Source organism: Cannabis sativa, chromosome 3 (genome assembly GCF_029168945.1).
Source record: "Cannabis sativa cultivar Pink pepper isolate KNU-18-1 chromosome 3, ASM2916894v1, whole genome shotgun sequence".
Lineage (NCBI taxonomy): Eukaryota > Viridiplantae > Streptophyta > Magnoliopsida > Rosales > Cannabaceae > Cannabis > Cannabis sativa.
This window is the reverse complement of record NC_083603.1, coordinates 63,198,162-63,270,250: the sequence shown is the minus strand read 5'-3', so window position 1 is coordinate 63,270,250 and position 72,089 is coordinate 63,198,162. Positions and strand designations below refer to the sequence as shown.

Here is a 72,089-nt window from a genome sequence, read left to right as displayed (position 1 = left end):
CACGGGTAATGAAGACCCCCTAACTCATGTTGAAAACTTAAAAATCCAATTGGACCTTCAAGGGATTAGGGATGACCTCAGATGTCCAATCTTTCCTGCAACCCTCACGAACAAAGCGCAATAGTGGTTCACCAAATTACCCCAGGGAGGATCACTTGTTGGGACAAGTTTGAAGGGTTATTCTATACCCAGTTTTCTTCAGTCTGATAGACACTGGTAAAATTGAGTGACTTAGTTGCCGTCAAGCAAAATCCTGACGAGTTGCTTAAAGACTATATCCAGTGCTTTGTGCAAAGCAACTAAGGTGAGAAATCTAAGTGATGATGGCAAATAGGTTGCTATCATGGGGGCATTCTAGTAGGAAGTCGGCCGTGGAAAGATACAAGGCAGAAACTAACCCATACCATGCGAGATTTCTTGGACAGGATTAATGAGTTCATTAAATTGGAAGAAGCCCAGCAAAATGCTCAAGGCTTCAACTAAGCTAAGAACAAAAAGAACAGAACAAGCTCAAATAGCCAAAGCTCTCAGGGAGGCAATGGTAAGAATGGCTCCAACAATGGCAAGAGGGGGAATATCAATAGTGGCGGTAATAACAACAATGATAGCAAGCAACCAAAGAATAGCCCTGAGCTAACCAGGCAGGATCAAGCCCTAAGGTTCACTACCTACAACATCCTCCTTAAAATGAGAGAAAACATCTACAATGCAACTCACTCAGTGGTGCCATATCGTAAGCCTTATCCCATGAGAAAGAATATTAGCAAAGGAGACATGAACAAGTTTTTCCAAATCCACAATGATTACAGTCATGACACTAATGAGTGCAACAATCTGAAGTAAAAAAAAGAGTTCTGCATCAGACAAGACAACCCCTATTTGAGGAGATACGTACGTCGTGACAACAATCAACTCCCACGGCAACAACAACAGGTGGCTGGGGATGACCAAAAACTGTTACCTCCTCCTGTTATGGGTTGCTTAGATGTGATATCTAGATGACGTCATTTGGCTAAAAACTCCAAAAATTCCCAAGGAAAATTACTTAGTCTCTTAGACATGAGCTGAGTGACGATGTGTTGGCGGTCCATGAGCGAGCTCTCGAACAACCTCGATATAAATATGAATCAATCACATTCTCTGAGGATGACACCAGCCACATTTGATACCCACACAATGACCCTTTAGTGGTAGAAGTACAAATCACCAATATGATAGTAGCAAGAACAATGATTGATAATAGGTCATTAACCAATATCCTCTTCATGTCCACATTGGAGAGGATGGGTTTGGGACCAAAGGATTTAGAAACCTGTGAACATCTCATATATGGATTCACAGGAAATGGTATGGCACTAGCTGGGCTCATTAGCCTACCATTGACTGTGGGAACAATCCCCAAGAGTGTCACTACTATGGCATTGTTTGTGGTATTGGATATCGTATCACCATACAATGCCTTGATTGGCCATCCAGCCCTATATGACCTAAATGCGGTCTCATCCATCTTTCACCTCCTCATCAAGTTTCCTACCAAGGGTGGAATAGGCTGCCTGAAGGGAAACCAACTAGTAGCACGAGAGTGTTACAACCTATCCATCACAACTAGGGGAAAAGCATCCAAATCCCTCAAATGTATAGCTAGTACTTGTCGGCATTGAGGACTCGCCCAGAACAGAGTCGAAGACATTGATCCCCATTTTGGGGATACTGATACAGGGGTTGGTCCAATTGAAGAGTTGGAGAGGTTCCATTAGACCCCAAACAACCCTCTAGACTAATCAAGATCAGTAAAGAACTCCCTAAGGACATAAGATCTGACTTGATCAAAATCTTAAGGGAGAACAGAGAAGTTTTTGCCTGGTCACACGAAGACATGGAGGGAATAAGCCCCATCGTGATAAGTCATGCTTCAAAATAAATATTGACAACTTTAAGCTGATTCAACAGAAAAGGAGATTACTCGACAAAGAGAGAGCCAATGCACTAAAGGAAGAGGTGGAAAAACTTTGGAACAATAAATTCATCAAAGAAGCCTTCTACAGAGTCTGAGTCTCAAACTCTGTATTAGTTCCAAAGCCAAATAGAACTTGGAGGGCATGCATTGACTTTACCACCATATGTCGGTAACACTTCACTTTATAGTGACAAAGAAAGAGCAAAATCTAGTCTAGAAAGTCTAGAATTTTTGCGAGAATTAGAAAAACTTCGAAAAAGAAAAATGATGAGTGAGTAAAAATTTCATAAGGAAAAGGACACGGGCTATTATAGACCTTTTAGGGTGAATATTGATCAACAACCATCCAACAATCAGGGCAAAAACTATTGAAATTTCATTGATCCAATGGCTAGGATAGCCTGATAGAGAAATATTATAAAAAGGGTAGTTGCAATACTCGAATATTTGCCTAATAGAGATATTAATGAAGGTTTCCATCAAAGAGGCAAGAATCAAATTGTTTTTACCAAAAACGAGGAAAATGATTATGAACTATAAATAATTTACGCGCATGTTGGATGACTTCTGATGACGTCCTTTCTTGAAATAGATGGCAAGTCTCATTTTACAAAGGTGCAAAACGAGACTTGGGGGTAAATGTTGCCCCTAATTTCTCCCAATGCACGTGGCAAACCAGGAGTAAGCCATGTGGCATGAAATTATAAATACTGGGAATAATTATGGCAAACCCCTTGGGATAACCGTTAGGACTTAGTGATCATGTCCGGGAAGCTCTTCGAGGAGCTCAAGTCACATCTTGCTAAGCCCAAAGGATTATGCCCACCTTGAGGAGTTGGATAAAATACACAGGTCTGGTCGCTAGTGTTGGAATTTATTTTACCAGGATCTTAGATCTACTCACAAGTATGTTGATTAACATCCTAAATAAGAACTTTCTAAAACGATAAATTAAACACATATAAAGTTTAAGAAACCTTACATTGGGTGCAGCGGAATAATATGACTCCTTCCGTTCAGATATCTAGCCCTTGATTCCTTTCTGTAGCAGAGCATTATCAATATCTGAACCTGGATCTCTTTCTCTGAATCTTTGATGCTGAAACTCCTTTGCTGATGATCTTTCTTCACGATCTTCCTCACTATGATTGAGGTATCACTTGATGTGTGTGGGCACTACTCTAATCACTAAGGTAGTTAGAAATTATCAAGGAAGAAGAGAGAGTGAGAGTGGCGGCTAGAGAAGAGAGAGAAGGCTAAGGTTTTTTCTGATTCAGAAAGTCTCAGAAGAAAAGTCTAATTTTCCTGAAGCCTTCACTATCTATTTATAGCATTCCACTAGGGTTAGATTTGAATTATATGGCATTAAAATAATGAAAAAATCAACTTAAAATAGCTACAAAGGTGGCCGGCCATACACTTAGTGGATTGGGCCTTGCTTTTTACAATTTTGCAATTTTAACACCTTTTGTATCTGATTTTCTCAAAAATGCCAATTTCCTAATTCAACCATTTAAATGCCAATTCTAACTATTTAATAACTATAAATAATTATTAAATAATATTGTAATTTATCATATTTATTAATTGAACCATACAAAGTATCATAATTAACAAATATTCCCCTATAAACTCTTTCTTTACAATTTCGCCCTTACTTAGTGAAAAATTCACAAATAGACATAGTCTAATTTGAGAATTATAATTGATTAATCAAAACCAATTACATGAGTCTTACAAGCAATATTATCTCAACTAGTGGGGGGACCATGGGTCTATATAACCGAGCTTCCAATAAGTAGATCAAGAATTTAGCACTAAAATTCACTAACTTATTAATTCTTCGTTGAATCCACGCATAGAACTTAGAATTGCACTCTCAGTATATAGAATGCTCTATATGTTCCACCATATAGACACATCATTAGTTATCCATTGTTATAATCCTAATTTGATCAATTATCCTCTATATGAATGATCTACACAGTAAAGGGATTAAATTACCGTAACACCCTACTATGTATTTTATCCTTAAAACACTTGACCCCGTATAAATGATATTTCAGCTTATGTGAAATGAGATCTCCACCATTTATTTTCGTTTGGTCAAGCTCGAAGGTGATCATCCTTTGCTTACTATTCGCTCCCACTCAATTGCACTACCGTGTTCTCAAAAAGTACGTATCACCCTGACCTAAAAGTAGGCTTAACTAACAATTCAAGGAACACGAATAGCCTTTCAAGATTGAGCCTAATCATAACAGGATTAAGATCATTTGATCTAGGATCAACTAGGCGATATTGACTTGAATAGATTTTACGGTAAGTTTAATTAAATCTAAGTCAAAGTTCAATATCGGTCCCTTCCGATGCATACTCCATGCATCCAACCTGAGCTTTACTTTAACCAATGTTCTGGAAAGAACATAGTATTTCTCCAAATACAAGTAAACTCTTGTTGAAGATTATCATATCAGTAAAACCCTGTGTTTGATAAATCTAGGAAACTTTATTCACATAGTCATGTTTACTTTCCAATGTGTTGACAGCACAATAAACAGGATCAAGTATGTGAAAAGGGTTTCGGATGAATCTATACATTATGTACATATAATCATGAAATAAATCATGTTAACCATGCAACATTAAATGTTATTTCTGATCTATATTAATAAGTAAATCTGATTATATTGAAATGAGTTTTATTAAGGGCATAAAACCCAACAAACTCCCACTTGCACTAATATAAAACAAAAAGTGCGTTTCAAATAATCTCAACACCTTGATATACAAATCAAGTGTAGTAGTAGTAAACTCCTCGTAATAGGATCTGAAAGGTTGAATTAACCACAACCTTTTCTCTACTATTACTCTTCCTTAATCACAAAATCATTGATAATGTGAAATTCCTCTCTATATGTCTACTCTCTTCGGATACTGGATTCTATATCTTTGGCAACTACTTTTGGTTAATCAGAAAATTAACACTAGTAGTTTAAGGCAATTTGGAATGGTGCCAAAGATGTATAGAACTTTGCTTAGACTGAATAAGTACCTTTCCTGCAGCTTTAACATTCAGTCCCTATCTGGTAGACCTAGAGAATTCAGATAGGTTTTTACACTTCTCCAAAATCACTATTCCACCCCCAGAGTAACCACCATCTTATCAGAAAGATTTACTAGCACAAAGGCAAATTTCGAAATCTGATATGGTGTAGTCTAAGAGTTCTAAACACACCCTTATAGACTAACATATAGTTCCTCTTCTTCATCTTAAGATTTACTTGATTGTCTTCCAATGTTCTTCTCCTGGATTAATCTGATACCTACTCATTACTCCCACTCAACAGCAGGTGTCTGGTCTAAGGCATACAAAAGCATATCTAAGACCTCTCACTGTTGATTTAAGAAATTCTTTCATGGCTTTATCTTTTCTGGAATAGTTGAGACTTTTCCTTAGATAAATAAAATCTATGTCTAAGAAGTTGTGAAGCTTCTATAGATTGCCATTAGAAAGAAAATGCTTCAGCATCTTACTAAAGTAAGTTGCTTGCATTAGAGTAAGTAATTACCAGGTATACCACAAGCCATAGGTTTAGATAAACTCAAACCTATAATACTAGGAACAGGAAGTTTTGTTAAGTCCATTGAATGGACTTATAAACGAAAATTTCCTTTTATATCCTTGTAATAGAAAACTTTAGGTTACTCCATGTGAATGGATTAAACCATAGTTCTATTGGCTTTCTTCTTAGTTTCTTATCTTGACAATCCATTACTTGTTTAAACTCACAATGGATTTTAATCACTAGTGTCTCTTAAGTCATAAGAAGGTGAGTTCCTAGAAACTCTCCCACTACGACAAGGTACCGTGAATTATGTCGAAGAAAACTAATGGTATTAACCTCTTTGGTTGTGACAAGACAACAGAGGTAGTGGGTTCATCATATGTAAGATGATAGAACACTTTTGGAATCAAGAATTAAATATCTCCTTTATTTGCTACTTGTTTTCAGACTTAGTCATTTTCTTAGAAAAGTAGTATTTGTTTAAACAAACACTTTCTTATCTATTGACTATGGGATGGTCCACCCCTAATCATTTAGAATAGCTAACAAACCATGGTTAACAGTTCTAGCTTTTCTTAAGATTTTGATTAGGTCATCCATGAATCTAGTAATGATTTACATTAAGTATACAATCATTACATCATTCTGAAATTGTATTACCATAGAAGGAATTAGGCAATGACTAGTAACTAATCATCAACATGCAACTCGAAATTTCTAGGGAGGTAAGTTTGGATATAATTCAAAAATCCAATTAATGATCTTTGAACTGCATATCTACTAACTATTTCTCCACCCCTATCAGTTCGCAAGATCTTTAACCACTTACTTTAATGGTTTTAACCATTGCTAGAAATTAATGAAATTTTTCAAACATTTCAAATTTCTTTGCATAAGGTATAATCTAGAGTGATCGTTTTAAGAATACAACGAAAAACTCATATCCACCCCTGAATGTACATCCATCTGCGAATGAGATGAACTTACTTTCACTGGATATAGGCATATTAACTCTTTGCAGAGATTGATCTTGTTAAATCCACTATGAACAAGATACAAATGCCATAGATTAAAAAATAGTAGTGTCTTTTGTTGACATAGGTTTAGTTACATCAACGAGTTCTTAGAATACTGCAAGTGGATCGTGGTCACAGAATACCTAACTCATATTCCATACAGTTTTAATCCATTAATATAAGATGGATATTAAACACTTGAGAAAGTGTAACTGTATTGTATTGTGGAATTAGAAATATAAGAAAATTTCTATTTGGAATCTAAAATTAAAGTCAAAGACTTAAATTTATACCAAATATAATGAGTAATTTTATCTTGGACCACCACTACTAATACAAACTCTAAGTCAGTTTTGCCCATACAAGTAGGAGATTTCTAAGATTGAGGATTTATATCAATTGGAAATAGAATTTCGGGATTATAATCATATGCGTCATTTAATTTCTTAAGAGAAAATATAATGACATGAAATGATTTATAGACCATTCATCCAATGATATATTATTGAGCTAATTCGAAATGAATAAGCTAAGAGGAATTAGGATAATTTCGTTTAAAATAAGAATCCAACGATGCTTCGATTAGCGAAAGACAAAGTAATCTTATTTATACAATCTTCTTGTTTCATATCGTAAAAATACTAGTCTAAGGTGTCATCAATTGATGAACAGCTAGATGTCGCATATACAATATTTATCTTTCGAGATCTTACACTATTATGTATGTCTAATGGTGAAAATCCATTAGGGATTTATCTCATTAGAAAAACAAACATGTTAGACCAACAATGAAGATTCGAAATTAAACTACAACTTAATAACAGAAAATAACATGGTTCAATATAAATTCATACACAATTCAGAAATTATAAGCATCTAGCAAGTAGGAATGACAAGTGAAAATACTAAAACATACAATCCTAAATAATTTCCAAGGTTTTTCAACAAGGCGATACAAAGGTCCCGTTTAGGCGAGAGTCAAAGCATCATCCATTGAATAGAGTTGTCAGCTCATCTAAAATGATAACCATTCTAGCAACCTTTTATTCGATCAAGATTGGAATTTAGCGTTGTCCCGTTTAGGCGAGAGTCAAGGCAATTCTATCTTATGAGCTTCCACCATTGTTTCATAATTTGCAAGTCAAGTATGGTCGCCACCATTAGGGTGATCCATACCATACAAAACACTTACAAACTACTTATCATGCGAGGTTAAACGGTGCGAAATTTCTAATGAACGTTCCTCCATTAGGGAGGATTACTCACTAAAACAAACGCGGTGTAAAACCCACAATGGAGATCGAATATCTTAATAATAAAGCTCATTATTTAAAAAGAGTTGTATTTTCTTTGATTCTCTTTATTTATTCTATTTATTTTAAATATATATTTATTTTATTAAAATTTCCAATTTAGAATGGAAAATTCTAAATATAAATTTTACTTAGATGGATATGAAAATAACATGAATTATTTCCATCTTAGTAATAATTTCCAATAAATATTTAGAAAAATATTCAATTTAAGTTGTTACAAAATTAATACAAATTAATTTACAACTCAAATTTAATTTTCTATAAATATATATTGCATTTCGAAAAATTAAAGTATTTAAGAATACAATTTTCGAAAATGCATGTTAAAATAATAAAAAAAAATTAATCCTGAAAAAATTATTCTAATTTAATGTTCGCCCAAAATTAATTAATAAAATTAATTTACAACAAAAAATATAATTTTCCTATTTAATTAAATATATATAAGAAAAATTTCAAATATTTAAGTATGATGATGAAAATCAACTTAAATATTAATTTTCTATTTAATTAAGTACACTAGAAAAATACTTCAAGCAAAAATATCATCTATCTAGATTTTCCTTTGACTAATTAATTCAATTTCTAATAATATATTTTAATTCAATTTATTTTAAATTAATCAATAAATGAAAAAAATCATTGATTTAAGTTGATCCAAGAATTAATTAAAATAAATAATTAATTTACAACTTAATCTATTTTTCAAGATAAAATTCGAAATTCTAGCATTTAAGAAATGCAATTTCGAAAATTGATTAATAAAATAAAGAAAAAATATATTTTGAAAATTATTTAAATTTAGTTTAAAAAATAAATTTCAACTAAAAATAATTTTCTATTTAATTAAATGTCATGAAAAAGAAATATTTAAGTATGATGATAAAAATCAACTTAGATATTCAATTTTCAGATTAATTAAATGTATTAAATTCAAGAAATAAATAATTAAGTGTAGAGAAGGCTTAATTATTAATCTCTAGTTTAATACTAGGAAAAATATACTTAAAATAAATTGTACCAAAATTAATTAATAAATAATTAATTTCACAATGTATAATATTTCCTATTTAATATTAGAAATAATAAGTAGTCTAGAAATAACTATCTAGAAAATATCTTATTTGACTAAGTATCTTTTCCACAAAATTTGAAAAAATATCTAACTTAAGTTGTATTAGAAAAAATCTAGAACTTAAATATTTTCAAATTTAAATTTAATTAAATATCAAAAATTAAGTTGTAACCACTTAATTTGAAAATATTCCATTTTAAGTTAATATTCGAAAAGATATTAACTTAAAAAATATCTAAAGAATCTTAATAACCAATGCCTAAAATTCCTCAACTTAATTTTGAAATTTGATATTCAAAAGATATTCAGATTTAAGTCGGTTAGTTGTAGATAACTAAATATCAACTTAAATAAGAATATTTAATGAAAAAATTTAAATTAAGTTCTAGAAAGAATCTAGATGGTTATAATTCTATATTTAATTAAATACAAGAAAATACATATAGTTTAGCTTAGAATAAAAAAATTCTTTAAACTATAATTTTCTTAAATTAATTTCAAAATAAATGAAATTAATTATGTTGCTAATCAATTTTAATTAGGTTAAACTAGTGTAATTAACCTAGTACAGTTGTTCAAATCAGGCAAATGGGCCTTCACAATTGGGATAGTTCATGTGAGGGGGTGCTGGGTTCAGTATGTCGTACCCACTACTATGGCTCCCAACTCTCACACAAGGCCCAAAAGAGAGGAATTTAACCTTAATAAGAACAACTGTTATTAATTGAATAGGCCTAAAAACTAAATGGGCCTAAATAAATTCTATCAAGAACTATGATAATTTATTTTAACAACAGCAACCTATATGCATCTATAATGAAATTAAACACATAGGCTCACACAGGCACACTTTGGATGGATCCTATCATGTTGCTAGGTCATACACAGATGAAAGAAGATTGTAAATATACCTGTTACAAATTATTATCTTGACCAAGGGAGCCATCAGATCAATAGATCTGACAAAAGGTAACCATGGCTATTTGCAATCAAGTAATAATAGGTTTTGAAAACTTACAAACAAGCTAAAACACATACTCCTGCAACAAGGTTAGCTGGATAGTTGGATGTAGGATTTATTTAATTTTAAATTAAATTATTAATTTCGAAATAATTAATTAAATAAAAAATAATTTTCGAAAATTTAAAAAAAAATTGAATAATTCAAAATTTTAAAAAAAATTTAAATTTAAAATTAAACCTACAATTTTGAAAAATTAGGTTTCAACTAACCTAAATATCATTTCAAATTTTGCTAACTACTTTTAAAATTTAAATTTTATTTTATAAATAAAAATTAAATAAAAAATTAAAAAAGACAAATGAATATCTTTTTCAGATTTTAAATGTAACTTAAATAAATAAAATAACAAAATTTAAAAGTTAGCAAAATATCTTATATCTATTTAAAATTACATGATTATAGTTATCTTATTTTAAATTTAAATAAGGTCAAATTATTTAAAAAAAAAAATTAATTTAAAAAATTTAAAATCTGACCTTAAATTTAAAAATAAGATAAGATATAATCAAATTTAAAAATAAGATAGATAATTAAGCAAAAAGATAGATACTAACTATTTTCAAATTCAAATTACACTAATATCTTGAATTAAATTTAAAAAATATTAAATTAATTCAAAGTGATAATTAGAATTGAATTAGGAATAGTAATAGTATAAATATAGAACTACACAAAAAATCGGAAGTTAATTCCATGAAAAAGCATGAAAAAACGAAGAAAAATGAAAAAATTGTGAGCTGTACGGACAGTTTCCGCGATCGCAGGAAAATTTCAGCAGAGCTCCGATTTTTTCGAATCTTCAAAAAATCATAACTAATTCAAATTAAATAGAAATTGAGTTCTGTAAAAAAGTAACTTGCTTAATTTTTTCCATACTATCTAATAAAAATAATTCCAGAAATAGAATCGCAATTATTTTTCACGAAAATTTACAAACATCAACCAATCATCAAATAACACTTAATACAACATGATACCATCCAAAAACAAACAAACAATCGTTTTAAAGTCCAAATTTCTTGCAAGTAAATCAATTACCATGGCTCTGAGGCCAGTTGTTGGAATTTATTTTACCAGGATCTTAGATCTACTCACAAGTATGTTGATTAACATCCTAAATAAGAACTTTCTAAAACGATAAATTAAACACATATAAAGTTTAAGAAACCTTACATTGGGTGCAGCGGAATAATATGACTCCTTCCGTTCAGATATCTAGCCCTTGATTCCTTTCTGTAGCAGAGCATTATCAATATCTGAACCTGGATCTCTTTCTCTGAATCTTTGATGCTGAAACTCCTTTGCTGATGATCTTTCTTCACGATCTTCCTCACTATGATTGAGGTATCACTTGATGTGTGTGGGCACTACTCTAATCACTAAGGTAGTTAGAAATTATCAAGGAAGAAGAGAGAGTGAGAGTGGCGGCTAGAGAAGAGAGAGAAGGCTAAGGTTTTTTCTGATTCAGAAAGTCTCAGAAGAAAAGTCTAATTTTCCTGAAGCCTTCACTATCTATTTATAGCATTCCACTAGGGTTAGATTTGAATTATATGGCATTAAAATAATGAAAAAATCAACTTAAAATAGCTACAAAGGTGGCCGGCCATACACTTAGTGGATTGGGCCTTGCTTTTTGCAATTTTGCAATTTTAACACCTTTTGTATCTGATTTTCTCAAAAATGCCAATTTCCTAATTCAACCATTTATATGCCAATTCTAACTATTTAATAACTATAAATAATTATTAAATAATATTGTAATTTATCATATTTATTAATTGAACCATACAAAGTATCATAATTAACAAATATTCCCCTATAAACTCTTTCTTTACAATTTCGCCCTTACTTAGTGAAAAATTCACAAATAGACATAGTCTAATTTGAGAATTATAATTGATTAATCAAAACCAATTACATGAGTCTTACAAGCAATATTATCTCAACTAGTGGGGGGACCATGGGTCTATATAACCGAGCTTCCAATAAGTAGATCAAGAATTTAGCACTAAAATTCACTAACTTATTAATTCTTCGTTGAATCCACGCATAGAACTTAGAATTGCACTCTCAGTATATAGAATGCTCTATATGTTCCACCATATAGACACATCATTAGTTATCCATTGTTATAATCCTAATTTGATCAATTATCCTCTATATGAATGATCTACACAGTAAAGGGATTAAATTACCGTAACACCCTACTATGTATTTTATCCTTAAAACACTTGACCCCGTATAAATGATATTTCAGCTTATGTGAAATGAGATCTCCACCATTTATTTTCGTTTGGTCAAGCTCGAAGGTGATCATCCTTTGCTTACTATTCGCTCCCACTCAATTGCACTACCGTGTTCTCAAAAAGTACGTATCACCCTGACCTAAAAGTAGGCTTAACTAACAATTCAAGGAACACGAATAGCCTTTCAAGATTGAGCCTAATCATAATAGGATTAAGATCATTTGATCTAGGATCAACTAGGCGATATTGACTTGAATAGATTTTACGGTAAGTTTAATTAAATCTAAGTCAAAGTTCAATATCGGTCCCTTCCGATGCATACTCCATGCATCCAACCTGAGCTTTACTTTAACCAATGTTCTGGAAAGAACATAGTATTTCTCCAAATACAAGTAAACTCTTGTTGAAGATTATCATATCAGTAAAACCCTGTGTTTGATAAATCTAGGAAACTTTATTCACATAGTCATGTTTACTTTCCAATGTGTTGACTATGTGAAAAGGGTTTCGGATGAATCTATACATTATGTACATATAATCATGAAATAAATCATGTGAACCATGCAACATTAAATGTTATTTCTGATCTATATTAATAAGTAAATCTGATTATATTGAAATGAGTTTTATTTAGGGCATAAAACCCAACAAACTCCCACTTGCACTAATATAAAACAAAAAGTGCGTTTCAAATAATCTCAACACCTTGATATACAAATCAAGTGTAGTAGTAGTAAACTCCTCGTAATAGGATCTGAAAGGTTGAATTAACCACAACCTTTTCTCTACTATTACGCTTCCTTAATCACAAAATCATTGATAATGTGAAATTCCTCTCTATATGTCTACTCTCTTCGGATACTGGATTCTATATCTTTGGCAACTACTTTTGGTTAATCAGAAAATTAACACTAGTAGTTTAAGGCAATTTGGAATGGTGCCAAAGATGTATAGAACTTTGCTTAGACTGAATAAGTACCTTTCCTGCAGCTTTAACATTCAGTCCCTATCTGGTAGACCTAGAGAATTCAAATAGGTTTTTACACTTCTCCAAAATCACTATTCCACCCCCAGAGTAACCACCATCTTATCAGAAAGATTTACTAGCACAAAGGCAAATTTCGAAATCTGATATGGTGTAGTCTAAGAGTTCTAAACACACCCTTATAGACTAACATATAGTTCCTCTTCTTCATCTTAAGATTTACTTGATTGTCTTCCAATGTTCTTCTCCTGGATTAATCTGATACCTACTCATTACTCCCACTCAACAGCAGGTGTCTGGTCTAAGGCATACAAAAGCATATCTAAGACCTCTCACTGTTGTTTTAAGAAATTCTTTCATGGCTTTATCTTTTCTGGAATAGTTGAGACTTTTCCTTAGATAAATAAAATCTATGTCTAAGAAGTTGTGAAGCTTCTATAGATTGCCATTAGAAAGAAAATGCTTCAGCATCTTACTAAAGTAAGTTGCTTGCATTAGAGTAAGTAATTACCAGGTATACCACAAGCCATAGGTTTAGATAAACTCAAACCTATAATACTAGGAACAGGAAGTTTTGTTAAGTCCATTGAATGGACTTATAAACGAAAATTTCCTTTTATATCCTTGTAATAGAAAACTTTAGGTTACTCCATGTGAATGGATTAAACCATAGTTCTATTGGCTTTCTTCTTAGTTTCTTATCTTGACAATCCATTACTTGTTTAAACTCACAATGGATTTTAATCACTAGTGTCTCTTAAGTCATAAGAAGGTGAGTTCCTAGAAACTCTCCCACTACGACAAGGTACCGTGAATTATGTCGAAGAAAACTAAATGGTATTAACCTCTTTGGTTGTGACAAGACAACAGAGGTAGTGGGTTCATCATATGTAAGATGATAGAACACTTTTGGAATCAAGAATTAAATATCTCCTTTATTTGCTACTTGTTTTCAGACTTAGTCATTTTCTTAGAAAAGTAGTATTTGTTTAAACAAACACTTTCTTATCTATTGACTATGGGATGGTCCACCCCTAATCATTTAGAATAGCTAACAAACCATGGTTAACAGTTCTAGCTTTTCTTAAGATTTTGATTAGGTCATCCATGAATCTAGTAATGATTTACATTAAGTATACAATCATTACATCATTCTGAAATTGTATTACCATAGAAGGAATTAGGCAATGACTAGTAACTAATCATCAACATGCAACTCGAAATTTCTAGGGAGGTAAGTTTGGATATAATTCAAAAATCAAATTAATGATCTTTGAACTGCATATCTACTAACTATTTCTCCACCCCTATCAGTTCGCAAGATCTTTAACCACTTACTTTAATGGTTTTAACCATTGCTAGAAATTAATGAAATTTTTCAAACATTTCAAATTTCTTTGCATAAGGTATAATCTAGAGTGATCGTTTTAAGAATACAACGAAAAACTCATATCCACCCCTGAATGTACATCCATCTGCGAATGAGATGAACTTACTTTCACTGGATATAGGCATATTAACTCTTTGCAGAGATTGATCTTGTTAAATCCACTATGAACAAGATACAAATGCCATAGATTAAAAAATAGTAGTGTCTTTTGTTGACATAGGTTTAGTTACATCAACGAGTTCTTAGAATACTGCAAGTGGATCGTGGTCACAGAATACCTAACTCATATTCCATACAGTTTTAATCCATTAATATAAGATGGATATTAAACACTTGAGAAAGTGTAACTGTATTGTATTGTGGAATTAGAAATATAAGAAAATTTCTATTTGGAATCTAAAATTAAAGTCAAAGACTTAAATTTATACCAAATATAATGAGTAATTTTATCTTGGACCACCACTACTAATACAAACTCTAAGTCAGTTTTGCCCATACAAGTAGGAGATTTCTAAGATTGAGGATTTATATCAATTGGGAATAGAATTTCGGGATTATAATCATATGCGTCATTTAATTTCTTAAGAGAAAATATAATGACATGAAATGATTTATAGACCATTCATCCAATGATATATTATTGAGCTAATTCGAAATGAATAAGCTAAGAGGAATTAGGATAATTTCGTTTAAAATAAGAATCCAACAATGCTTCGATTAGCGAAAGACAAAGTAATCTTATTTATACAATCTTCTTGTTTCATATCGTAAAAATACTAGTCTAAGGTGTCATCAATTGATGAACAGCTAGATGTCGCATATACAATATTTATCTTTCGAGATCTTACACTATTATGTATGTCTAATGGTGAAAATCCATTAGGGATTTATCTCATTAGAAAAACAAACATGTTAGACCAACAATGAAGATTCGAAATTAAACTACAACTTAATAACAGAAAATAACATGGTTCAATATAAATTCATACACAATTCAGAAATTATAAGCATCTAGCAAGTAGGAATGACAAGTGAAAATACTAAAACATACAATCCTAAATAATTTCCAAGGTTTTTCAACAAACTGATACAGTGTCCCGTTTAGGCGAGAGTCAAAGCATCATCCATTGAATAGAGTTGTCAGCTCATCTAAAATGATAACCATTCTAGCAACCTTTTATTCGATCAAGATTGGAATTTAGCGTTGTCCCGTTTAGGCGAGAGTCAAGGCAATTCTATCTTATGAGCTTCCACCATTGTTTCATAATTTGCAAGTCAAGTATGGTCGCCACCATTAGGGTGATCCATACCATACAAAACACTTACAAACTACTTATCATGCGAGGTTAAACGGTGCGAAATTTCTAATGAACGTTCCTCCATTAGGGAGGATTACTCACTAAAACAAACGCGGTGTAAAACCCACAATGGAGATCGAATATCTTAATAATAAAGCTCATTATTTAAAAAGAGTTGTATTTTCTTTGATTCTCTTTATTTATTCTATTTATTTTAAATATATATTTATTTTATTAAAATTTCCAATTTAGAATGGAAAATTCTAAATATAAATTTTACTTAGATGGATATGAAAATAACATGAATTATTTCCATCTTAGTAATAATTTCCAATAAATATTTAGAAAAATATTCAATTTAAGTTGTTACAAAATTAATATAAATTAATTTACAACTCAAATTTAATTTTCTATAAATATATATTGCATTTCGAAAAATTAAAGTATTTAAGAATACAATTTTCGAAAATGCATGTTAAAATAATAAAAAAAAATTAATCCTGAAAAAATTATTCTAATTTAATGTTCGCCCAAAATTAATTAATAAAATTAATTTACAACAAAAAATATAATTTTCCTATTTAATTAAATATATATAAGAAAAATTTCAAATATTTAAGTATGATGATGAAAATCAACTTAAATATTAATTTTCTATTTAATTAAGTACACTAGAGAAATACTTCAAGCAAAAATATCATCTATCTAGATTTTCCTTTGACTAATTAATTCAATTTCTAATAATATATTTTAATTCAATTTATTTTAAATTAATCAATAAATGAAAAAATCATTGATTTAAGTTGATCCAAGAATTAATTAAAATAAATAATTAATTAACAACTTAATCTATTTTTCAAGATAAATTTCGAAATTCTAGCATTTAAGAAATGCAATTTCGAAAATTGATTAATAAAATAAAGAAAAAATATATTTTGAAAATTATTTAAATTTAGTTTAAAAAATAAATTTCAACTAAAAATAATTTTCTATTTAATTAAATGTCATGAAAAAGAAATATTTAAGTATGATGATAAAAATCAACTTAGATATTCAATTTTCAGATTAATTAAATGTATTAAATTCAAGAAATAAATAATTAAGTGTAGAGAAGGCTTAATTATTAATCTCTAGTTTAATACTAGGAAAAATATACTTAAAATAAATTGTACCAAAATTAATTAATAAATAATTAATTTCACAATGTATAATATTTCCTATTTAATATTAGAAATAATAAGTAGTCTAGAAATAACTATCTAGAAAATATCTTATTTGACTAAGTATCTTTTCCACAAAATTTGAAAAAATATCTAACTTAAGTTGTATTAGAAAAAATCTAGAACTTAAATATTTTCAAATTTAAATTTAATTAAATATCAAAAATTAAGTTGTAACCACTTAATTTGAAAATATTCCATTTTAAGTTAATATTCGAAAAGATATTAACTTAAAAAATATCTAAAGAATCTTAATAACCAATGCCTAAAATTCCTCAACTTAATTTTGAAATTTGATATTCAAAAGATATTCAGATTTAAGTTGGTTAGTTGTAGATAACTAAATATCAACTTAAATAAGAATATTTAATGAAAAAATTTAAATTAAGTTCTAGAAAGAATCTAGATGGTTATAATTCTATATTTAATTAAATACAAGAAAATACATATAGTTTAGCTTAGAATAAAAAATTCTTTAAACTATAATTTTCTTAAATTAATTTCAAAATAAATGAAATTAATTATGTTGCTAATCAATTTTAATTAGGTTAAACTAGTGTAATTAACCTAGTACAGTTGTTCAAATCAGGCAAATGGGCCTTCACAATTGGGATAGTTCATGTGAGGGGGTGCTGGGTTCAGTATGTCGTACCCACTACTATGGCTCTCAACTCTCACACAAGGCCCAAAAGAGAGGAATTTAACCTTAATAAGAACAACTGTTATTAATTGAATAGGCCTAAAAACTAAATGGGCCTAAATAAATTCTATCAAGAACTATGATAATTTATTTTAACAACAACAACCTATATGCATCTATAATGAAATTAAACACATAGGCTCACACAGGCACACTTTGGATGGATCCTATCATGTTGCTAGGTCATACACAGATGAAAGAAGATTGTAAATATACCTGTTACAAATTATTATCTTGACCAAGGGAGCCATCAGATCAATAGATCTGACAAAAGGTAACCATGGCTATTTGCAATCAAGTAATAATAGGTTTTGAAAACTTACAAACAAGCTAAAACACATACTCCTGCAACAAGGTTAGCTGGATAGTTGAATGTAGGATTTATTTAATTTTAAATTAAATTATTAATTTCGAAATAATTAATTAAATAAAAAATAATTTTCGAAAATTTAAAAAAAAATTGAATAATTCAAAATTTTAAAAAAAATTTAAATTTAAAATTAAACCTACAATTTTGAAAAATTAGGTTTCAACTAACCTAAATATCATTTCAAATTTTGCTAACTACTTTTAAAATTTAAATGTTATTTTATAAATAAAAATTAAATAAAAAATTAGAAAAGACAAATGAATATCTTTTTCAGATTTTAAATGTAACTTAAATAAATAAAATAACAAAATTTAAAAGTTAGCAAAATATCTTATATCTATTTAAAATTACATGATTATAGTTATCTTATTTTAAATTTAAATAAGGTCAAATTATTTAAAAAAAAAAAATTAATTTAAAAAATTTAAAATCTGACCTTAAATTTAAAAATAAGATAAGATATAATCAAATTTAAAAATAAGATAGATAATTAAGCAAAAAGATAGATACTAACTATTTTCAAATTCAAATTACACTAATATCTTGAATTAAATTTAAAAAATATTAAATTAATTCAAAATGATAATTAGAATTGAATTAGGAATAGTAATAGTATAAATATAGAACTACACAAAAAATCGGAAGTTAATTCCATGAAAAAGCATGAAAAAACGAAGAAAAATGAAAAAATTGTGAGCTGTACGGACAGTTTTCGCGATCGCAGGAAAATTTCAGCAGAGCTCCGATTTTTTCGAATCTTCAAAAAATCATAACTAATTTAAATTAAATAGAAATTGAGTTCTGTAAAAAAGTAACTTGCTTAGTTTTTTCCATACTATCCAATAAAAATAATTTCAGAAACAGAATCGCAATTATTTTTCACGAAAATTTACAAACATCAATCAATCATCAAATAACACTCAATACAACATGATACCATCCAAAAACAAACAAACAATCGTTTTAAAGTCCAAATTTCTTGCAAGTAAATCAATTACCATGGCTCTGAGGCCAGTTGTTGGAATTTATTTTACCAGGATCTTAGATCTACTCACAAGTATGTTGATTCACATCCTAAATAAGAACTTTCTAAAACGATAAATTAAACACATATAAAGTTTAAGAAACCTTACATTGGGTGCAGCGGAATAATATGACTCCTTCCGTTCAGATATCTAGCCCTTGATTCCTTTCTGTAGCAGAGCATTATCAATATCTGAACCTGGATCTCTTTCTCTGAATCTTTGATGCTGAAACTCCTTTGCTGATGATCTTTCTTCACGATCTTCCTCACTATGATTGAGGTATCACTTGATGTGTGTGGGCACTACTCTAATCACTAAGGTAGTTCGAAATTATCAAGGAAGAAGAGAGAGTGAGAGTGGCGGCTAGAGAAGAGAGAGAAGACTCAGGTTTTTCTGATTCAGAAAGTCTCAGAAGAAAAGTCTAATTTTCCTGAAGCCTTCACTATCTATTTATAGCATTCCACTAGGGTTAGATTTGAATTATATGGCAATAAAATAATGAAAAAATCAACTTAAAATAGCTACAAAGGTGGCCGGCCATACACTTAGTGGATTGGGCCTTGTTTATTGCAATTTTGCAATTTTAACACCTTTTGTATCTGATTTTCTCAAAAATGCCAATTTCTTAATTCAACCATTTAAATGCCAATTCTAACTATTTAATAACTATAAATAATTATTAAATAATATTGTCATTTATCATATTTATTAATTGAACCATACAAAGTATCATAATTAACAAATATGCCCCTATAAACTCTTTCTTTACAATTTCGCCCTTACTCAGTGAAAAATTCACAAATAGACATAGTCTAATTTGAGAATTATAATTGATTAATCAAAACCAACTTACATAATTAACAAATATGCCCCTATAAACTCTTTCTTTACAATAAGTAGATCAAGAATTTAGCACTCTAATTCACTAACTTATTAATTCTTCGTTGAATCCACGCATAGAACTTAGAATTGCACTCTCAGTATATAGAATGCTCTATATGTTCCACCATATAGACACATCATTAGTTATCCATTGTTATAATCCTAATTTGATCAATTATCCTCTATATGAATGATCTACACAGTAAAGGGATTAAATTACCGTAACACCCTACTATGTATTTTATCCTTAAAACACTTGACCCCGTATAAATGATATTTCAGCTTATGTGAAATGAGATCTCCACCATTTATTTTCGTTTGGTCAAGCTCGAAGGTGATCATCCTTTGCTTACTATTCGCTCCCACTCAATTGCACTACCGTGTTCTCAAAAAGTACGTATCACCCTGACCTAAAAGTAGGCTTAACTAACAATTCAAGGAACACGAATAGCCTTTCAAGATTGAGCCTAATCATAACAGGATTAAGATCATTTGATCTAGGATCAACTAGGCGATATTGACTTGAATAGATTTTACGGTAAGTTTAATTAAATCTAAGTCAAAGTTCAATATCGGTCCCTTCCGATGCATACTCCATGCATCCAACCTGAGCTTTACTTTAACCAATGTTCTGGAAAGAACATAGTATTTCTCCAAATACAAGTAAACTCTTGTTGAAGATTATCATATCAGTAAAACCCTGTGTTTGATAAATCTAGGAAACTTTATTCACATAGTCATGTTTACTTTCCAATGTGTTGACAGCACAATAAACAGGATCAAGTATGTGAAAAGGGTTTCGGATGAATCTATACATTATGTACATATAATCATGAAATAAATCATGTGAACCATGCAACATTAAATGTTATTTCTGATCTATATTAATAAGTAAATCTGATTATATTGAAATGAGTTTTATTTAGGGCATAAAACCCAACAGCTAGACCCTGAACCTGAGTCACTGTGGATGCATTAAATGCGACATGGAGAAGACATCTGCAAATGGTTCTAAAAATATGTGTCAGAGGCATTAAATCCATTATTCAGCGATTACACTTTGCCCTATGACTCTTATGATGGCTACATAATGAACTATCACATCAATCAATAAAGGTTAAGGACTTATCTCACAAAACACCTAGAAAAAGCCTATGCAGTGTACCAAACAAACAAACATGGCCTAATATCCAAATGTGGGAACTTGTGCAAGTAATGCTTCTACACTTGCGACAATAGTAACATTTTCACCTTCTTTATGAAACTATAAATACCCCAACTACATTCTGAGGAAGGGTTGGAAAAAATGGTGTAAAAATCCTTTGAAAAAGACTACTATATTTTATAGCAGTGATTCGTGGAATAAGGCTCATTAATGCCCTGACCACGTAAAAATACTTGCATTAAATTTCTTCTAATCATTAAAACAACTCTAATTAATTAGTTGTCAAAAATCTCGGTCAATAGTTATTTCTCTAAATTTTAATCATTGTCTTGTTTTATTTACTTTTTCTATCTAACCCTTTTTATTAATCAAATAGAATAAAATAATTAATTGATTGGCAATTGATAATCAATTCTCGTGGGAACGATACTTTATTTATCATTATATTACTTGTTTTGATTGTGTACACTTGCTTTGAGTGGACACTTTTTATTAATCAAAAATATGTATTTCTGTAATAAATTTTTTATTTATAGACTCATGAGTTGAGTGGATCTTAAGCATAGACCTAACCTGCTGAAGTCCAATTTAGTCAAATAAATATATTTAGTAGTATGAGTACTCCAACTCTATTCTAAATTTTACTATACTGATTTATAGCCTTTTTAATGGAGTTTTTCATTAAGAAAAAAAAACATTATTGGTGACTCATAAATGTATAACCACACTAAAAAAATGACTTCAAATAATTAATATTATAGATTTTTTTTCTAATAATTTACAGAATAGTTATAGGGTATCAAGATACCTAGTATCAAGCTCCCATGTTCCCTGAAGTTCCCAGGAACCTCTCTATCGACCCCCGACCGACTCAGCCAAAAGCTCCCACAAGCACTACAACCACCAAGAAGAGATCCTACACCCGTCACAACTGCCAGGTGGGCTCTTCTGTGAGGAGCATGCAAAGCAGGCCCGAGCCTCAAATTCTGAATTTCCGTGGTCCATTCCATGTTTGACAATGAGGAACATGCAGGTGTTGCTCTGCAACCCCGCCTAGAAAATTGAGTATCATAAGTTGGAATGCTCGTGGATTAGGGAGTTCCCGAGCATTCCATAACTTCTCACTCCTAACCAAGCATCATCAACCTCATATCTTTTTTTTGTTAAGGAAACTAAGTTAGTTGCTAACTCTAGTTCCTTAACTTAGGCTAGGCAATTTTTTGATGATGTCTTTGAGGTGCCAAGAAATGGTTTAGGAAGTGGTTTATTTCCTCTTTGGAATGATGCCATGAATATCCATATTTTCTCATACTCTTTGCATCATATTGATTGTAATGTTTCCATTAATGGGAAAATAAACTATCACTTGTCTTGTTACTATGATTCTCCTTATATTTATGATAAAAATACTTCTTGGAGTAATTTGGATTGATTGTTTGATATTGCCCCCTTCAGCCTTGGCTCATTTTAGGGGATTTCAATGACTACCTGGGCTATAATGATCATAATAGTAACTATTTACCCCCTTCCCATGCTATCCATTATTTTTAGCACTTTGTTTCCAAGTATAATCTTTCACTGTTGCCATTTACTGGTAACCGATTCACATAGAAACATGGCACTCTTCATGAGAATTTGGATTGGGGTATCACCAATAAGGATTGGGATGCCCTTCTCCCCCATGCTACTCTTCAGCATCTTCCTTTTTATGGTTTCAATCATAGGGCCATCAAACTTATTCACGATGGTAATCATGCTTTCAAGAAAAGTACACCACAATTTCATTTTGAGAATGATTGGCCCACTGAGCCCGATTTCTATAACTTGGTTCAAAACACTTGGGCTGTCAATAGGAACCATAACAATCCCACCTCTATTCTTGACATTTTTTTAAGTATACAGAATAATTGCATTAACAACATGATCTCTTGGGGGAAGGAGAAGAATATTTTCAAGAACAGTATAAAGACATTACAACAGAACATTGATAAAATTTACTCCCAATCCCCCATTTCTTCGAATGATGTCAATGCTGCCAACCAACTCCAATCTTCTCTTGATAAACACCTATTTAAAGAAGAAGTTTTTTGGAAACAAAGGTCTCATGCTAATTGGCTTCAAGCTGGTGACAAGAACACCAAATACTTCCACAATCGGCCCTCTGCTATTTTGATCTCTTCACATCCAAAGGCATTGATCAGGAGTCCATTAACACTGTCCTTAAGGGGGTCAATAAGCATGTTCCTAGCCAACAGTATGACTATCTGGCCCATAATTTCGATTTTGCTGAAGTCAATCAGACTCTTTTTCAACTTGCCGGGGACAAAGCTCTTGGTCCTGATGGGCTAAATCCCTTCTTCTATCAAAAGAATTGGCACACTATTGGCAGAGACCTTTGCCACACTGTCCTTCATATTCTAAACTCTGATGCTAACATCGCTCCCATCAATGAGACTATCCTCGTTCTTATCCCAAAGATCAAGGCAGCCTTAAGAGTTAAGGACTTTCGGCCTAGGGGTGAGCAAAAAATCCAAAAAAACTAACCAGACTGAATACACTGATCGTTCGAACACCGAAAAACTGACACCGAAACAACTGAAAAATCGAAAAAACTACCTTCGCTTAAAACAGCCTTAACATGGTCGGTTTTAGTGTCAATGGAAAACCGACCGAACATATATTATATATTATTTTTGTACATAATTATAATATACAATTTTATTAAACTAGTTTTACTTATATCTTTTCTATTTAAAGTCTCAATTATTCATTGCTTTCTTTTATTATAGTTTGATGCATTTACATATTATATATACACATTCATAAAATAATACAAGTTTTTTAATATAACTCATTACCATATTAATAGCACAAATAATTTGAACAAATTTAAAAAAGTATTTTTTACATTATTTATTTAACTAAGAAAGTTTTATTCTTAAATTATATGATATTTGATATAATACTCTAATTTTTTTTTAGTTTTCAAATAATTATAAAAAATTTAAAAACTTATTTTTTTAAAACAAAAAATGAAGTTCGGTTTGGTCGGTTTAAACCGACCAAACCGTGGATTAAAACGGTTGGTTTTTTTTACATTTGTATAATGGTCGGTCGGTTTTTGGATTATAACCATGAAAACTGAAGACCAAATTTTTTATTTTTTTTTTATGTAAAAAACCGACTAATCCGACCATTGCTCACCCCTATTCTGGCCCATCAACCTTTGTTCCACCATATATAAAGTGGTCTCTAAAACTATGGCTAACAGACTTAAAAATATTCTGAATGACCTCATCTCTTATAACCAAGGAGCTTTCCTTCATAATTGTTGTGAATAAAATTAGGTATACGCAAGTGCACGTAGTCACAAACAAGTAATAGAATGATAAGTAAAAGAGTATCGTCTCTACAGGGATTGATTAGAAATTAATCATGCGAAAATCAATACTAAATAATTTAGGTAAAACAAACAAGAAGTGATGATGATTTGAACTAGGCTAAAAACTAAACAAGAAAGTAAATAAAATGAAGAAGGAAAATGAGCAAAATGATGAGCTAGAACAATCAAATCTACTTAGAATGCAAATTCAATGTAAATGCCATAGAGGAATGCATTATTAATTAAATTTTGTCAACCGGAAATATAAATGAACATATGATTTTTCCAAACCTACATGTTATGGGCTCTCTAGATTAAATTAACATATTCCTATGCAAATCTAGACCTAAAGAACACAAATTAAGAACCACTTTTCCAAGGGTCATACAAGGTAAATAGCAAATTCCTATACCATCTACAAATCACACTTTTCCAAGGTGATAATCTTGCATCAATCAAGTATTTCCACTAATCTTATTTTTTCCAAAATCAAGATCAGCTAACAACCTAAAATTGGTGATCAAACAAAAGTACGTAGACAAACATTAGGCATTCTTGAATGAACAAAACTTTCTTACTAAAAATATTTATAAAACATCAACAAAATTCACAATTTAAAGTTCATTAAATGTTCTAACTAAAATAAATTAGTTCATGCTCAAAAACATAAAAATACCCAAAATGAAAACAAAGAAGTATATAGTTAAAATACAACAGCTTTCGTTGCTCTGCTTTCTTCTCCCATGGCGAGGAAGAAAAAGGTGGGACGCAAGCCAGTCATTCGATCCCCTATCGACGATTCGCAAGCAGGATGTGAGGAATCTGAGGATGTCGATGAGAGTGGTTCGACAGAGGGACTAAACCTAATTGCAGACTTGGTTAAAAACCAAGATAATCTGTCTTCTGAAGATGTTGGTAAAAGTGAGATTCAGAGATCCACTAGATAGGCGATGGAGGTTGAGGAGGAACAGAGCAGGCATTCGAACCCTGGACCATCACCGATGTCTGCGAAGAAGACCTAAGAAACATTCACAAATGGAAAAGTAATGAATCGGGATCAAAAGCTTCTTTTCACAGAACCTATGATAAGGAATGGAATCAAGATAGCACAAGTTGATTAGGAGGAGGTTAGAGAAGAGGGAAATTGTTGGAAATCAGGTGTAATCTGTAAAGTTCTTGGAGCAAATCCTCCTGTTCCCATTTTTGAAGGCTTCATCAAACGAGTCTGGGGACATTTAGGGATCCAGTAGGTGTCTAAGATGGCGATGGGGCTAATAATGGTGAGATTTCGAGATGAAGCAACCCGTGATCAAGTGTTGGAAGAAGGAGTAATCTAATTCGACAAAAAACCAGTAATAATTCGACCTTGGACAATGGATTTAAATGATTTCAATCTTGTTCATTCGGTTCCCTTGTGGATAAGATTGCACGATTTAGGCCTTCAATATTGGGGCACCAAAAGTTTATGTGCTCTTGTGAGCATAATTGGAAAACCTATAATGGCGGACCAACACACTAAAGACAGAACGAGATTACAATTTGCTAGAGTCCTAGTCGAAATGGAAATCACGGATTCACCACCATGGTCCATTCCTTACTTTAATGAGTATGGATAGCTACAAGAACAGAATATAGAATATGAATGGCTCCCAGCGAAGTGCTCTAGCTGTTCTAAATTTGGACATACCAAAGCAACTTGTCGGCATGCTAAAATTCAGAAAGAAAGGGAAGAAAAACAGCTACAGCAGGTGCAAAAGAAGCAAAAGGAGACAAAAGAAACCATGGAAAAGGCAAGTAATAGTAGCCAGCAGAAGAAGGAGTGGATTATACCAAAGAAGACAGCCACACAGAGACCAAAAAATCAAGCTACAGCAGGGGAAAAAGTTGAGCAAATCAACAACCATTATAGTGTGCTCAAGGGGTAGCAAGAAGTGATTATGGGAGTCCAAGAAGGCACTGTGCAAATTGATTCAGGTACTCTCAATATTGGCCATGGATAATACCAATATAGCTTGTTGGAATGTGAGGGGAATAAATAAAGTAGAGAAGCAGAATGATGTTTATGAATTTTGTTGTGTGAATAAAATTGGTGTTTGTGGTTTGTTGGAAACTAAACTTAGGGGGAATAAAATCAGTGACATGATGGGTAGAAAATTCATGAATTGGGATTATTATACTAGTCCTATGATTGAATACCGTATTCTTATCTTGTGGAGAAGGAACTTTGCTCGGGTGATTGTTGTTCGAGAAGATCCGTAATTTGTTCATTGCTTTGTTAAACTTGCTGGCCAGATTAATCCTATGAGTATTACGTTTTTGTATGGCCTCAATACAGGTGAGGAGAGGAAGGGGATGTGGGTCAACTTGCTGACTGTAACTCTGCCGGCCAAACCTTGGCTTATAATAGGGGATTTCAATGCTCCTTTTGATTTGGAAGATAGGAAGGGGGTAATGATGTAACAATCAATGAAACTGTGGATGCTACAAACTGGCTTACCTAAAGTCATAACGAAAGACTCCTAAAGACTGGATCAGACTTCACTTGGACTAACAATCAAGATAGAGACAAGAGGATCTATTCTAAAATAGATCATACATTTGTGAATGAAGATTGGAATGATAAATTTCCTTTGACAAAAGCTCCCTATAGCTGGGAGACTATTTCAGACCACTGTGCTTGTGTGATTTCAATGGCTATTGATGAGAAGATTGTAGGTAAACCGTTCAGATACTACAATTTCTGGGCTGACCATCCAGAGTTCAAACAAGCTGTTCTTGAAAGTTGGCAAAAACCTGTGAGGGCCGTGGGGATGAAAGCTCTATCACACAAACTTTTGAGGTTGAAACATGTCATGAAGAAGTTAAATAGAGAAGTTATAAGGGATATAGGGAGAAGGTATTATGAAGCTAAAGCTCTTTTTTTGACAGCAAGAATGCAAGCTCAAGCTCATGCTCAAGATCTGAATTTTCAGCAAGATGAGAAAGAGGCAGCCACAAACTTTATCAACCATGAAAAATTATACCATAGTTTCTTGAGACAAAGAAGGAAGGTGACTTGGCTTAGCAAAGGAGTTGAGAATAATGCTTACTTTCATGCTAGTTTGAAAAAAAGGAGGATGGAGAATAGCATTATATCCTTTACTAATGAACAAGGGGTGGTCATAGACAATTTCTATGAGGTGGTCGATCACTATATTGGTCACTTCCAGCTATACATGGGAACCGAATCCAGACTTACAGCTAGTCTCAAAGCAGGTTGTATGGAGATGGGGAATTGTTTAAATCTTGAGCAATAGCTGAGCCTAATCAGACCATTTACAAAGAAGGAAATTAGAAAAGCTTTTTTCAGTATTTCGGATGTAAAATCACCAGGGCCAGATGGTTATGGAGCTGGTTTTTTCAAGAAAATGTGGCCGGAGCTGGGTGCTGACTTCACTCATGCGATGGAGAGTTTCTTCACTAAAGGATCCATGCCCCAAGAGTTTCATGCCACAATGCTCACCCTAATCCCGAAGACAGAAAATCCAACAAAGGCAGTGGATTACAGGCCTATAGCTTGATGCACTACCATTTATAAATGTGTTTCAAAGTTGATTTGTATGAGACTTTCACAGGTTCTTCCTCTGATTGTCAACCAGAACCAAGGTGCTTTTGTACAAGGGAGATCAATCGCGCATAATGTTATGATTCTTCAAGACATCTTGAAGAACTACAAAAGGAAGAACGTCTCCCCAAGGTGTACTCTTAAGGTGGATATAAGTAAAGCTTACGATACGGTGAGCTGGGAATTCTTAGAAGCTCTTTTGAATACGTACAAAATGCCATCCAGGTTTATAAAATGGATCATGTCTTGTCTGAGAGCTACCACCTATTCAATCATGATGAATGGAAGAGTTCAAGGGAGTTTCAAAGGCAATAAGGGTTTAAGGCAAGGTGATCCATTTTCCCCTCTTCTGTTTGTGTTGATTATGGAATATTTGACTAGACGGTTGATAATGGCTGTTGATCAATCGAAATTTAAATACCACCCTATGTGCAAGAGTCTCAAAATAATTAGTCTCTGTTTTGCGGATGATTTGATGCTGTTTAGTAAGGGGTCCCTAAGCTCCTTGCAGGTAATAAAAAGTGTTTTGAATGAGTTTGAGGCCGCTTCGGGTCTTGCCATCAATGCAAACAAATCCCAACTCTATTTTGGAGGGGTAAAAGCAGAGGAAAAGCAGGCTATGTTGAGAGAAATGAACATGTTAGAGGGTTTTTATCCCCTTAAGTACTTGGGGGTGCCTCTAAGACCAACCAAATGGAAAGCGGAAGATTGTGGGGTGATCATCAAGAAAATCAAACAGAGACTTCATACTTGGGCAACAAGACATTTATCTTTTGCAGGTAGGGCTCTTCTCATTCATTCAGTTTTGCTTGGGCTTCGCTACTACTGGATGAGTATATTCATTTTGCCTCATAGCATTACAAAGGAGATTGAGAAACTTTGTAGAGGGTTTCTTTGGGGCTGGATGTTGGAATTTATTTTACAAGGATCTTAGATCTACTCACAAGTATGTTGATTTAACAACCTAAATATGAACTTATAAAACATTAAATAAAACACATAAAAAGTTAAGAAACCTTACAGTGGGTGCGGCGGAATAATGTGTCACCTTCCACTCAGATCTCTAACCCTTGATTCCTTTCTGTCGCGGAGTATAATCAAGATTTGAGCCCGAATGTCCTTCAGATGGATGTGATCCTTCACAGTCTTCCAATCTATGATTGAGGTACTGTTTGTTGTGTGTGGGCACTTCTCTCTCACAAAGGATTTCGAAATTCTCTCTCTCTTTTCATAGTGTATTTCGTGTATGATGAAGCATCCAAGAGGAAGAGAGGAGGGCTGCTATATATAGGGAAAAGGGAAGCTCAACTTTCCAAAATAAACAGTTTCCTCATTTACTAAGTAATTGATTAACTGCCTTATTTGGTGTGATCCACCACTTTCCTATTATAGACAACTGCTAGGTTTAGGTTAGTAATTACTTGGCAATTAAAAAATTGAAAATAATAATTGGGAAACACACTACCATGTGGCCAGCCGTTGTGTGACTGGACCTCACATGGATTTTGCAGTTTCCACAATTTTATTTCTATTTCTCCAAAAATGTCATTTTTCCAATTCTAACCATTTAAATGCAAAAACTAATTATTTAATAACTAAAATAGATTATTAAATAATATTGTCATTTAATATAATTATTAATTAGACATACAAAATCTCTTAATTAATAAATAAACCTAGAAACCCTTTTCTTTACAATTTCATCCTTTCTTAGTGAGAATTCACAAATTAGACATAGTCTAACTTTTAGAATTATAATTGACTAATCATAAATCAATTATTGAGTCTTAAAAACAGTATGGTCTCAACTAGAGTGGGGACCATGGATCTATATTGCTGAGTTTCCAATAAGTTGAACCGAATTTACCAAGTAAATCCCTAACTTATTAATTCCTTGTTGAATCCACTCTTAGAACTTGGAATTGCACTCTCAGACTTATATAGAGCATTCTATATGTTTCACGATATAGATATGCTATCTCATTTAACCATTGTTACAATCTTAATGTGATCAAAGATCCTCTATATAGATGATTTACATCGAGATGGGATAAATTTACCGTTTCCACCCCTCAATGTATTTGGCCCCTTAAAACACTTAGCTACCTGTAAATGATGTTTTAGTGATCTAATATATAGTCACTGAAACAAGAGCTCATCCATTTACTTCTATTTAACTAAGCTCGAAGGGAATCATCACTTGACTTCTGTACACCAGTTGAAGCTATAGATTCCATATTTATGTTAAGCGCTCCCACTCAGTCATACTATCATGTTCCCAAAATATACGTATCACCCTGACCCAAAAGTAGGCTTAACTAATAAATCAAAGAACATGAATAGCACTCATGAGATTGAGCCTAAGCATATCAGGATTTAGATTCTTTTATTCTAAGATCAACTACTGATATTGACTTGGAAAGATACAACGGTAAGTTTATAATATCTTGTCTAAGTTCAATATCGGTCCAGTCCAATGTATACTCCATACATTCAAAACTAGTATACTTTACCAATGTCCTGGAAAGAACATAACACTTGCTCCAAGTGTAAGTATACTTCATCGCTGATTATCACATCACTGTAAATCCAAAACACTGATGAACAGGGACTTAGTCTTTTGAATCATATAATCACAATCACATTCCACTATGTTGACAATACTGTAATTGTGAATAAATATATGTTCTGGACTTAACTGATTTTGTGTATAAATATATTAAACCATAAGCATGTAAAATACATGTAATCATAATCACTTCAAAACTCTTAAATTGATAACTATCAGATTGTAATGGATTTTATTTAGGGCACAAAACCCAACACTGGAATGGTAACAAGAGCAAGTTGCATGTGGCCTCGTGGGAGAAAGTTTTTCTTCTGAGAATTATGTTGGTTTAGGATTCAAAGATGGGGTCAAATGGAATCAAGCTATCCTAGCCAAATATATTTGGGCCATTTCAACCAAAAGTGACATTCTTTGGGTGAAATGGGTTAATAATATATATCTCAAGAACAATTCCATTTGGACCTATGACCTTAAAAATGATGCTAGTTGGTATTGGAGAAAACTTTGTCATTTAAGAGAAAAGTTTACTCCTCATGAGCTTACTAATGCTGGAGATGCCAAAGGCCGACTCAACACGAAGAAGATATACAATAGCAAACTGTACCATACTATTCTCAAGATCAGCAATAGTATTTGGAGCAGTGTCATAGTGCCCAAACACAGGTTCATTTTCTAGCAGGCTGCTAATGACCAACTACTAACCCGGGATAAATTTGCTCGCTTCAAAATTGTCCTGGACAGTGTTGTATGTCCGGTTTGTGGGGCTGATGATGAGTCCAACAGCCACCTATTTTTTGCTTGCTGTCTCTCTCAGCAGGTTCTCTCTCGGGTTTGCAATTGGCTTGGGACAACCAATTGGCCAAGTGACTTTCAAGAGTGGCAAAGATGGTTAGTGAAGATCAAGAAGGATAAATTGCAACGAGTTTACACTACAGTCATGGCAGCAACAATCTATAACTCGTGGAGCAATAGAAACAATTGTATATTTAACAATTACTCGAGCTTGGTTTGGAAGATTGTACAGGATATTAAAGACAATGTTTTCTATAGATTACAAGTAGCAAAAAAAGGGAGATTAAAAAGTGTTGAAAAGAGATATATAGAGAGTTTATACTGTAAGTAGTTGTTGGGCTTTGTTGCCTTGTTTGTTTGGGTTGTAAGTGTTTGTGATTAATGAAGATTTTTCCTTCTTGATCAAAAAAAAAAAAAAGAAAACAAAGAACTATAAAAATGAAATACAAAAGATTAAAGGATTAGAAGAAACTATGTGGATGGCTCCTCCTTCTTCCTTCTTCCTTGTGCACTCCTTTTCTTCTTCTTTTTCTTCTTCTTCTTCTTCTTCTTCTTCTTCTTCTTCTTCTTCTTCTTCTTCTTCTTCTTCTTCATCACTCTAGGTATTTTCAATAATGGTGGCTGCCAAGAATTGTGTCCCTCTTCTCTTTTAAGCTAGGGTAAAATTCCCTTTTTTACTTTTCCAAAAATGCCCTCCACATGGTCCCTTAATTCCCACTTAGAGACTTTTCCAACTAGGTCAGCTCTAAACCACTTGTCTTTCGCCACCTCAGCCTCATATTTGCCACCTCAATTAATGAATTGCCACATCTTTTTTCTTTTTCTACATTAGTTTCAACAATTAGCCCTGCTACTTTTGCTGCAGCAAAGTTCCTGCAAAACTTCAGCAAAACCTTGCACTTTCTCTATTAAGCCATTTTGTTTACCAAAACCCAAATAACACTTAATAATTCCCACTAACAAATTAACATATATTCTCACAAAATGAGAGAAAAAGAACTAAATATAAGTTAAATACACACATAAATTCAGCTAAAAGAACATGAAAAATAACTCTTTATTCAAGAGTTATCACACCCCCAAACTTAAAACGTTACTCGTCCTCGAGTGATGACTCAAAGAGGAATAAAAGACAGACAACAAAGAAAATTGACTCAAAACACAACTCACACAAAAGAAAATAAATGACACTCAAGACACGAGACAAAGAGAGGAGATCGTTACTTAGCATGCAACTTAATAATGATAAATGCTCTCAAAATTTTATTAAAAAAGGGATGTAAGATGATGATGATGATGATGATTACGCCTCTTGCTAATGCATTTGACTAATTTACTCAAGTGTTAATGAAGTGATAAAATTATAATGCAAGTGTCTCTCCCAATAGCTAATGCATAGTTTTTTCCAAAACAATCAAGCTCGACCTCAATCCTAAACCCTAACATTTTGCCTGCATAAGTTGACTCAATGCTTCCCTCTCCACTAATGTAGACAAAGACTCAACCAAGGATCAATAGGACTTTATTAAGCTTGTATTGTTACGCTAAGGTGAAGGTAGGTTAAAAGATATTATTTTTGGCTTAAAATACCTTAAACACCTCAATCTTTCTAGGACCCAATTAATAAGAGCATATAATCACTTTCCCAAAGGAATATCCCCACAAACATTGAATACCCTGCTTGCCACTTTCAAAACAAGAAAGAGAAAGAGAAACTTCTTCTTTTTTTATTTATTTTACTACACCCCAAAACTTAATTTCAAATTATATTTATACAATTTGGCTACATTTTTTATTTCAAAAGGGGGGCACTCATTTTTTTAAGATCTTTTATTTTTTATTTTCATTTATCTCTCTCTCTCCTTTTTTTAATAATGAATCAATACATATATAAAAGTGTTAAGAAACACAACATACACTCTCCTCTAAACTTAAACTGAATATTGTCCCCAATGTTGCCACTAAGAATATGAATATATGACATGATGGCACCAAAGACTCCACAAATCCTCACACTCCTCTCACTTTCTCTCACATTAATGCACATCTTAGATAGATCAAGGTGTTTAAGGAGGCATAGGAAAAATAATATATGTAGGGAGGCCTATCATGAGTTAAGAATGAAGAGGTAAATTAAGCTCAATGGGGTGACTAGGGATAAAAATATATATTGGTTAGCTAGAAATAATTTGACTTAGACAAATGGAAATTTATGATTCAACAAATAATGGAGCTTTAAATAAACTTGTGAATTAGCATTCTCTAGTTGGACATTGATGTGGATGCATCAAATCTTTTTTATACTTAGCACACTAGAGTTTCTCATTTAAATTTTACCACTTTAGTTTTTTTTTTTTTTTAACTTTTGACCATAATTTGACTCCATAATTACATTAAAGTTCTACAAATAACACAATATTGCGAATAATATTTTTACAATCGGAAACTAAATAAAATTTATAAAATATTATAAAAATTAACCAAAACTAATTTATAAATACTAAAACTAATATTTATACAAAATTAAGGAAAACCAAATAAAAGTCACTAAAATAAAGTAAAAATACTTGACAGCAAAGCTAATTTAATGGACAAAAAGAGCCAAATAACTCTATTTTCATAGAGTTATCACACCCCAAACTTAAAACTTTTCTTGTCCTCAAGCAAAAAGAAAAATAAACATAAAGCAAGAGGCAATATGACACTAAAATTAGTGATCTCCACATTTCCCTTAAAGACTGATTAATGAACATAGCTTAGAGAAACAATATAAAGATTGTCCAATGATTGTGAAAAATTCAAAAACAAGTTTCATTCTAATTCTGATTACTCCAAGTGTGTGTGGGAAATTCCTTTTCTCAGAAATTTGTTTGTGATTTAGATCAATTTATGTAAATATGAATTAAGTACAAAATCTCTAAAATGACAAAGTCTCATAGGTTTATTGTTCATCTCTCTCTCCACTAATGTAGACAAACACAAAACCAAAGATCAAAAGGACTTTTTCAAGCTTGTAATATAAGGATTAGGTGAAGGTAGTTAAGAGAAGTCATTTTTGGCTCAAATCACCTAAAAGCACCTTAATTTTCCTAAGACTAAAATGAGACCTCATACTTACTTCCTCTTAATATCCCACAAAAAATTTGAGTATTAATGTTGCCATTATTTATTGCCACAAATTTTTCCAAAATAACATGCTCCCGGGAGTTATAGCAACGTCTTAGCATAACATTTTTTTTTTCTGCGTCTCTGCTCTAGATTGCTGAAGCAATGCTATAACACCTGGGAGTTCCAACTTCTAAAAAAATCATGCTCTTTTTTTTTCACAAGGGGTGGCACACCCCAAACTTAATTTTAAACACTTTTTTTAAGAGGTGTGTTGACTTCGCTTTTAGCCAACGACAATGAGTCTTTTTGATAAGCGATAAACGATATGTCGTAATGAATATATAATAAAGCGACAATAAGACACAGGAATTTTATAGAGGTTCAGCCCCGAGCAATTCGGTAATAGCCTAATCCTCGCTTTTTGTATTGACTCAAGAACAAGGAAGAAGATTCCTTTTCTTATAGCTCTTACAACAGTATCTCTAAATATATAATTTTTTAGATAATAATATAGTATTAGCTTAGCTGCGTATCGACTTTTTTTCTCTCGGTCCCTTTGCCCAGTGAACATTCCTCACTATTCATAGGGCTGGGAAACTTGAGGAGGAAGAGTTTCCTCTCTCGTTACAATGCACATAAACAGAAAGATCGTGTGATCAATGCTGAATGCAAGGATCGTGGGATTGAGGCTGAGTACACTGATAGTGGGATCATGTTGATGCCATATTCACGTAAGTTGATCACTGAGTTATAGGAATTGAGCTGATGACTCATGATGCGAAAGCTCAATTCGCTAAGTGTTGAGTGCTCTGCACGGATCGCTGAATATCTTCTTCTGGATGTGCCAGCGAGGCATCCTGCCTGGCATACTATTCCCGAGTAGATACTCCAAGTGGACTCCACGTGTCACCATTCTTGTGATGCCACGTTAGAGTGTAAAATTTGGGATAACATTTGCCCCCAAGTCTATACGGGATCTCTGAGGTTGCGTGTATACTTCTTCCGAGCTGGCTCTACCTTTGGATGGGGACACGTGTCGAGCATGACCGTTCAAGACCCGATGTGAAGCTGACTGGGCATTCCTTCGGTTTTTGGTTAATAAATGCTCTGACAATTAATATTTCAAAATCCAATTTTCTCTCTCCACGGCTGACGGTTGCACTCGATTACTTTTGATTTCCCATATTCTTTTTTGAGGTGGGAAACTGAGGCGTCTGAGGTTCCTTTGATGCAGTTACCTCTTTTCGTGACTTGCCTATAAATACCCATAGCATTGGCACATAACTCATTTTATCACCCTTCGTTGCTAAGTAAACTTCAGAGCGAAAGGAGAGTGTTTTGGCTTCAAAGTTGCCGAAAAGCCTCCAGACAACTGCTGGTCTGCTTGACGTTGCTCGAACCCAGACGCTCGAATCTTTGAGTAAGTTTCTGATTTCCTTTATGCTTTTCTTTGCATGTTTACACTTTGAATGCAACTATGATGTAGAAAAACGCTTAGGAAACCCTAGGGTTAGAAACTTCTACAACTCTTCTTTATCATGTCTTCATGTGGGTTTACAGCCATAGAGCTTGTCTCTGAACCGCATTGCTTCGTTCTGTCATCTTGTTTATTCTAAGCTTTATGAACTTTTTTGCCCTAACTCAAGAAAACTTTCTGACTTCTTGAGTTTTGACTTTTCTTTAGACATAGACGTTCTTTAATCTGTTGAGTACTCCTGGACGACATATTTGCTTGTTTTTCATTTGATACTCCGTCCAACACTCATCTTGTGTGTTTTCTTTTGTAGATGAACCCAGGTGAGTCTTGGGAACTCGGGCATCAGATTGACGAAGATCTGCTTCAACTTATGCATGAAGATCATCCTCGTCTTCGTGCTAGTCCTTCTTCTAGCGAAGGACATTCTCCTGACCTTGTACCCAGCCATAGAATGATGGCTTATACAAAGAAAACCATGCGTCTGGCCGACGCTACTGATCCTCAAGTGGCTCAGCTTGCCACTCTGCCTAGCGCCGAACAGGATTCGGCCGTCCCGATGGAGGAGGATCGCGAGGGGGACGCTGAGGTGCAGGAGGTTGAGGAGATGGACGATGCTCGTCCGGGCAGTTCTTCCAAGGCGAAGGGAGAGGAATAGGTTGAACCCCCAAACTTTGGGGAGTACAATGAGGCTGGGCAGCCAGTCGATGCTGACGGAGACGTCCTGGTTGAGGGCGTGGACTACGTCAGTGAGGAGCTTGCTTCGGCGGTTCCTCATAGGAGGCAGGGTGCCTTGGGCGCCGGGTGGGTAAGTCCTTCGTCTAAGATTTTGGAGGCGCGCATTCGAACTCTCGACTAGGACGGGAACCTGGGCGAGCTGGACTGCTACATTCCCGCCCACGACAATCGTGCCACAAACCCTGATAAGGGGATGTGTGCCTAGTCGGGGGCCCACGGCCAAAAAGGGGCGATGATGCCCTTGCACAAGTACTTCAGGGATGTGGCAGACTTATTTGGTCTCTGCCCGACCCTGATCACTCCTAAGGGCATCAAGTATTTATCCACTCTCATCGTCCTCTACTCTTCCCAAGGATGGGATACTCCTTCTCCCCACTAGGTTTCTTGGTTCTTTGATCTGAAGTCTACCCCAAGCAAGGCAGGTCGGGGTACTTCTACTTCTCTCAGCCAGGCTTCAAGTGGTTGACCGGCACAGATGCCAAGGCCATCAGCAAAATAGGGCGTTTTGTTGATGAGTACTTCATGGTGAAGGATCCGAGCATTACCCGGACTCAGTTTTAGCAGATTCTGACATGTCACCGTCCTCCCCTCACTCTTGCTCTTAGGGATAGAGCTCAAAAACTTGCCCGGTTGCCGGGGGAAGACAGGAATATCATTCAGTTGACCTCCAATGATAATCTGGTGATGTATGGGCTTTACCCTGAGGACTTTTCTCCTAAGTCCGTAGCGGGGAAGAAGAGGAAGTCTAGTGCTGGCCGGCCTGAACGAGCTCATGAGGAGGATGAGCTGATTTAACTTAAGTGCGAGGCTAAGTTGAAAGGAGGTGTCAGGGCCAAGCAGTATGCTCAGGAGCCTTTGAATCCTAAAGATGAGGCTGAGGACGAGCAGGTGACCCCACTGAAGAGGAAGAAGAAACTCCCGGCCACGCCCAGGCCTGTTGAACATGCAATTCACATAAGGGAGCTCACTTCACCTATCATGCCTGAGATAAGATCGATGTCAGGTGATGATGGACTTCTAAGTCTCTGTGCGGGCGGTCACCTTACATTTTACTTTACTTTTGAGCTTCTTGACTTTCATTCCTTGTGTTTCTGATGGCTGTTTTCTAAGCATACTGTTTTTGTTCTGTGCAGACATGTCTCGGCAGATGATCGATGCTCTAAGGAAGAGAATGGGCGGAAGCTCTAGCGCCTCTCCTCCGGCCAAAAAGTCTAAGGGCGGTGAGGGATCCTCGGAAAAGAGACCTTTTAGAGAGGTCATTGACCTTTCCGAGGAGCTAACTTCTGGAGAGGTCATTGACCCCCAAATCTGCCAAGTCCAAGGAGTCTGGAGCACCAACTGTTGGGTCTAAACTGATCAGGAGTACTCCTGAGCGGGTGCAGGCACCAACTCCACCTTTGCCCATGCTTCTAGAGGCCAAAAAGGGCAAGGAGATGCTGGCCCACTATATGAATCGGCTGGTTCCCGAGGTCAGTGAGCAACTAGCTGGTGCTAATAGTGACTCATCTCTGGATGTGTTGGTGGGGGGAATCCTGAAGGAGTTCATTTGAGTAAGTCTTTTTTGATACTTCCCTTTAACTTTCAATACTTAACTCCAGATGCTGAATTTTTTCCTCTGTGTTGGCCGGTCTGAAGTTAGCCTACACTTACTCTCGGGCTAAATCAGTTGCTTCTAAGAGCGCGGCTCTGTCCGACCCCTTGAAGGCGGAGGCAGACTTGGCCAAGAAGGAAGCTGAGGAGGCCAGGGCGGAAGCTGGAGCTGTTCGGTTGGAGTTGGGCGACGCCAATAAGAAGTTGTTGCTACTAAGAAGAAGATCTCCGTGCTGACAAAGGATCTCGAAGCTGCTGATCGCTTTGAGGAGACCATCGAGATCTTATCTGCTAAAGTAAATAGTCTTCAGGATGAGCGGACTTCTCTGCGAGCAGTTCTTCTTCTGATGAAAAAGGAGAGGGACGCCAAGGTGGGGGAGCTTACAGCCGAGGTGGACAGGTTGAAGGAGAAGGTCAATGCCTTGGAGACAGCCAATCTCGAGCTCTTCTTCGATTTCTGGAAGGCTAATCCTCGGGCCAACTTTGACTACTTGGGCGAGGCTAAGGACATGTACCTTGAGTACTGCGCGGCCCAAGTTACTTATGGTGGGAACGAAGCAGCTGCTTCAACCTCCGGTGAAGCTGCTTCAACCTCCGGTTAGGCTGCTGATACTTCTCCTGTTCAAACAACAGATCCTCTTGCTCTAGTTGGCCCAGAAGAACCGAACCAAGAGCCTGGGACTCCAGCTGTTTAAATATTTCCTTTATCTCTTTTTTTTATATATCTTATTCAGCCTTCGGGCTTTTTCTAAGACATCTTGATCGGCCAAGCGGTCTTTAAACTTGGAATTATTTTTCATTTTTTGGACAACGGGCTAACCGGGCATCTTTTAATCCCGGTACTACGTGCTTTTGTCATCCTTAATGAATTTCATTCTCTGTTTATAATTACCGTGCAATTGTGATTGTTTTATTTTTACCAAATGCTTTGTACAGGTATAGGTGCCCCGCAAGTGACCAAGCAGACGTATGACTCTTGGTCACTTTAAAGTGGTCAACCCGACCTGAGTACTTTCAAGTGGTCAACCTGACCTGAGTACTTTGAAGTGGTCAACTCGACCTAAGTACTTTATTGGTAGTATTTCCTTAAATGTTCTCCATTCCAGTACCGTGGTACTAGAATGAGTTGCATTTTTTCGTCATACTTACCTAATTTGTATGATCCAGAGTCGAGAACTTCGACCACTTGGTATGGTCCTTCCCAGTTAGGTCCTAGTACACCTGACGTGCTGTCTTTGGTGTTTAGGAAGACCCTTCTTAGGACCATATCTCCCACGAAGAACTTCTAAGCTTTCACTTGTTTGTTGAAATATTGAGCTACTTTTTGTTGATGAGCTATCAACTTTAAGTTTGCAGTTGCTCGTTTTTCTTCGATTTCATCAAGTGATTCTGCAAGGAGCATGTGATTGGTACCTTGATCGTACATGAATCTTCTGTGGGAAGGTGGCTCGAGTTCGACGGGCAGCATAGCTTCATAACCGTACGCCATTGCAAATGGTGTCTGACCGGTTGCTATTTTTTCCATTATACGGTATGACCATAGAACTTTGGGGAGTTCTTCTGGCCAATTTCCTTTGGCATCTTTGAGTTTCTTCTTTAGTGTATCCTTCAAGGTTTTGTTGACTGCTTCAACTTGACCGTTTGCTTGAGGATGTGCCACTGGTGAGAAACTTTTAATGATACCATGGTTCGCTCAAAAATCAGTGAAAGATTGGCTGTCAAACTGTTTGCCATGGTCCGAGACTATTTTGTACGGTAGTCCGAACCGACATATGATGTTCTTCACTATAAAGTCTTGAACTTTCTTTGATGTAATGGTTGCAAGTGGTTCGACTTCAGTCCACTTAGTAAAGTAGTCGACTGCTACCTTTGCGTACTACACTCCGCCTTTACCTTTAGGTAATTGCCCGATTAGGTCAATTCCCCAAATGGCAAAGGGCCACGGACTTTGCATCTGTGTCAGCTCGTTGGGCAGAGCTCTTGGTATCTTTGAAAAACTCTGGCACTTGTCGCCCTTCTTAACATAGGCTCTCGAATCTTCAATCATCGTTGGCCAGAAGTAGCCTTGCCTTAGAATTTTCTTTGATAAGCTCTGTCCCGCTACGTGATTTCCACAAAATCCGTTATGAACTTCAAATAGAAGTCGTGCAGCTTCATCTGGTGTGACACATCTGAGTAATGGCATCGAGAATCCTCTTCTGTTCATGATCCCTTCCATTATGATGTACCGTGCCGCCTTTCTTCTCATTTTCTGAGCTTCATTTCGATTATCTGGGAGTTCCCCAAAGTTGAGGTAGGTCGCTATTGGCGTCATCCAGTTTGGGGATGTGTCAATCATTTCGATTTCTTCCATGCTAGTGATGCTAGGCTCTTCAAGGAACTAGATAGGGACCAAGTTTGCCTTGTCACTTACATTGCTGCTTGCCAATCGAGCCAACACATTGCGGTTGTATTTTCTTCTCTTGGAATTTGTCTGAGACCGTAGCTTTTGAATTGTGCGAGCAGATCATGTATTTTGCTCAGATATGCTATCATTTTTTCTCCCCGAGCCTCGTATTGACCGGATACATGATTTACCACCAGCTGTGAATCACTACAGATCTCAATGTGTTCGGCCTTCATTTCCTTGGCTAGCTTAAGTCCAGCGAATAGGGCCTCGTATTCGGCTTCGTTGTTAGAGGCCTTGAATTCAAACTTGACTGCAGCGTGCAGGTGTTGCCCCCAAGCGTGACAAGGGAAATTCCTGCACCAGATAGTTGATCTGTTGCCGACCCATCCAGATGTAGTTTTCAGGTCGGTTTGTCTTCAATATTACTTGGCTGTGGTACTGGCTCAGGATCGCTTTCTGGTATGCTTTCCTTTTTGCCTGTGCATTCTACCACAAAGTTGTACTGACCCAATTCTACCGCCCAGTTTAGTAACCGTCCAGAGGCATCTGGCTTTTGCAGTATTTGTCGTAGTGATTGGTCGGTATACACCCAAACAGGATGAGCTTGAAAATAAGGCCTCAGCTTCCTTGTTACTAGAATAAGGCAGTAGGTGAGCTTTTCTATCAACGGATATCGGCCTTTGGCCTCGACGAGTCTTTTACTGATGTAATAGACTGGGTGTTGTACGCTGTTATCTTCTCTGATCACCACGGCACTCACGGCATGCTCCGTAACCGCTAGGTATATCCCCAGCTCCTCACTGTCCAGAGGTTTAGAAAGTATGGGACGTTTTGCGAGTTGTGCCTTTAGATCTTGAAAAGCTCTTTCACATTCTTCTATCCACTCGAACTTTTTGTTTCCTCGCAGGATGTTGAAGAATGGAACACATTTATCCATTGATTTTGACACGAATCTGCTAAGTGTGGCGATTCGACCAGTTAGGCTTTGCACCTCTTTTGTTTTTGTTGGCGAGTTCATATCCAGGAGGGCTTGGATTTTTTCTGGATTGGCTTCAATTCCTCGGGCATTGACGATGAAGCCTAGAAACTTTCCCGAGTTGACTCCAAAGGAGCATTTTAAGGGATTTAGTTTCATGTTGTATTTCCTAAGGACTTTGAAACATTCGTCCAGATCATCTATGTGCCCCCCAGCCTTCCTGGATTTGACGAGCATGTCATCCACGTACACCTCCATATTTCTGCCGATCTGGTCTTTAAACATCTTGTTTACCAATCTTTGGTACGTAGCTCCAGCATTTTTTAGACCAAACGGCATGACTTTGTAGCAGTAGAGACCCATATCTGTTTGAAAACTTGTATGTTCTTGGTCTGGCGGATGCATTTTGATCTGATTGTAGCGTAAATAAGCATCCATGAAGCTTAGAATTTCGTGCCCGGATGTTGCATCTACGAGCTGATCGATCCTTGGAAGCAGAAAACAGTCTTTAGGGCATGCTTTGTTGAGGTCTGTGAAGTCAAAATAGACTCTCCATTTCTTGTTCGGCTTGGGCACGAGTACGGGGTTCGCGACCCAAGCTGGGTAAAAAGCTTCAATTATGAAGTTGTTGTTGCGCAGCTTTTCAACGTCATCTTTCAGGGCTACTGCTCGTTCTTTATCCAGCAATCTTCGTTTTTGCTGAACTAGCCGGATGTTAGGATCGATATTCAGGGCGTATGAAATAATAAAAGGGTCGATTCCGATCATATCCGCATGTGACCAGGCAAAAACGTCTAGGTTTGCTCTCAGAAATTTTATCAATTCTGATTTTACTTCGAGCAACGAACCCTTTCCAATTTTTAGCTTTCTGGCGGGGATAGCTGGATCGATCTCGATCTCTTCTAACTCTTCCACAGGTCCAACATTACTGCTTGGGTCCCCAAGTCCAGGATCCACATCTTCATCCTCGCCATGGGAAGTTTCCTTCTTACCCTTGGCCACTGCAAGGTTGTAACATTCCCGAGAAGATTGTTGGTTCCCTCTAAGACACCCTACCCCATTATTTTTTGGGAACTTCCGGCACGAGTGAAATATTGATGTGACAGCTTTTAATTCATACAGGGCTGGTCGGCCAAGCATTACTTTAAAGGCTGAAGGAACATCCAATATTAGGAACTGTGCCATGATAGTTATGCTCGTTGGAGCTTGTCCAACAGTGAGGGGTAGCTGGATTTGTCCTAGAGGTGCAACTCCTTGACCGGAGAAACCATAGACAGGATGGAGGCATGGAGTTAGATCCTTGAGTTGGAGCCCCATCTTCTCGTAAGTAGTCTTGAACAAAATGTTTGAAGAAGCGCCATTATCAATCATGGTTCTGGCCACCATTTTATTTTCTATCTGGACTTCTACGACCAACGGTTCATTGTGCAGAAATCTAATCTTGACAGCATCTTCATCGTTTAAAGTTATGGTTGGCTCTCCTGCTCGTGGAACTTTGGGCTTCCTTTCTTCCACGGCCAGGATGACTTCTTCTTGCTCGTACTGAGCTATTCGGGCATACCTCTCTCGAGCTTTGCTTGAATCTCCAGCGATGTGCGGGCCTCCAATAATAACTTGCAAGTGTCCATCTATGGGTGGAGGTAGCAGATCCTGGTTGTTTTGACCTTGGTTGGTCTTGACATATTTCTGCAGGTGCAGGTTGTTTTTCTTGATCAGAAATTCTATTTCACGCTTCAGATTGTAACATTCGTTGGTGTCGTGGCCGTAGTCTCCGTGGAACCGACAAAATTTTATCATGTCCCTTTTGTTGGTATCCTTCTTCATGGGCTCGGGCTTCTTGTACGGGATTAACAACTGAGTTGCCATATACACACTCTCTATATCTTCAGTTAGAATAGTGAACGCAGTGTGTTTGGCATGATCACAGGGAGTCTGTCTTGATTTATCGGTGAACTTTCCCTTCTTCCCGTTTCCTTGCTTGTGGTTGTTGATTGAACGCTTGCCACTTGAATTGTTGGAAAATAGTTGGGAAGTTGGGCAGATGTTCCAGTGCAAGGGGCCTTTGTTTTGCCCAGCTTTTTCTCACCTTCTGCTCGTTGAATGGCTTCTTCGAGCTTGATGAAGCCTTCGGCTCGGTCAAGGAAATCACTCATTGAGTCAAGCGGCCCGTTCTTCCTTATATCCTTCCATAGTTCACCAAGGACTTCAATGCCCCCCAGTATCGCGGATAACTTTCCATCCTCGGTTACCCACGAGACTTTGGTCGCTTCTGTGATGAATCCGCTAATGTATGCCCGGAGTGGCTCGCCTGGTCGTTGCTTTACTTCGACCGAATCTCCCAGATGCAATGGGAGCTGTCCCGAGGAAGAGAATTGTGCATGGAATTCTGAAGAAAAGGTTTTCCATGAACTAAACTTTCCAGGAGCCAACTTGAAATACCATTGCTGTGCGGCCTTCGACAGAGTGGCGGGGAAGATTCTACAGCATACATCCCCTCGTACTCCTTGTAAATCCATTTGCATCTCAAAGTACTTGAGATGGGAGAGAGGATCTTCTCTCCCAGTATACATCTTTCACGTTGGCATTTTGAACTTGTGAGGCAGTGGCAGGAGATTGATCTCTGGTGAGAAAGGAGTTCCGCGAGGACGGTCTAACTCAAGATCATTGTTACGCTGTCCGGCCATGCCATGAAACATATTCTTCGACTCGTAGAGCTGGGCCTGTACGGCTGGGCTGACTTGCTTGGCATTTTGGTCGGTTTGGATTACGTCAGCGTCGTTCTGAGCGGGGATTTGAGTATGGGCTCTGGGTTGCACGATCGTTGTAGTATTCTACTCGTCTGTTGCCCTTCTTCTGTTTAGATCATTTCTTAGGTCATGGGTTGTTCCCAACCTATCGAACATAGAAGATCCTGGCTGCCTTAGCGATTGATTCGCTTGGAATAATACCATTATTCTAGTTGGATCCGTCAGGTATGGCTCCTCCTAATGAATTCCCGTACAAGGTCTGCCCGCCTACCTCTTGGCCCACAAGTGGAACTCATAATCGAGGATTGGACGACTGACCATTGGTTGTCTGGGAGGTATTTATCGTCAGATCATCCTCCGTTTCTCCAAGGGGAATGACGTTCAGCGTTTGCTGACCTACAGTCTGGTAGGCTCTTCGTATCAGCACGGTAGCTTACCGACTACGATCTTTGATCTCTGCATGGTGAGCCCTTAATGCCTCCATCTCTTTGTCTCTCCATTCAGCGAACATATGCCTTTGTTCGTCAAACGCGAGATTCACTGCAGCACGCAGTTCATCCTGATCATGATGCAGAGTGTTGCTATGACTTTGCATGAGTCCGAGCGCAGCACAGAGATTTCGCAATTTGGTTGCATCTCCGATGGTCGTGTGGGTGTTGGTTCCAGGCGGGACGGTTGTGTTATGAATGCCCTGGCTATGTGAGGAACTATTATTCCAAGTCTCTTGCACACCAGGCGCGGTTTCAGTAACATGAGCTGTTTCACCATTCACTACGCTTCCCGTCTATCCATTATTGATAGCAGGTGAAACCCTTAAACTTCCTGGGTCCCGCAATGTCGGATCCAGCGTCTGTGAATTTGCTGGGTCAGATAGGCCTACGAGTTTGCACCATCGTGTTGAATGTCGAAAAGAGCGATTTGCGATCCTTCTCTCAATGAAAGCACCAAAATATTGACTTCGCTTTTAGCCAACGACAATGAGTCTTTTTGATAAGTGATAAACGATATGTCGTAATGAATATATAATAAAGCAACAATAAGACACACGAATTTTATAGAGGTTTAGCCCCGAGCAGTTCGGTAATAGCCTAATCCTCGTTATTTGTATTGACTCAAGAACAAGGAAGAAGATTCCTTTTCTTATAGCTCTTACAACAGTATCTCTGAATATATAATTCTTAGATAATAATATAGTCTTAGCTTAGCTGCGTATCAACTTTTTTTCTCTCGGTCCCTTTGCCCAGTGAACATTCCTCACTATTTATAGGGCTGGGAAACTTGAGGAGGAAGAGTTTCCTCTCTCGTTACAATGCGCATAAAGAGAAACATCGTGTGATCAATGCTGAATGCAAGAATCATGGGATTGAGGCTGAGTACACTGATAGTGGGATTGTGTGTATGCCATATTCATGTAAGTTGATCCCTGAGTTATAGGGATTGAGCTGATGACTCATGATGCGAAAGCTGAATTTGCTAAGTGTTGAGTGCTCTGCACGGATCGCTATGTGCCAGCGAGGCATCCTACTCGGCATACTATTCCTGAGCAGATGCTCCAAGTATACTCCACATGTCACCATTCTCGTGATGCCACGTCAGAGTGCAAAATTTTGGATAACAAGGTGGCACACCCAAAACTTAAGTTTAAACACTCTTTCTTCTTCTTCTTCTTCTTTTTTTACTTTTTTTTTTTGAATAACTAACAATACAAATATAATAATGGCAATATACACAAAATATGGTAATTCTCCCCTAACTTAAAATTCAACATTGTCCCAATGATGTGAATAATAAAATGACACAATGAAAACACTCACCCAATTACCACTCTACCAAAATTACACTCCTCACATCCCCTTCATGACACAACAAACAAATATCCTAGAATAATAAGGTGCTCAAAGGGTATATGGTTGGTAAAAAAAATAAAGGGATCGATTATGCTCAAAGAGGGTGACTAGGGATAGAATAATATCATGGTTGGCTCAAAAGGCTTAAACGGTCCAAAGATGACCTAAATCATGTCCTTGGTTTAGTGTCGTCTAGGATTTTGCCTCAAGAGAGAATTAAAAAAATTATAAGACTTGTGAGATCACAAAATCACATATTTGCACAAATCACACACAATTAAATGATCAAGGCATTTGTGCTCAAAATTGGACATATCTCAATCAAAATGAAACTAGCACAAGAATTAGTCACAAGCTTAAACAATATTTACATTTTTCAACAAGCTATGCACATTATCAATCATGTATAAGAATGTGGAAAATCACCAAACCAAAGCACATATGCCTCAAAAAAAAATTGACTGAACAAAATAAAATAAAATAAAAAATTTAGTTTCCCAAAACATTGTATGCACAAAATTTTCAAATATGTGTGAGCAAGTTTAAATAAATAAAGAAGAGTTAAAGAAGAACTCCCCTTTCAATGATGTGCGAAATTGCTAGTGTCAACCTCCATAAGTGCGCCCAATTACATTTGACTTTATGCTCGCACCTACAAGAGAGAAAGAGAAAAGCAAGAGAGAAACAAAAAACTACAATGCAATTGTCAAAACCATTTAACATTGCATATTTATTGAATTTAAAATTAAATAAAGATAAAGTTTAGAAAGCTTTGGTTGCCTCCCCAGAAGTGCTTGATTTAAAGTCATCGGCTTGACTTTTTGAGAAGCACTCATCCAAGAGCGGCTTCCGCCCATAGAGAGTGGCATATGCCCTCACAAATGGGTCTTTGTTGTGGTCGTCCTCAAGCTTGGCAATATGTTGTATTGATGAGCGCAAATGTTCAACTTTTCTTGACTTCGAAGAATTGGCATGATGGATGCCAAGGTACCATGCCAATGGTGGGGGAGATGGTGGTGGCCAAAAAGGATCTTCATAAACATAATATTCCATTACCATAAGCTCTTTGACTTGAGGAATGTAAAATATGCTCTTGCTGAATTTTTCAAAAACTGGGCAGTTTTGCTGTGATAATGCTATAGCATTATGAGCAGCAACAAATGTTGACCAGCTTGGAATGCTTTCTTCCTCATCCTTTTCTTCACTACTTTGGATTGAAGTGAGCTCTTGTAATTGCTCAATATTTTCCCCAAGTATCTCCAACTCATCACCACTCGTCAAAATGATATTTTCAACACACAACTCATTGACCAAAAGCTCAAGTTGGTTCTCCAATTTCCTTAATGATGAAGCTTGGCTTTGAATTAAGGCATTATTTTTAGCCATGAACTCCGTCATCAACACTTCAAGTGAGCTTGGTTGAGCCATTTGATGAGGCTCTTCTTCTATGTTAAACTCTTGAAAATACCCAAATATCTCATCATTTGGTCCTTGATTGTAAGTGTCAAAATTTGGCTCCAAATTGTTGTTGTTGTCCTCCCAAACATGGTCATTGTTTGGACAATTACAACACCACTCATTGTACTCCGCCATGTCTTCCAACATCCAATAGGCTTCATTGATTGATAGTTGGTAGAAACTGGTGGTACCATCTCCTCTTTCTACCCATTCTCTTATGCTTGGATTCAACCCATTTAGGAAGATTTCTAGTTGACACTCTTTGGATAAACCATGGTGAGGAAACCACGCTAGTAAATCCTTATGTCTCCATAATGCTCTATGTAGAGGCTCCGAGTCATGTTGAACGAAACTCGTGAGTACTTGCCAATGTAACATCTCAAGTACATTGCAAGCAAAACCAAGACAAACAAACAATGCGTAAAATAGAACAAGCAAAATAAAACTAAACAAATAAAAACAAAAAAAAAAAACAAAATTGATAGTAACTAAGTTCCACAAATAAAATTTCACTAAATTAATCCCCGGCAACGGCGCCAAAAACTTATTGTGAATAAAATTAGGTATACGCAAGTGCACGTAGTCACAAACAAGTAATACAATGATAAGTAAAAGAGTATCGTCTCCACAGGGATTGATTAGAAATTAGTCATGCAAAAATCAATACTAAATAATTTAGGTAAATTAAACAAGAAGTGATGATGATTTGAACTAGGCTAAAAACTAAACAAGAAAGTAAATAAAATGAGAAAGGAAAATGAGCAAAATGATGAGCTAGAACAATCAAATCTACTTAGAATGCAAATTCAATGTAAATGTCATAGAAAAATGCATTAGTAATTAAATTTTTTCAACCGGAAATATAAATGAACATATGATTTTTCCAAACCTATATGTTATGGGCTCTCAAGATTAAATTAACATATTCCTATGCAAATCTAGACCTAAAGAACACAAATTAAGCACCAATTTTCCAAGGGTCATACAAGGTAAATAGCATATTCCTATACCATCTACAAATCACACTTTTCCAAGGTGATAATCTTGCATCAATCAAGTATTTCCACTAATCTTATTTTTTCCAAATTCAAGATTAGCTAACAACCTACAATTGGTGATCAAGCAAAAGTTGGTAGATAAACATTAAGCATTCTTGAATGAACAAAACTTTCTTACTAAAAACATTCATAAAACATCAATAAAATTCACAATCCAAGGTTCATTAAAAGTTCTAACTAAAAGAAATTAGTTCATGCTCAAAAACATAAAAATACCCAAATTGAAACAAAGAAGTATAAAAATGAAATACAAAAGATTAAAGGATTAGAAGAAACTATGTGGATGGCTCCTCCTTCTTCCTTCTTCCTTGTGCACTCCTTTTCTTCTTCTTCTTCTTCTTCTTCTTCTTCTTCTTCTTCTTCTTCTTCTTCTTCTTCTTCTTCATCACTCTAGGTATTTTCAATAATGGTGGCTGCCAAGAGTTGTGTCCCTCTTCTCTTTTAAGCTAGGGTAAAATCCCCTTTTTCACTTTTCCAAAAATGCCCTCCACATGGTCCCTTAATTCCCACTTAGAGACTTTTCCAACTAGGTCAGCTTTAAACTGTTGGAAATTAATTTTACCAGGATCTAGATTTACTAACAAGTATGTTTGATTAACATCCTAATATGAATTCTAAAACAATAAAAATAAACACATATAAAGTTAGAAAACCTTACACTGGGTGCAGCGGAATAATATGACTCCTTCCATTCAGATCTCTAGCCCTTGATTCCTTTCTGTAGCAGAGCATAATCAAGATCTGAATCTGGATCTTCTTTTCTCCTTCTTTGATGCAGTTTTTCCATAGTCTTACATACTATGATTGAGATACCATTTGATGTGTGTGGGCACTACTCATCACTCAAGGAATTTCGAAAATTAGAGAGATCAAAAGAGAGAAGGTGGCGCGTGGCCTTTTCTGAAGGAAACAAATGTTCAAGGTTGTGTGTTTCCTCAAGCCAACACTTTCTATTTATATAATTCCCTCTAGGTTTAGGTTAGAATTGTGTGGCATTAAAATAATGAAAAAATAAAATAAAATGGTAAAGGCCCATGCATAGTGGGCGCCCAGAATAGGAAATTGGGCCTCACTTTGCAACTTTCCCATTTTGTTATTTTTCATTCTCATTTTCTCAAAAATGCCAATTTTCCAATTTAACCATTCAAATGCCAATTCTAATTATTTAATAACTTAAAAAAATTATTAAATAATATTGTCATTTAATATATTTATTAATTTAGACATATAAAGTCTCTTAATCAATAAATAAACCTAGAATCTCTTATCTTTATAATTTCGCCCTTGCTTAGTGAAAATTCATAAAGTAGACATAGTCTAACTTTTAGAATTATAATTGATTAATCAAAATCAATTAACTGAGTCTTACAAGCAGTATGGTCTCAACTAGTATGGGGACCATGGGTCTATATAACCGAGCTTCCAATAAGTCGAACCGAATTTACCAAGTAAATTCCCTAACTTATTAATTCCTCATTGAATCCACACTTAGAACTTGGAATTGCACTCTCAGTCATATAGAACGCTCTATATGTTCCATGATATAGACACGTCATTAGTTATCCATTGTTATAACCCTAATGTGATCAATGATCCTCTATATAGATGATTTACACTGTAAAGGGATTAAATTACCGTAACACCCTACAATGTATTTTATCCTTAAAACACTTAACCCTGTATAAATGATATTTCAGCTAAGTGAAATGAGATCTCCACCATTTATTTTTCGTTTGGTTAAGCTCGAAGGAAATCATCCTTTACTTTCTATTTGCCAGATAGAAGCTATAGATTCCATATTTATGTTAGCGCTCCCACTCAATTGCACTACCGTGTTCCCAAAATGTACGTATCACCCTTACCCAAAAGTAGGCTTATCTAACAAATCAAAGAACACGGATAACACTCTTGAGATTGAACCTAACCATATCAGGATTAAGATCATTTGATCTAGGATCAACAGGTGATATTGAATTGAATAGATATTACGGTAAGTTTTAATATATCTAATCAAAGTTCAATATCGGTCCCTTCCGATGTATACTCCATACATCCGATACTGGTAAACTTTGCCAATGTCCTGGAAAGCATAACACTTTTCCAAGGTGTAAGAATACCTATCGCTGATTATACCATGTCAGTCTAAATCCAGTGTTCTGACAAATCAGGGAATAAACTTTTAAACTTATAATTAAGACTATATTCCACTGTGCTGACAACACTATAATCTTTAACAAACTCATATGTTCTGCACTTAAAAAGAATTCATACATTATATACATATAATCATGAAATAAATCATGTGAACCATGCAACATAAAATGTTATTTCTGATCTTTATTAATAAGTAAATCTGATTATATTGAAATGAGTTTTACTTAGGGCACAAAACCCAACATAAACCACTTGTCTTTCGCCACCTCAGCCTCATATTTGCCACCTCAATTAATGAATCGCCACATCTTTTTTCTTTTTCTACATTAGTTTCAGCAATCAGCCCTGCTACTTTTGCTGCAACAAAGTTCTTGCAAAACTTCAGCAAAACCTTTCACTTTCTCTATTAAGCCATTTTCTTTACCAAAACCCAAATAAAACTTAATAATTCCCACTAACAACTCCAAATTACCCAAAAGAACATAAAAACACAAGATAACATATATTCTCACAAAATGGGTGGAAAAGAACTAAATATAAGTTAAATACACATATAAATTAAGCTAAAAGAACATGACAAATAACTCTTTATTCAAGAGTTATCATATCGTATTATTTTTTATAACATTATTATTGCTAATGAATTTATTCATGCTATCACTACTAGAAAGTTTGGTAAGGTGGGATGGGCTGCTCTTAAGTTATATATGGAGAAAGCCTTTGACAAAGTTGAATGGGATTTCATTTGTCAATTCATGCACCATTTAGCTTTTCCTCCTCAGCTTATATCTTTGATTCTTAGATGCATCTCCATAGCTTATATCCAACATTCCAGAAAGATTAGACAAGGCGATCCACTTTCACCCTACTTATTCCACAAAACCCACCATAGCTTGTTCCAGGGTCTTTCCATTTGTCGCTCTGCTCCTTCTATCTTCCATCTCCTTTTTGCGGAAGAGAGCTTGCTTTTCACCCAGGTTAAAGCTCAGATTGTGCCACCATCAAGGAAATCCTCCTTCTCCTTCTCTACAATAAGGCCATGAGCCAAACTATTAACCTCACTAAATCCTCTTTTCTCTTCTCCCCAAATACTAGTCCTTCTGACAAATCCCATTTTCTCACTTCTCTTAACATGGAGGATAAATCATTCATTGACAAATATCTAGGAGTTCCTCAATGCCTCTCCCATTCCAAAAAATCCTCTTTCCTTTTCATTCTCCAAAAAGCTAGTAATAAGCTTTCTTTCTGGAACCAAAAGCTTTTCTCCATAGCTGGCAAAGAAGTCCTGCTCAAATCGGTAATCCAAGCTATTCCCTCTTATGTCATGTCATGTTACCGACTTCCTATTTCTATCTATAAGCACTTTAGCAGTCTCATGGCTAATTTCTGGTGGGTATCCTTGGGAAATAGGCAAAAGGTTCATTGGAAAAGATGGGATCAGATTTGTAGGTCAAAACTCTATGGGGGTCTTGGGTTTTGTCAAATAAGTCACCATAATCAAGCTATGTTGGCCAAGCAGGCTTGGCGTATTTTCACTAACCCCAATTCATTGGTTGCTTCTCTTTAATTTGAAAGCAAGATCTTTCAAACATAATGACTTTCTTCAAGCTTCTATTGGTAATAACCCTTCCTTCTGTTGAAGAAGTCTTTTTGGGGGTAGAAACTTTCTTTCCAAAGCCTGATTTGGAAAATTGGGGATGGTAAGTCAGTTGACATCACTAGCTCGAATTAGTTACCTAATAGTACGCAATTATCATTTAAAAATGGCTATTACCCACCTGAAAATACAGTTGCATACTTTATTAGGAGGATAGACAATGGGATATGAATAAGCTTAACCATTTCTTAAATGTTAACTCCGTTAAATCTGTTCTTAATATCCCCATTGATCCTCTCAACGGGGACTGTCTCATTTGGAGACATGACCCTTCTAGTAGCCTCACCGTTAACTCAGGTTACCACCTTGCAAATTCCCGCAACCCTTACCTTAGTGCTTCGAACGCTATTGCTCTCAAACCTTGGTGGAAATCAGTTTGTCATCTAATATCCCCCCTAAAATAAAATTATTTCATTTGGAAAGCTTTCCACCATCTTTTTCCCTCCAAAATCAACCTCTTCACCAAGAAAATCTTCGACAACCCCTACTGCTCCGTTTGTCCTAACCACATTAACTCTAACACCCACTCCCTATTGCATTGTTCCATGGCAGGGAAGTTGTAGAAACAGTCTAAGTTCCAACCTTTTTTCTCTAAAAATAAATTTTGTGATATTAAAGAATTTTTGTTTAGAGGTTTCGAAGCTTTTACCAAAGATGACTTTACTATTTTCTTCAGTCTTTTGAGGTCAATTTTGAATCAGTGCAAAAAAATTATTTTTGAAGATAACAAGGCTATGGAGCTAGACATGGAATAGATATTACGGTAAGTTTTAATATATCTAATCAAAGTTCAATATCGGTACCTTTCGATGTATACTCCATACATCCGATACTGGTAAACATTGCCAATGTCCTGAAAAGGACATAACACTTTTCCAAGGTGTAAGAATACCTATCGCTGATTATACCATGTCAGTCTAAATCCAGTGTTCTGACAAATCAGAAATAAACTTTTGAACATATAATTAAGATTATATTCTACTGTGCTGACAACACTATAATCTTTAACAAACTCATATGTTCTGGACTTAAAAAGAATTCATACATTATATACATATAATCATGAAATAAATCATGTGAACCATGCAACATAAAATGTTATTTCTGATCTTTATTAATAAGTAAATCTGATTATATTGAAATGAGTTTTATTTAGGGCACAAAACCCAACAAACTCCCACTTGCACTAATATAAAACAAAATGTGCATTTCAAATAATCATTAACACCTTGATATACCAATCAAGTGTAATAGTAGTAAACTCCTCGTAATAGGATCTGACAGGTTGAATTAAACACAACCTCTTCTCCACCATTACTCTTCCTTAATCACAAAATCCTTGATAATGTTAAATTCCTCTCTATATGTCTACTCTCTTGGGATACTGGATTCTATACTTTTGGCAACTACTTCTTGGTTATTCAGGAAGTAACCCTAGTAGTTAAGGCAAGTTGGAACAATGCCACAAATGTATAGAACTTTCCTTAGATTGAATAAGTACCTTTCCTGCAACTTTAACATTCAGTCTCTTTCTGGTAGACTAAGAGATTTCAGATAGGTTTTTACACTTCTCCAAAATCACTACTCCACCCCCAAAGTAATCACCATCTCATCAGCAGAATTTCTAGCACACAGGCAAGTCTCGAAATCTGATGTGGTGTAGTCTAAGAGTTTCAAAACCACCCTTATTGACTAACATATAGTTCATCTTCTTAATCTTAAAATTTACTTGATTGTCTTCCAATGTTCCTCTCCTGGATTAATCTGATACTTACTCATCACTCCCACTCAACAGCAGGTGTCTGAGACCTCTCACTGTTGATTTAAGAAATTCTTTCATGGCTTTATCTTCGATGGAATAGTTGAGACTTTTCTTTAGATAAATAAAATCTATATCTAAGAAGTTGTGCAGCTTCTATAGATTTCCATTGGAAAGAAAATGCATCAGCATCTCATGCTTGCATTAGAGTAAGTAATTACCAGGTATACCACAAGCCATAGGTTTAGATAAACTCAAACCTATAATACTAGGAACAGGAAGTTTTGTTAAGTCCATTGAATAGACTTATTAACGAAAATTTCCTTTCATGTCCTTGTAATAGAAAACTTTAGGTTACTCCATGTGAATGGATCAAACCATAGTTCTATTGGCTTTCTTCTTAATTTCTTATCTTGACAATCCATTACTTGTTTAAACTCACAATGGATTTTAATCACTGGTGTCTTCCAAGTCATGAGAAGGTAAAGTTCCTTGAAACTCTCCCACTACGACAAGGTACCGTGAATTGTGTCTAAGAAAACTAAATGGTATTGACCTCTTCGGTTGTGTTAAGACAACAAAGGCAGTGGGATCATCTTGTAACGAATAAGATGATAGAACACTTATGGAATCAAGAAAAAATATCTCCTTTATTTGCTACTTTATTTTCAGACTTAGTCATTTTCTTAGAAAAGTAGTATTTGTTTAAACAAACACTTTCTTGTCTAATGACTATGGGATGGTCCACCCCTAATCACTTAGAATAGCTAACAAACATGAAAACCAAGGTTAGCAGTTCTAGCTTTTCTTAAGATTTTGATTAGGTCATCCATGAATCTAGTAATGATTTACATTAAGTATACAACCATTGCATCATTCTGAAATTTTATTACCATAGAAGGATTTAGGCAACGACTAGTAACTAACTATCAATATGCAAATTGAATTTCTGGGGAGGTAAGTTTGGATATAATTCAAAAATCAAATAAATGATCTTTGAACTGCATATCTACTAACTTTTTCTCCACCCCTATCAGTTCGCAAGATCTTTAACCACTTACCATTGCTAGAAATTTATGAAATTTTTCAAACATTTCAAATTTCTTTTGCTTAAGGTAAAATCTAGAGTGATCGTTTAAGAATACAACGAAAACTCATATCCACCCTTGAATGTACATCCATCTGCGAATGAGATGAACTTAATTTCAGTGGATATAGGCATATTAACTCTTTGCAGAGAATGATCCTGTCAAAACCACTATGAACAAGATACAAATGCCATAGATTTATATAATATGTGGTTGTATCTTTTGAGGACTTCAGTTTAGTTACATCAAAGATTTCTTAGAATAGTGCAAATGGACTCTGGTCACAGAATACTAAACTCATACAGTTTAAATCCATTGAAAGAAAATGGTTATGAAACACTTGTGAAAGTGTAACTGTATAATTAGTAATTCTTTCTTGGACCACCACTACTAATCTAATTCTATGATTTGCCTATACAAGTAGGAGACTTCTAAGATTGAGGATTTATATCATTTTGGGATAGAATTTCGGGAATATAATCATATGCATCATTTAATTTCTTAAGAAAAAATATGGAATGACTTTATATGATTTATAGACCATTCATTCAATGATATGTCATTGAGCTAAGTCGAAATGAATAAGCTAAGAGGAATTAGGATAATTTCATTTTAAATAAGAATCCAACGATGCTCCGATTAGCGAGAGTCAAAGTAATCTTATTTATACAATCTTCTTGTTTCATATTGTAAAATACTAGTCTAAGGTGTCATCAATTGATGAACAACTAGATGTTGCAGATACAATATTTATCTTTCGAGATCTAACACTACTATGTTAGTCTAATGGTGAAAATCCATTAGGGATTTATCTCATTAGAAAAACAAGCCAACTTAGACCAACAATGAAGATTCAAAATTAAACTACAATTTAATAACAGAAAATAACATGGTTCAATACAAATTCATACACAATTTAGAAATTATTAAAGCATATAGCAAGTAGGAATGACAAGTGAAAATACTAAAACATACAATCCTAAATAATTTCCAAGGTCTTCAACAAACTAATATCAGTGTCCCGTTTAGGCGAGAGTCAAAGCTACCATCCATTGAATAGAGTTGTCAGCTCATCTAAAATGATCAACATTCTAGCAACCTTTTATTCGATCAAGATTGGATTCCGCGTTGTTCCGTTTAGGCGAGAGTCAAGGCTATTCTATCTTATGAGCTTCCACCATTGTTTCATATTCTTGCAAGTCTTATACAGTCGCCACCATTAGGGTGATCAATACTATATAAAAAACTTACAAGATTACTTATCTTTCGAGATTAAACGGTGCTAACTTGCTAATGAACGTTCCTCCATTAGGGAGGATTACTCACTAAAACAATAGCTATGTAAAACCAACAATGGAGATCGAATATCCTAATAATAATAAAGCTCATTATTTAATAAAGGTTGTATTTTCTCCTAATATTTATTTTAATCAATTTATTTTAAATATATATTTATTTAATCAAAATTTCCAATTTAGAATGAAAAATTCCAAATATAAATTTTAATTTAATATTTATAATTTATACTTAGATGGATATGAAAATAACGTGAATTATTTCCATCTTGGTAATAATTTCCATAAATATTTAGAAAATTATTTAATTTAAGTTGTTTCAAAATTAATTTAAATTAATTTACAACTCAAATTTAATTTTCTATAAATATATATTGTATTTCGAAAAAATGAAGTGTATAAGAATACTACTTTCGAAAATGTTTTAAAATAAAATAAAAATAAATCCTGGAAAATTACTCTAATTTTATGTTGGCCCAAAATTAATAAAAATTAATCTTCAACAAAAAAATATAATTTTCCTATTTAATTAAATATCTAAGAAAAATTTCAAATATTCAAGTATCATGATTAAAAATCAACTTAAATATTAATTTTCTATTTAATTAAATACACTGGAAAAATACTTCAAGCAAAACAGATAATATCTATCTAGACTTTCATAGACTAATTAATTCAATTTCTAATTATTATATATTTTAGTTTATTTATTTTAATTAATCATTAAATGAAAAATCATTGATTTAAGTTGGTCCAAAATTAAATAAATAATTTTCAACTTTAATCTATTTTTCAAATAAAATTCGAAATTTCTGCATTAAAGAAATGCAATTTCGAAATTTTGGGAAAAAGATTAATAAAATAAAATAAAATATATTTTGAAAATTATTCAAACTTAAGTTATTCTGAATTAAGATTCCAAACTTAAAATAATTTCCAATTTTAATTAAATAACATGAAAATAACAATATTTAAGTATCATGATGAAAATCAACTTAGATATTGAAATTTTCAATTTAATTAAATGTATTAAATTCAAGAAATAAATAATTCAGTATAGAGGAAACTTAATTTTTAATTCTAATTTAATACTAGGAAAATATACTAAATTAGATTGTACCAAAATTAATTATAAAACAATTAATTTCACAATCAATGATATTTTCCTATTTAATATTAGAAATAATAACTAGTACTAGAAATAACTATCTAGAATATATATATATATATATCATTAACTAAGTGTTTTTCTAAAATTAACTTTAAAATATTAAAATGAAAAATAAATTTCATATATTTTAAAAGTTAATTATGTTGCTAATTCAATTTTAATTAGGTTAGACTAATATAATTAACCTAATACAATTATTTAAATAAGGCAAATGGGCCTTCACAATTGGGGTAGTTCATGTGAGGGGGAGCTGGGTTCAGTATGTCGTACCCACTTCTATTGGCCCCCAACTCTCACACAAGGCCCAAAAGAGAGGAATTTAAACTTTAAATAAACAAATGTTATTCATTGAATAAGCCCAAATCTAATTGGGTCTAAATAAAATTACTTATGTCAAATTTTATTTTAGCAACCTAGTCTATTTACTTAGTAAAACTTAAATGGGCTTCCTATATGCATCTAAGCCCAAAAACAAACATATAGGCTCACACAGGTCAAATGATTTGGATGGGCCCTATCATGTTACTAGGTTTACACAGATGAAAGAAGTACAAAATTTACCTGTTACAAATTATTTATAAGATCTATCGTCAATTGGACTATGATTAAAATCAGATCATTGGATCTGTCAACAAGTTAATCGTAGCAATTTAGATCAGATAAATAATAGATTTGTTAAAAAAATTGAATAAATAATATTAATAAACAAACATTGTCCATGTAACAGATGTGAAAATAAGATATTAATATATTTAAATTATTATTCTTAAACTAATCAAATAAAGAAAACTAATTTTAAAATATTTAAGTTTATTTGAATCAAATTAAATTAAATATCTAATAAGATCAATGATTTGAAAGAAAGGAATCTTCAATATCACTTTCAGATCTTATAATTTAATAAACCAATTTTAAAATAGATTTGGTTAGATAATTATTATTTTAGGAATAAAATAATAAATGAATAATAATTACCATAATTATATGTCAAAATATCTCAAATTAAGCAATATTCAAATCTCTACAAAAATATCTATGTTATTTAAATATTTAAGATATGATTTATAAATTTCCAGTAAGAAAAAAAATGATATATATAGAAAAAAAAAATATCATTTTTAAACTTATAATTTATAAATAATTAAATATTTAACAAAATAACAAATTTTGAATTTGAAAAACATTATGATAAGTATATCTATAAAAATATCTATGTTAATTTCAAATTTATTAATTATTTAATTTGTCATATAAGATAATTTTAATATAATATTTTAAATAAAAAGAAAAAGTTATCTTTAAATTTAAGATATATTAAATATCAAAATATCTAATCTTATAATTAAATAATAAATAAATATTAAAGAAGTTAACAAAATTTTAAATCTGACCATAATAGGAAATATTTAAAATTGGAAATATTCTAAAATAAGAAATATTTAAAATTGGAAAAATTCCAAATTGAAAATATTTAAAATTGGAAATATTTCAATTTAGAAATATTTAAAAAAAAAAATGAAAAAAATAAATTTTGGGAAACAATCCCATGGAAAAATTGAATTTTTGGGAAAAAATCCCAAAAATCGCAACTTTAGAGGAAAGCAGCCCATGCATAGTGGGCGCCCAGAATAGGAAATTGGGCCTCACTTTGCAACTTTCCCATTTTGTTATTTTTCAATCCCATTTTCTCAAAAATGCCAATTTTCCAATTTAACCATTCAAATGCTAATTCTAATTATTTAATAACTTAAAAAAAAATTATTAAATAATATTGCCATTTAATATATTTATTAATTTAGACATATAAAGTCTCTTAATCAATAAATAAATCTAGAATCTCTTATCTTTACAATTTCGCCCTTGCTTAGTGAAAATTCATAAAGTAGACATAGTCTAACTTTTAGAATTATAATTGATTAATCAAAATCAATTAACTGAGTCTTACAAGCAGCATGGTCTCAACTAGTATGGGGACCATGGGTCTATATAACCGAGCTTCCAATAAGTCGAACCGAATTTACCAAGTAAATTCCCTAACTTATTAATTCCTCATTGAATCCACACTTAGAACTTGGAATTGCACTCTCAGTCATATAGAACGCTCTATATGTTCCATGATATGGACACGTCATTAGTTATCCATTGTTATAACCCTAATGTGATCAATGATCCTCTATATAGATGATTTACACTGTAAAGGGATTAAATTACCGTAACACCCTACAATGTATTTTATCCTTAAAACACTTAACCCTGTATAAATGATATTTCAGCTAAGTGAAATGAGATCTCCACCATTTATTTTTCGTTTGGTTAAGCTCGAAGGAAATCATCCTTTACTTTATAGAAGCTATAGATTCCATATTTATATTAGCGCTCCCACTCAATTGCACTACCGTGTTCCCAAAATGTACGTATCACCCTTACCCAAAAGTAGGCTTATCTAACAAATCAAAGAACACGGATAACACTCTTGAGATTGAACCTAACCATATCAGGATTAAGATCATTTGATCTAGGATCAACAGGTGATATTGAATTGAATAGATATTACGGTAAGTTTTAATATATCTAATCAAAGTTCAATATTGGTCCCTTCCGATGTATACTCCATACATCCGATACTGGTAAACTTTGCCAATGTCCTGGAAAGGACATCACACTTTTCCAAGGTGTAAGAATACCTATCGCTGATTATACCATGTCAGTCTAAATCCAGTGTTCTGACAAATCAGGGAATAAACTTTTGAACATATAATTAAGACTATATTCCACTGTGTATACAACACTATAATCTTTAACAAACTCATATGTTCTGCACTTAAAAAGAATTCATACATTATATACATATAATCATGAAATAAATCATGTGAACCATGCAACATAAAATGTTATTTCTGATCTTTTATTAATAAGTAAATCTGATTATATTGAAATGAGTTTTATTAAGGGCACAAAACCCAACATAAACCACTTGTCTTTCGCCACCTCAGCCTCATATTTTCCACCTCAATTAATGAATCGCCACATCTTTTTTCTTTTTCTACATTAGTTTCAGCAATCAGCCCTGCTACTTTTGCTGCAACAAAGTTCTTGCAAAACTTCAGCTAAACCTTGCACTTTCTCTATTAAGCCATTTTCTTTACCAAAACCCAAATAAAACTTAATAATTCCCACTAACAACTCCAAATTACCCAAAAGAACATAAAAACACAAATATTCTCACAAAATGGGTGGAAAAGAACTAAATATAAGTTAAATACACATATAAATTAAGCTAAAAGAACATGACAAATAACTCTTTATTCAAGAGTTATCATAATCGTATTATTTTTTATAACATTATTATTGCTAATGAATTTATTCATGCTATCACTACTAGAAAGTCTGGTAAGGTGGGATGGGCTGCTCTTAAGTTATATATGGAGAAAGCCTTTGACAAAGTTGAATGGGATTTCATTTGTCAAATCATGCACCATTTAGCTTTTCCTCCTCAGCTTATATCTTTGAATCTTAGATGCATCTCCATAGCTTATATCCAACCTTCCAGAAAGATTAGACAAGGCGATCCATTTTCACCCTACTTATTCCTCTTGGTGGCAGAAGGCCTTTCGGCCATCATCAACCACAAAACCCACCATAGCTTGTTCCAGGGTCTTTCCATTTGTCGCTCTGCTCCTTCTATCTTCCATCTCCTTTTTGCGAAAGAGAGCTTGCTTTTCACCCAGGTTAAAGCTCAGATTATCGCACCATCAAGGAAATCCTCCTTCTCTACAATAAGGCCACGAGCCAAACTATTAACCTCACTAAATCCTCTTTTCTCTTCTCCCCAAATACTAGTCCTTCTGACAAATCCCATTTTCTCACTTCTCTTAACATGGAGGATAAATCATTCATTGACAAATATCTAGGAGTTCCTCAATGCCTCTCCCATTCCAAAAAATCCTCTTTCCTTTTCATTCTCCAAAAAGCTAGTAATAAGCTTTCTTTCTGGAACCAAAAGCTTTTCTCCAAAGCTGGCAAAGAAGTCCTGCTCAAATCGATAATCCAAGCTATTCCCTCTTATGTCATGTCATGTTACCGACTTCCTATTTCTATCTATAAGCACTTTAGCAGTCTCATGGCTAATTTCTGGTGGGTATCCTTGGGAAATAGGCATAAGGTTCATTGGAAAAGATGGGATCAGATTTGTAGGTCAAAACTCTATGGGGGTCTTGGGTTTTGTCAAATAAGTCACCATAATCAAGCTATGTTGGCCAAGCAGGCTTGGCGTATTTTCACTAACCCCAATTCATTGGTTGCTTCTCTTTAATTTGAAAGCAAGATCTTTCAAACATAATGACTTTCTTCAAGCTTCTATTGGTAATAACCCTTCCTTCTGTTGAAGAAGTCTTTTTTGGGGTAGAAACTTTCTTTCCAAAGCCTGATTTGGAAAATTGGGGATGGTAAGTCAGTTGACATCACTAGCTCGAATTAGTTACCTAATAGTACGCCATTATCATTTAAAATTGGCTATTACCCACCTGAAAATGCATACTTTATTAAGGAGGATAGACAATGGGATATGAATAAGCTTAACCATTTCTTAAATGTTAACTCCGTTAAATCTGTTCTTAATATCCCCATTGATCCTCTCAACGGGGATTGTCTCATTTGGAGACATGACCCTTCTAGTAGCCTCACCGTTAACTCAGGTTACCACCTTGCAAATTCCCGCAACCCTTACCTTAGTGCTTCGAACGCTATTGCTCTCAAACCTTGGTGGAAATCAGTTTGTCATCTAATATCCCCCCCCAAAATAAAATTATTTCATTTGGAAAGCTTTCCACCATCTTTTTCCCTCCAAACTCAACCTCTTCACCAAGAAAATCTTCGACAACCCCTACTGCTCCGTTTGTCCTAACCACATTGACTCTAACACCCACTCCCTTTTGCATTGTTCCAGGGCAGGTAAGTTGTGGAAACAGTCTAAGTTCCAACCTTTTTTCTCTAAAAATAAATTTTGTGATATTAAAGAATTTTTGTTTAGAGGTTTCGAAGCTTTTGCCAAAGATGACTTTACTATTTTCTTCGATCTTTTTGTGGTCAATTTGGAATCAGTGCAACAAAATTATTTTTGAAGATAACAAGGCTATGGAGCTAGACATGGAATCCTCTGTTATTTCTTTTTTGCAGGAATACAAAAATGCACAAACAAAGATAAATCCCTCACAAGACAATCATCACTTGGAAGACACCCCCTGCTGCCCTCCCCAGGAATGTTTAAACTTAATGTTAATGCATCAGTTCGTTCTCAGGCGAATCTTCATGGTTATGGTGTGGTAGTCCAAGACTCAGACAACTCAATCATTGCAGTGTTTTCCTCTTAAGCCCCTTCGGGCCTGCCTCCTATCTTTGCTGAAGCGAAAGCTCTCTGACGTGCTTTAAGGTGGTGTCAAGCTGTTCGGTTCCCAATTCAACTCATATTGTTAGACTGCCAGAATTTAATCACAAAATTTCAAAAGAATGTCAACGATCGCTCAGCTCTTTCAGGTGTCATTAAGGATATTGCTTCCTCTTTGTCCTCTTTTCCAAGTGTTTCATTTAGGTTTATTCCAAGATCAAACAATATTTAAGCATATAACATAGATGAAGCAGCTTTAGGAACTGATAAAGAGTGTATCTGGAACAATCCGTGTCTCTGCTTTCTTAAATCTTCGTAACTTGATTTTTTGTTTGTCTTTTAGTTACAGATCTTGTAATGTTAAAAAAAAAAATACATAGTATTATTATAAAATAATATTTTATAATTAATTAATAATTTTTTATAATTTTTATTAAAATAAAATATATAAAACCTATTATCCAAAAAAAAAAAAGAACCTAATAATAAATTACCCTTGCACATCACACAAAAATTTAGGCGCTCTCGGGACTAGTGCCTTTATGAGTTCTCAACATGCAAATTAGTTGAGTAATTTACGTTATAAAGGTAGTAGACCCCATTTCATATGGTTTAATTTGAAACATAAAAGTGAGATAGAGATGTCTCTAGACTATACTCTAGCTAGGCACATCATTGCTATTGCCAATATTTGTCGTTTTCTCTCATAAATTTTATGCAAAACAGGTTTTTGTTTTAATATTTTTCATATATTTGTTTTAAGTATATATATGGATGTACGGATATTACCCATGAATGAATTAGAAAGTTTTGAGTTTTTATGCTTACTTTTTCGATCTAATTAAAAAAAATTTCTCATTTTTATATCATATGAGCTGAGATTGTTCTATCGGTAAAAAAAATTAAGAAAAAAAATTTTTCAATAAGAAAAATAAGAAAAGAAAAAGTTAAGTTTGAGTTAAATATTTTTGTATGAATATATTTTTAAAATAGTGTAAAAAGAGATATTTTTTGATATTTTTTTTTAATTAAGTAGTGAAATTAAGCATATAAATTCAAATTTGTGATTTCATTATTCGTTGTTAGATCAAAATTCGATAGTTTGATATTTTTAAAATTAATATTTATAATTAAATTTGTATAGTAACCATTCATGGGTAATACCCATTAAGAAGTGTTCCATATATCTATTCTATATAAAGTGTGCCTATATAACCGAATTCTTGGTTTATGAGAAATTCATAGGTGACTTTTTATTTATATTAAAAATAAAATAGTCTATGAGAAATTCATGATTTGTTATTTATATATAATAAAATAAAAATAAAATAAATCCCCTTAAATTCAAAAAAAAAAAAACATCATTAAATAAAAACAAAAAAATGACTCAACATCAAATCTTCAATTACACAGCATGTAAATTACTCAACATCAAATCTTCAATTACACGATACATGTAATTACTCAAACATCACATCTTTCAATTATAAAAAAAAAAAATGACTTCTTAGGAGGGAAAATATGGTTGTCTAATAGAGCTAAAACAATATGTTTCCAGTGTGATGAAAAATTAAAGCAACAATTTTGTTAATATCAGAAAGTTTGTAAAATCCGAAAGAGTTTGGGCACAAAGAAATGATGTTTCTTTTTCTTACTCTTTCTAGAATCAATATATGAACAATAATTTGAATTAATCTTATAATCTTAACTTTTTAATTCAATTAATAATTATTTGTCACGCAATTATTAAGTCTTTTCCCTTTAATTTTCCTTTTGTTGATGATGCTAATTTATTCATATTTTGATTTCTACAATTTTTGTGTTCAGACCATTAAGGTAGTGTTCTACTAGGGGATCTAACGAGTTTCGCCCCTTCGCTAATGGCCTCTAAGAGTTCAAATTCCAGTATTGTATAAATCTTCAATTTGTTCTATTTCCTATATTAACTGAAATTTTGTTACTTTTTTTTTTAATTTACAACTTTATTGTTTATATCTTATTAGGGACATTCAAGGAAATTAGGATTTCTTTGAAATATACAATTAATGAGCATTACTTTTTGATCATAGTGTGTTTTCCATGGCTGAAAACCTCAATAATCTCTATCATTTGATATCAAATAAAATAAAATTATCATGATGTATACATTATGGTTATTTAATGAGTAATTAGTGTGTTGAAATTGTCAAGCTGATATTTAAAATTGTTTATAATTGAATTGTTTCTTTGTCAAAATTAATATTAAGTATATTTATATATTTATAGGTTTATCTATTTTCTCTTAGATCAATCATGCTCATATAGCAAAAAAATCATACTCATATAGACATGTTATTTTTATTTTGTAATTTAGATCTTCTTAGTCATTATTTAGTTCACTTAAACCTTTTCCGATTATAGTAACAGAAGTTTTGTTTCTTTTAGGTACTCCATTACAAAGATCTGTATTACATGTATTATTTATTTTTGACTATGAGGAGGTGGATTTCTTTATTGGGAAACATATAGCGTGACAAATTATTGTTCATATATTGAATAATTATTTTTGATTAATGGGATTCATATATATAACTGTGTATATTGAATTCTTTATTCAAATAATTATTTTTGATTTTTACGTGATTATTTATTGTTCATATATCTAGAACCCTATTTGATTAAAGTTAAGATTATAAGATTAATTAATTTGTTATTTCTTCCTATTAATAATCTCACCTAATAATTAATAATATATTTTTTTTAATTTTTAATTGTATAACTTTCAAATAGCATAGAAAAAAATTAGCATAAAATTTAATATACGTGCCTCGCACGTAGTTTTTTGCTAGTATATATATATATGGAGGAGGCTTCAATAGTTAAATCAAATATGTAACGATCATGGTTACGTTTATTTTTAATCATTAAATCATTGTTGAATAGCTATGATTAATTTAAAAATTAAAAAAAAAAATAATAAATAGCTTGTAACTTGATATTTTATTTCCTAATAAAAATTTAATTAAAATTAATTAAATAAATAAATTACAAATAGTTATTAATTAATTTTATGCAATTTGTTAATATATAAAGATCTCTTACTAATTATTTTTTTAACTTAAATAATTTAAATAATTACAACAAAACTCTTTAAAATTTAAAATTATTACACACATAACTTTAATTAACAAAAAATAGTATGAATGACCTCTAATTAGAGATAACTTTACGCTCAATCTTATTTTTTAACACTTTTAAGTGCCAAATTAGTGTGTCAGTCCAAGATTGGTTCAAGCTATTTAGTTTTTTCTTTCTTTTAAAAAATGAAAATTTAAGGAAAAAAAAGTAATAACAACTATAAAATTAATGATTGTTAACTATTTGGCTCATTGTTGAAATCATCTTCATCAATCTAAAGATTGTAAAAAATTATCAAATCACCAATTAATTGAAATTGTTGTTTCTTTTTCACATAAGCATAATAGTAGGAAAATAGTAAGTAAATTTTTAAAAACCAAGGAGAAATCTAACTGTAGCTGGTTGATGAATAGAGAAATGGGTTTGTGGCATAGATGTAGAAGATTGTATCGAAGTAGAAAATTCACATAATGTTAGGTTATAACAAACTGAAACCCTAATTTTTATTTTTTTTCTTTTATAAAGGAGGAAGATGGGTCAAGCGATTGTTGCAAAATAATAATTAGAAGTAGGTTTTAAAAATTAATTAAGCTTTCAAAAATTGTGTACATGTGGCGATATCATTCATAAATACGACATCGTTGTTGGTTGGCCAAAATTGAGGTAAAAATAAATTATCATATTATTATTTTGATGAAAATAATTAAATATTATTTTGGATATTTATTTTTCAATTTTTTTAATTCAAAATAAATATTATGGTTACTAATTTGAAATTTAAATTTAATTTGGTAACTATCTTAATTATTTAATAAAAGTATTTTATTGTAATTAAGGCAAAATAATATAATTTTGTGGGATATTTATGTTTTCAAATTTAATTTTGAATTAAATAAATTTAAGTCAGTTATAGATTTGAAATTCAAATTTAAAATCTATAACCATATTAAGACAAAAGTTGTCTTAGTTCCAAATAAAATAATAAATGTCATTATTTTAAGACAAAACTAATATGATAATAAAGTTGTCTTAAATAGAGGATTTATTAAGAATAAATTAATTAAAATTGATTTAATTTATTTAAAGAATTTAAAAATGTCTTAAATAAAAAGTTTATTTAACAATAATTAATTAACAATATTTTGTTGATTTTAAGACTTACGACGATCCTAGGAATTTACAAAATACCCTTGCATCTATGGAGAATAGTTTTGTAATTTGATTTTTAATTTTTAAAGGGTTGTCAAATTAGAAATACCCAATTATTATCTAGTTCATCATCATTATTTATTTATTATTTTTAAATAAATACTGATTAATGGTTGATTAATAACATGCTCATCCATTAGTGAATAAGATGACATACATAGAAATCTCACACAGTTATATTATCATGCATCTCATAGTAGAAATTTAATATATTACGATTGTCCTATGTGTTAATGTGTTACCATTTTTGAAACTGAAAGCATGTGAACTTGCTAAGATTAATTTGTTAGAATTTATAAAACACTCAAGAAATATATATCACATATCTAAACATATTCCTAAAAGTGCTTTAATATAGAAAACACTAAATCATAAATCTATAGAACTTTTGCTAAATTAAAGAAGAAGAAGATGATAAAAGATGAGCGGAAGCACTAACCTGAAGCCATTGCTGGATATTGCAGAGAAGGTTTTGATCTTCCAAGAATACACTATTTTCTAAAGTTCTCTGATGGGGAAGGAGAGAATGCAGAAACCCTAGTATTTCTTGGGGACCACTACCTATTTATAGACTCGTTATATAATGAATTTTGGGTATTTATAATTTGACCCCTCAACAAAGTATAAATTAACTTATGGTATCTACACATTATTTTCATGACAATGTAATAATCGAATAGGCACTATAACTAATCTATATCAACCAGGTATCAAACATTGATTGAAATATCATCTCTAACCTTTGAAAATACTAACCATCGAGTAAGCATCCAATTTTACGCAAGAAAAAATTGAGAAAAGTGCAGATTTGATGCTTTAACTAAAAAATTAACAAAACTCACCACTAAATATATATTTAAGGTACAAAAGAACAATATACTTGAAAAAAATTAACATTAACAATAAATCTAACATAAAATTACACACTCATTTATTTTTCACCCAAAAACGACCTAAAATCTTGAAAATATTGACCTTCTCCTCCTATCTTCTTGTGATAAGGTTCTCCTTGATAGAAATATATTTATCTTTCAGAGTTAATAACTCCAAAAATTAGTGTAATGACTATATTTTTTTTTTTTGGTGTAGAGAAGAGAGAAAGAGAAAAGAGAAGATTGTAAAAGTTTTAGGGTAAAGAAGGATATTTTTAGGTTTACACAAAAGGGTGCATATATTTGAGATGGTACCAAAAAGTTTGTCTGTTTTTCATTTGTGTAAAATTAAACATTAAAAGTGAAATTTACCTTTGCAAACAAAATGACATTTAAGGGGGTTTTGCCAAAAAAAAAAAAAAAATTAAGGAATTAAGTGTGTAACAATTTAAACATGTGCATGTTTGTTACACATTTACAAAAAGAAACAGCACATGTGTAACTAATCTTTGAACTTTATTTTTGATAGCATAAATTATTCAGATTTTTTTTAAAAATAGATGAAATACTTACTATAAATTTTAAGTATAATGTAGATGGTCAAATAAAAAAATTAAATTATAATTTTATAAAATACCAAAAACATAAATATCTATATTCTACATGATAAATACTAATGGCACATTTACTATACAATATTAATCGGAATAAAATAATAAGAAATGTAATGGAATAAATGAAAAATAATCAGAATCAATATTTATAATATGTTATTTACTAAAATTGTGTAAAAATAGAATAATAATAATTTATCTTATTCACTTTATTAGGAAACATAATCAGAATGCCTAAATTGACTAAATTTCCCTTTATAGTTAAACTATAATATATAGTAGTTATTTTGTAAGACATATTTTAAAGGACAAAATTGTCATTGCATATTTAATATTAAAAAAAATATAAAAATTGGAAGAGGTTTCAATGGTTACATTTTTATTGTAACCATCATGGTTACATTTTTTTAAGCCATTGGATTACTATTAAATGGTTGTGATTAATTTGGAAATTAAATAAAAATAAATAATAAATAACTTGTAACCTGAAAGTAACCTAATCATTTATTTCCTTATAAAACTTTAATTAAGATTAATTATATTTTAAAATTAAAGTAATTATAATTATTAATTAATTTTTTACAATTTATTACTATATAAGGATCTTTTAGCAATTTATTTTTTTATACTTAAATTATTTAAAATTTTATAGCAAAACTTTTTATAATTTAAAATTATACACATATAATTTCATAGTTAATTTAAATTTATTATACTTGTAATCTTAATTTTAAATTATTACACTTAATTATTTAATTTTTTTATTTAAATATTTAAAAAGTAAAAAATGAAATAAGTTGAAGGATTTTTTAGAAAAAAAATGGTTGCACTTGTTATCGATTGATTAGCTTGAGGCCTCATACTTAGTTCATATAATTGTAACAAAATAATTAAATATCATTTAAAAATAATTAATTATTTGAAAATTTATTATAAGAAGAGAATTTTAATTTGTGTCAAAAGAAGTTTAATTGCTAAAGTAAATTTTATTGTAAATATTATAATTAAATGACTTAATTATTAAAATAATTCAAGTAAGAATTTAAATATAAATATTAATTGCTAAAAGAGGTCTTGTTAAATATTTAATTAATTATTTAAAAAAAATAGTTAATTATAATTAAATAATTCTAAAAAAGGAATGTCTTTTTAATTAATTATTTTAAGAAAAATAGTTAATTATAATTAATTAAATCTAAAAAAGGAAAGTCTACCTATTAGTAACCTGCTATTACAGGTTAAAGAAAAATGTAACCATATAGTTACAATAAAAATGTAACCATTGAATAGTCACCCATAAAAATTAATGAAAGTTATGGGTAAATACCATTTTAGACTCTGTGTTTTGTAAAAGTTACCAATTGGACCCTCTGTTTTGTTAAATGACAAAATGGACCATGTATGTTCTAAAATTGTACAAATAGGACCCTGAACTAATTTTTTGTCAAAATAGAACTAAATAATAATCTGATCTAGAGATGTTATGACAAAATTGGTTATATTTTCTGTATTTGTTCGTGTTAGAAATTGTCTTAAAGTTGGTTATATTAAAAAATAAAATTGTTAAAAATTGAGCTCAAGATCCTATTTTTACCATTTTAGAAAATACAGGGTCCATTTTGTCATTGAACAAAACAGATAGTTCAATTGGTAACATTTTGCAAAACAGAAAGTCTAAAATGGTATTTACCCAAAAGTTAATACTCTCGATGGCATTCCTTACAAAAATGGTGGGGAAAGTATTATTTAACAAAGTTCTTCCTTTCTTAATTTTAATAAAGTATGTGAATTATTATAAAAAAATGACTACTTTACCATTAATTTTTGGTATTTATTAGTAAAGGTGCACTCTTAATGGGTATTACCCATTCATGGGTAGTATTATAAAAATTTGAGTTTTTATGCTTAGTTTTTCTATCTAATTAAAAAAATCTCTCATTTTTACATTATATGAGTTGAGATTGTTCCATCAGCTGAAAAAAAAAAAAAAATTAAGAAAAAAAATTTTTCAGTGAAAAAAGTTGAATTTGACTTAAGTATTTTGTATATAAATATATTTTTGATATAGTGTAAAAAGTAATATTTTTTGATATTTTTTTAATTAAGTAGTTAAATTAAGCATAGAAATTCAAATTTCTCTTTTTATTATTTGTCGTTGGATCAAAATCTAATAGTTTAATATTTTTAAAATTAATATTTATAGTTAAATTGTTTAGTAACCATCAATGGGTAATACCTATTAAGAAGTGATGTTTATTAGTAAACATGTCATTAAAGTGATACTTGTGTCCCTCTATAATCTTTATCGGAACAACAATCACATAAAAATCAATAATAGAACACTTAAATCTAAAACTTAATATGTATGTATAAATAAGGGTGCATTCTTAATGGGTGTTACCCATTTATAGGTAGTATTCTGAAAATTTGAGTTTTACGCTTAGTTTTTCTCTCTAATTATAAAAAATCTTATTTTTACCGTATATGAGTTGAGATTGTTCCATCAGTTGAAAAAAAAAAAATTAAGAAAAAAAGTTGTTCGGCAAAAAAAAATTGAATTTGAGTTAAGTATTTTGTATATAAATATATATTTTTGATATAGTGTAAAAAGTAATATTTTTTGATATTTTTTAATTAAGTAGTTAAATTAAGCATAAAAATTCAAAATTTTCTTTTTATTATTCGTTGTTGGATCAAAATCTAATAGTTTAATATTTTTAAAATTAATATTTATAGTTAAATTGTTTAGTAACCATCAATGGGTAATACCCGTTAAAAGGTAGTGTTCGTATAAATATAA

General features: G+C 33.0%; 2 protein-coding genes across 2 annotated transcripts; both read left to right on the top strand.

Moving 5' to 3' along the window:
- The first annotated feature begins 26,557 nt into the window (after nucleotides 1–26,557).
- Nucleotides 26,558–36,825, top strand: LOC133036225 (uncharacterized). Its single transcript, XM_061112741.1, has 6 exons — nucleotides 26,558–26,594; nucleotides 26,956–27,076; nucleotides 27,271–27,875; nucleotides 27,993–28,153; nucleotides 28,235–29,105; nucleotides 36,491–36,825. The coding sequence occupies exons 1-6, from the start codon at nucleotides 26,558–26,560 to the stop codon at nucleotides 36,823–36,825; spliced, it is 2,130 nt and encodes a 709-aa protein (XP_060968724.1).
- Nucleotides 36,826–61,971: 25,146 nt separating this feature from the next.
- Nucleotides 61,972–62,406, top strand: LOC133036224 (uncharacterized mitochondrial protein AtMg00310-like). The gene has a single exon (XM_061112740.1). It carries the CDS (start codon nucleotides 61,972–61,974, stop codon nucleotides 62,404–62,406), a length of 435 nt encoding a protein of 144 aa, XP_060968723.1.
- Nucleotides 62,407–72,089: the final 9,683 nt, after the last annotated feature.

Coding starts and splice junctions, on each gene's coding strand:
- LOC133036225 (XM_061112741.1), top strand. CDS start 26,558: ATGGGAGTCCAAGAAGGCACTGTGCAAATTGATTCAG. Junction 27,876..27,992: donor TACAGCTAGTCTCAAAGCAG/GTTGTATGGAGA, acceptor TAAAATCACCAG/GGCCAGATGGTTATGGAGCT. Junction 28,154..28,234: donor AGACAGAAAATCCAACAAAG/GCAGTGGATTAC, acceptor AGACTTTCACAG/GTTCTTCCTCTGATTGTCAA.
- LOC133036224 (XM_061112740.1), top strand. CDS start 61,972: ATGGAGGATAAATCATTCATTGACAAATATCTAGGAGTTCCTCAATGC.